General features: G+C 42.0%; 1 protein-coding gene across 1 annotated transcript; it reads left to right on the forward strand.

Annotated features, from left to right (window-relative positions):
- Positions 1-29,024: 29,024 nt before the first annotated feature.
- Positions 29,025-57,212, forward strand: LOC130493157 (protein diaphanous homolog 2-like; the record flags this gene model as incomplete). Its single annotated transcript, XM_056866876.1, has 2 exons — positions 29,025-29,183; positions 57,077-57,212. Coding segments are annotated over exons 1-2 (256 nt in total), but the record flags the coding sequence as incomplete, so codon positions are not given.
- Between the last annotated feature and the right edge of the window lie 14,877 nt (positions 57,213-72,089).

A 72,089-nucleotide genomic window follows, 5' to 3' on the forward strand; every position in this document is an offset into this window, starting at 1 on the left:
GGAAATAATAAAATATGAGATTGAATCTAAAAATTGTACATGCAAACCCCAGAGCAAATATTATGGAACACATAAATTTAATGAGGATATACTTAAGTGAGAGATGATGACAAACTAGGTACAAGATTACAGTGGTGTAGCAGCAGTGGAAATAATCTAAGCGACTTGGCATTCAGGAATCTTAGTAGTTTGGAAGTTTCCAAAATGGCCAAGCATGACTGTGTTCCTACTCTATATTTTCTTCTGTATTGTACCAAAGAGTAGCAATAACTGAAAATAGGATGTCATGTAAATTAAAAAGGATTTCTCAGAGTTGTAAATTCCATTGCATAGAAATCTGCTCACAGACATCAGAGCAAATTATTTACCACCATACAAGACACGTTTTGGGAAGTATTAAAATGACTTAAATCAGGTCATACTAGAAATATGTCCTGTGTGCTTTGGCAACATTCCACTGAAACATTACTGTACCCTGTGCTTTAATTAAGTTTATTTTTGCTGGGATTTTTTAAAAGATTATTCCGGTATACCACATGGGGGAGTGTGCACTTCAGGGACAGAATCGTGCATTTCTCTTGCTTCAGTGTAAAACTCTACAGGGAAGGGGGAGGGGGGAAGTAAAGGCGTTTGAATAAGAAACTATAAAATGGTTTAGTGGGCTCAACTATTAGGTATGGGAATACAGATGGAAAGTATTTAACTACCATTGTCTCAGCTCAGCAGTGAAAGAGGAGCAAATAGCAATCTCTACCTATTTAGTTACTAAAGCTCCAAAATAAACCTTATATTTAGTGTCCCCTTTCCTCAGCAGAGAAGACAGAGATTTATATGTACACATTTAATGAGAATAGATTAAAAGCAAGATAATCGGGACTAAATTATTCCTCCTTCCATATAACATTCTAGCTTTCTGGTTTTTGTTCCATTCAGGAATAAGGTCTGCGGAAGGGTGCTTATCAAAACAATTGTAATGAGACTGGTCATGTGTATTCTAATTAATTACACATTTTAAAATGAAATAGTAGAACAGTGCATCAGGCTAGCTGTTCTAATGCATCTCTTTCTAATGATATACAATAATGGTCTGCAGACTTTGTGCTTTCAGGGAATCTTCCCCAATATGTTTGCCATGAATCACTGCTTGCTGCAGAGGATTCAGAAACCTCTTTTATGAAACATAGGCCATTTATGCAGGGATGTTTCCCCATGGTCACCCCCACCAACTGCTTTGGGGCATCCTTTGAATTATGCCTGCCTTTTCCACCCATCAGAGGTTGCCTCTAACTGAGGACAATAGTATACAGTCTAAATATGGTTGCCAGTTCAATCTTTGCCACCAGCAGGAGGTTTTGGGGGCGGAGCCTGAGGAGGGCAGGTTTTGGGGAGGGGAGGAACTTCAATGCCATAGAGTCAAATTGCCAAAGCTGCCATTTTCTCCAGGGGAACTGATCTCTGTTGGCTGGAGATCAGTTGTAATAGTGAGAGATCTCCTGCCACAACCTGGAGGTTAACAATTCAAAACAATACCTCGTGCTTAATTAAACAGAGTTGAAAAAAACAGAGCAAGCACTGATGACGTTCAAAAGAGTTGTTCATTAAACATACAATATAAGTGGTGCATAGGAAAAGGCGTTACAGAATCAATAGAACCACACAAGTGTCCTTGTATGTTACAAGAGACGCAAGCCGGGGGAAAAGTCGACCCAGGAATATAGTTTATCATGATAGAACATTTCGCTGTAAACTCTATCACATTTCACTATAAATAATTAGTTGGCTATAGGAAGAATATGTTTGCTCATTTTACAGATTTCTTCATTCTTGGAAAAGTCGCAGAAATAAAGCCACCATATAACAAATGCTGCTCAGCTGTTGCAGCCGACTTTGATCTGTCTTCAATCCATCTTGAGAATAGAATAGAAGAGGGTGTTCTCTTTTGGATTGCTCTTCTATACCTGTAAACGAACTCTGAACTATGAAAATAGGGTTTTTTTGTAAGGCTGAACACATATGTCTAATATGGTATACACAAGGTAGTCTTAGACAAGCTGCTGCCCCTCGGCCTAATTAATCTCATGGTTATAAAGATAAATTTGATCTGATCTCCTCTGAGAAGGGCAGTATGTAAAGGCAATAAATCTTGTAATTGTTTTGCATACTGGAAGTGCTAGTGGTACAGTATCAGTTCAGCTTGCATGATTCACCAGATCTCGCTGTATTATTTGTAGAATCACAGAAATATCCGAGGCTGTGTTCTTACTAATGTATTCACTACAGCTAACAGATGCAAATATTGCTTTATTTGTTCAAGAAATCTTTCGGAGTGTCTCTCTGGATGCTTTTATACATCCTCGGCAGTGGGAGAATGGGATGTTCAAAGTATGTCGTTCTCTGAATTTTTGTTGGTATCCACTGTGTCAGGAGGTCAGCTGTGGGTTAGCTACTGGGTGCCATTTGTGAAAGAAGTAGAAACTTTCCTCCTTGGCTTTTAAGGCGCAGAAACAAAATACAGTATTGTTTAATTAACAACGTTTGCATGTAGATTGTGAGGCAAAGTCTAGTTTTTGGCTTTTAAGTAGATTGACAAGCATATTGTGACAAACAAGGCAATTCAGAGCCTGCTGGACATCCTGAAGCCTCATAAATATGCAGCCAACTGCTTTTTGTATCCCTCGGTCCCTGAGAATCCAACTCGCTGAATAGAATTAAGGCCTTTTTTGCTGATGTAAACTAAGCAATTGCCATTTTACAGGTGCATCTCTTTTATTTTTAGTTAAAAGATGTAAAATTAATGAAATATAAAATATTTTTTATTATTTCAACTCTAAATGAGATAATGTTTTATGTCTTTATAATGTAGCAGGGATCTTTAAATGAAACGTTCTAAAGTAAATTTATTTTTCTTCTTAGATGATCTTTTTTTCTCATTCAGCAGCTTTATTGAATTTTACATTTTGTTCTAAAGTGCTGATAATGCATTTCTGTAATTAAAAATAAAATAAGACGTTTTTCTTGAAAGGGTATGCTAATAATACTTTTACAGTGCATTCCTAAGGAGAGTCGCTTCAGTCTAACCCCACTGAAATGAAGGGGCTTAGACTAGAGTGACTCTCCTTAGGAATGCACGGCTTCTCCTAAAGGGATGTTTAGAGAGTTAGTTAATATTTCCAGTGTCCCTTTCCACAGAATTTGTTTTTGGCATTGGAGGTTATTTTTGTGTGTTTTTTTTTTCCTCCTAAAAGACCTACAGTGGCCAGAAGGAAGGTTGTTGAGGAAGTAGGGTCAGTTTTCTGCATACTGCCGTAACCATTGCATGTATTTCTGAGTATTTCATCCCAAAGCTGTCCTGCTAAGGGCCAACTGCAGTTTGTGGCCACGCGGAACGAATTGTGTGGCCACCTAGTATTTGATGTTCTTGCAGTAAAGGTAGGGGGCGAAAACAAAGAACAGACAGCTATCATCACACATATTGGTCATGTAAATTGGCCTTTAATCTGACACAAAGCAACTCATTCTGAATTGCCTGAAAGACTGGCTTTATTTCTCACATTGCTTCACACAATCTTATCTTGCAAGAAAGTCTGCTTAAAACATTTCTTGCCCATTTGTCTGAGTTAAAGGTTACCTGAACAGACAAGGATTATTGTTCCCATGGCAATCTTGTTCATATGAAACACTTGTTCTATGGTGCGTAATGGAATTGCTCTGCAGGAAGCTTGTTGTTAAATGTGTAATGTAAATATCTACCCAAGGTAATATTCATAGTAAAGATGCTGTCTTCAATCCATATTGTGCTTAACTGTAGAATAGATAATGTGGGGGGGGGGTTCAATTTACAGAAAAATGGCAAGCTGGTCTATCTTCCAATCACATTTTTATCTCATCCTTCCTCCAAGGGGCTCAGATTGACATATGGTGTTATCCTTTCCTCAATTTTGTGCTCAACGACTGTATGAGGTTTGTTGGAGCGCGAGACAGGGACCAGCCCAAGATCCCTCAGTGAGCTTCATGTCAGACAGGGGGTATGTACGTAGGTCCTCTCAAATTATATGAACCTTCCACACTATCATCAGTATAATATGGAGTGAGTGTGTATGTATATATATCCACCAGGGAAGACTGGGCTTGCTATGCAGAGGAAGGCATACCTCTCCAGATGTCTTCCCCCAGGTGACAGACCCCTCCCCCTTAGTAGATCAGGCACATTTTTTCTTTTTACATCATTCATTTACTGTGTTCATATCCCACCTTTCTCCCCCATGGGGACCTAAAGTGGCTTACATCCATTCTCCTCTCCACCGTTTTATTCTCACACCAACCTTGTGAGGGAGGTTAAGGTGAGTCAGCGTGGTGTAGTGGTTAAGAGCGGTGGACTCTGATCTAGAGAACCGCGTTTCATTCCCAACTCCTCCACATGAGCGGAGGCTAATCCGGTTGGGTTGATTTCTCCACTCCTACACTTGAAGCCCGCAGGGTGGTTTTGGGCTAGTCACAGCTCTTTTAGAGGTCTCAGCCCCACCTATCTCACAGGGTTTCTGTTGTGGGGAGAGGAAGGGAAGGTGATTGTAAGCCAGTTTGATTCTTCCTTAAGAGGTAGGGAAAGTTGGCATATAAAAACCAACTTCTTCATCATCTTCTTCCTCCTCCTCCTCTTCTTCCTCTCCTTCTCCTCCTCCTCCAACCCAAGGCCACCCAGCTATCTTCCACGGCATGAGTGGGGATTTGAAACTGAAGCTCCCAGATCCTAGTCTTGACACTCTAACCAACACACCACAGTTGCTTAGTCATCCAGACCACCCCTTCAAACAGCAGCCAAAGAGGTGAGTGGCGAGGAACCAGATGTGAGGTCAGCCTTGGAGGTACTCCTGGGCCCCTGCTATATTTGGCAGATGCCCTGTAGCACAAAGTGCCCTTCTCTATGCTTTTCCTACCAACAAAGTGCCTCATCGCTTGGTCTTAAGTCTGCACAATAGGGAGCTGAGAGACAGTGCCCTGTGCCATGTGCCCTACCTCATGAGTTGTGGATTATCCTAGCCAGGATTGTTGTAGGGCTGGGGGGGCAGGATTGGGTGCTGGGGAGGGGACTTGGCCACCACAGATGTGCGAGAAGATTGGATGTGCCTGTAGTTGACATCCTGAGCTGATTTGGGCCACATGGGCATGACTGTAACAGTGTAAGGGCACTTGATTTTTAGGACAATTGGCACCTATGGGTTACACTGTCTTTTTTGTTGGCAGAACTTTCCACCTCTGACGGCATTCCCAGGCTGAAAGGGCTTTGGGAGCTGATTAACAAACCTCCCACAACTACACCAAGCCGCAGGGGCCTCCGCCTCAGTTGCGCCAACAGGCTACACAACATATGGGAGGACAGAGGTTTACCAACCTGGCTACATTTTCCATTTCCACACCACAAACAGGGAAAAGCTTCTGACATTTTTGTTGTTGTTGTTTCTTGTAAATCTCATTCCTCTGGTTTTAAAGCCACCTCCTTCTCAAAAGGAAAAGATGACTCATAAAGTCTCTCGTGAAGAGGAATATGATGAAACAGGTTAGGAAACTGACCCCAGGTTTATGACATGGTAGACACAGCTGTTGTTTGAAGAAGCAAACAGGTGTTGTTCCCACATTGCTTGGGTTTATTGCAAGTCTTTCAATATTCTTAGTAAGCAATTTATGTTGGGGTTTTGTTTTTTTCCAAATAACTGTGTTTGGTTAATGTGAAAGCAGTACACAAAAATATAATATGTCTTCCTCTTTTAAAGGAGAACAGCCACAAATAGCTCTTGCTGCCCATGGCTTCTCTGCCATCCCAGTTTGGGTGCAGATGCCGCCAGTCCTGCCAGTGGATTGGTGCTGGGCAGAGTGTTGGATAGAACTTGACTCAGCTTCTGCCTTACTCTCCTTATGTCACTGCAAATCATAAGTATTCCCTTTGCTTGCCCTGCCTATGTTTCATTGCTATCAATTTTCCTATGTATTGTGGCAGATTTTTGTTGTTGTTACTTAATTTGCTCTTCAGGGAAGGTACACTAGAAATCTGTTATTCCTACGATATTCTCTATTGGAGTTTTATGCTGCCACATCCTTGTGTTGTCTCCCAATTTGCGTATGAATAGTCATTACTACTAATTGTGGCCACCCTTAGAAGTGAGTCAAATTTGAATTTCAAGGGCTGCCTGAACTTCATATTTGTTTAGTACTGTATCAGAGAATCTAGTTGTTGTTTTTTTAATCATTTTAAACAAGGTGTGTATCCATTGTAACAGGTGGTGTTTGAAATTGTTGATTGATTTGCCGGGGGTGGGGGGAGACTGCACTTTAAGAAATGTCTTGTGATGATCAACAGGGACTATTCCAACAGATGAATGAGCTGATATTTTAATTTAAAAAGATGTATTTATTGTTGCAATATAAATGAGTTATCCTGAAAGTGTTCTGTACATACTTTGAGGAGGCAGGAGAAAGGTAATATTGCCATCTGCACAGTAGAGTGGTTAGAGAGGTTGGACTAGGATCTAAAGCAGATTTTTAGTAGGAGATCTAGAGCAAACTATATATCCACAGTCTATTAACATACGAGAGGGAAGGTGGCATAGTATGGCCCGATCTTGTCAGATCTCGGAAGCTAAGCAGGGTCTGTACTTGGAAGGGAGACCACCAAGGAAGACTCTGCAGAGGAAGGCAGCAGCAAACAACATCTGCTTCTCACTTGCCTTGAAAGCTCCTTGCTGGGGGTAGCTATAAGTCAGGGGTGGGGAACCTTTTTCCTGCCAAGGGCCATTTGCACATTTATGACATCATTCAGGGGCCATACCAGGTGTAGATCTCCCGGTGGGGGGAAGAGGCTAGGGTTGCCAGGTCTCCAGCCACCACCTGGAGGTTGGCAACCCCAGGGGAGGCCACACAGAGAAGGCCTGCAGGGTGCCCCCACTCCCCCCTCCCAGGTGGAAGGGCAGCCAGCAGTGCGCCCGAGCAAACGAGGTGCCATGGGGGCACAGCCCACAGTCGATCGGCAAGGGAGGAAGGAAAACAGAGAAAGAGGAAAAGGGAGGAAGGGAGAGAAAGGGAGAAAGAAATGGAGAGAGAGGGAGAAAGAAAGAAAAGGATGAAGGGAGACAAAGAAAAGGACGGAGGGAGACAAAGAAAGAGACAGAAAAAGAGGGAGAGAAAGGAGAAAGAGTGAAAGAAAAAGAGGAAGAAAAGAGAGAAAAGCCTTTCCCCCACACACACACACCCGCTGGCCTCACGCGACCGGGCCCCAGCCTCCCCTGCCCACACACACACCCGGCGGCGCACAGAGCCCCGCGCGACTGGGCCCCAGTCTCCATGCCCTTTCCTCCCCAGAGTCCACAAAAGCCCCCCCCCCCCGAAGCCCAATTGGCTCCTGCATGCATGCTGTGCCGCCGGGAGCCGCCAGCCTCTTTCCCCCTCCCTCTCGCTGCTCAACAGCCGACAGTCAGTGAGAGGAGGTCCAAAGGGCGCCGCAGCACCACTGTAAGCACCCTCTGGGAGGGCTGCCCTGCGCCCCGCCTCTGCAGCAGGGCCCCGGAGCTCCCAAGGGCCACAAAAAATGTCCTCGGGGGCCGCATACGGCCCCCGGGCCTGAGGTTCCCCACCCCTGCTATAAGTCATCTGTGACTTGTTGGCACTTTACACACATGTTAACTTACATATGGGTGTGTGTGTGTATACACCCACACTTAGTATTTTTGCTTTGCTGTTTTCAGTGACTCAAAGCAGCCTTCTTGGCACCGCTGGCTGGTAGGGGCTCTGCAGGTGTTCAGCTAATAGTCCTTCCTGACCCTACTACCTGTGAAATGTTGAGCACTGAACCTTGGGGGTCTCATAAATGTCGACCATGAACTCTGGCACTTTGCTGCAGTCCTCAAACATTTTGACAAGGGCAAAGATTGCCAACGCATGACTGTTCATTTAAGCCAAAATTGTATACGTACAAAAAGAAAATGCTTCAGCAAAGGGAAAAAAATGTAATGTTCATTCCACCTGTTCCTTTCTCTGAAAGTCTTGAAATATATGTTTTCAGAATACTAGGCTGCACTTAGTGTGTGCGTGTTTATACAAGGGTACCTTGAGGGGAGAATCACACAAAATGTTTCCTTGTCAAGATTGGGCCCAGACATTTATAGCGTGAACTCTGCAGAACACAAGTGCTTAAACGGTACTTCATTTTTATTTCTTCTCGGAATTGTGTTGTATTACCATATTATGCCTCACCAGACTAGAGAAACAGCAAAAAGCCTCCCGAGATCAAAACTTATTTCTAAAATGAACAAAACCCAAGTTTTCATGGGCAATCTTTAGTCTTTTATATCTCAGTTGTGAAAGCAAAAAGGTCACCAGCCTCTTAAATTAAAGTATTTCATATAGTTCGAACGTTGAAACTTCAAATATTGGAGATGTAATTCATTGTTTAACTGGACGTATTTAAACTCTTCAAGCTTCTTTTTGCTCTTGTCCCAGCTACTGCTGGGTGGCATTAAGTATGCATAATCTATCCAGTAGTCTGTCCTGTCACCTTGTAATATTCACAATGATGTTCAACTAGATAGGGAAAAGCAGAAAAAGAGAGAACACGATAATGGACAAATTGCATAGATTTCCTTCTATACACCCGTGCCTTTTATTGCCCTTTCTTCTACGTTACACAGAAATCTGCTTTTTCAGAGTACCTGGATAGTAGTAGTAGTAGTCGTCGTCGTCATCATCGTCGTAGTAGTAGTAGGAGGTGGTGGAGGTGGAGGTGGTTTTTATATGCCGACTTTTTCTACCACTTAAGGGAGACTCAAACTGGCTTACAATCACCTTCCCTTCCCCTCCCCACAGCAGACACCCTGTAAGGTGGTTGGGGCTAAGAGAGTGTGACTAGCCCAAGGTCACCCAGCTGGCTTTGTGTGTAGCGGTGGGGAAACAAATCCCGCTCACCAGATTAGCCTCTGCCGCTCATGTGGAGGAGTGGGGAATCAAACCCGGTTCTCCAGATCAGAATCCACCACTCCAAACCACTGCTCTTAACCACTACACCACGCTGGCTCGAAAGTAGGCTGATTGTGAGAAAGGTCCAAGTGTACTGACCTAATAGTGTACATGGACAATTTACTGAGATATAGAAAGCTGTTCTGTAGCCATGTTAATTGTGAAAAAGGAAAGACCAGTTCCAGTATAACCTTTTTTTCAATTTAAACCACCCAAAAATCGCTCTGGGAAGTAGTGGTATGAATAGACTGTGTCCTAATCCTTTTGAATATGACTCAAAATACACTTTTTCACCATTGTGCCGATTGTATGGGATATTTGTAATGTTTGAGTTGGGTTTCAAGGTAGGAATTAAGCAGATTTAATATACATTGTGGCTCATTGCTACATTTTCGTTCCAACTGGGCTTCATGCATTTTGTAAAGTGAATAAAGTGTTTGTTCCCCCACGCCCAAAGGAAAGGAGAACTAATATTGGCCATTGACCTCTTTGTCACAGGCCCTTAAAATCCATATTCAGCGCTGATTTATATTAATGAAATAACAATAACTAACTATCAATGCACCTGGAGCTAAGGTTAGTTTGATTTTCCTATAGAATCTTCATGATTATGTACACAGTATTATTAGGCTTCTGACAAATGTTCTCTAACAGGAAGATTATCATCATAAAGCATACCCAGTTATCAGTTGTTCAAGAAAGCGGATTTGGGCAAACATTAGCACCTCATCTGAAGTGGATTCATCTTGATGGATTCAGGTGCCACAGGAAAGGGAATGCTTCTTTTAAGATAACAGGATGGAATCCAAAGCACCATCAAAGGAGTAAAGAAGGATTTCCCTGCTCCCTTCTCCTGTTGCAGCCTGCTAAAAAATGGTAAAGGTCCCCTGTGCAAGCACAGGGTCATTCCTGGCCCATGGGGTGATGTCACATCCCGACGTTTACTAGGCAGACTTTGTTTGCGGGGTGGTTTGCCAGTGCCTTCCCCAGTCATCTTCCCTTTACCCCCAGCAAGCTGGGTACTCATTTGACTGACCTCAGTAGGATGGAAGGCTGAGTCAACCTTGAGCTGGCTACCTGAAACCAGCTTCCGTTGGGATCGAACTCAGGTCGTGAGCAGAGCTTTTGACTGCAGTACTGCAGCTTACCACTCTGTGCCATGGGGCTCCTGCTAACCCCCCCGAAATTCTGCTCGGGGAGGGGAGGTCAGTCAACAGCTCAGGTGGGAGTTTGCAATGGGGGGAGAAATGGTGAAAATCTCCCTCATCCTCCAATAGTGGTGCCCTTGGGCTGACATAGCTGTTATTCTGCCCAAGGATCCAACCTCTAGTCTTTAAGAGCATGTAATTAAATTTTTAAAGTGCTATGTAATGGAGGGAACACTTCTACAATTAATCATGGGGGGGGGGGTGGAGAACATAGATGGATTATGTGACTTTCCTGGTGGTTATGAGCTTAACCCCGTGACTTCATCTTTCCTTTCCTTTCTTCTTCTTTTGAATGGGGAGTTGATTGTCAGCCAGCATAAAAGACATGATTCAGATCTAGAGCTGATGAAATAGAAAGTTTTTCTCAAAGGTGGTTACAAAGTATTATTTTTAAAAGGATGTGTTCTTGACATAAACATTGATCTTTGTAAGGAGTAACTTTGAAATATTTGTGGACATTGAAAGCTTGGTACACCTGTAAGTAGCAATTAAAAAAAAAAAAAAGGAAAAAATTGCCTCATCTTTAAGAAACTGTAAAACTGAATCATAAAGGGTGTCTATGTGATTCGTGAGTGTCCATGTGTACAATCATACCCAAATTATATTAAAATGTTGCCGTTTTTGTTCCCTCAGTCATATAATTGTGCGCCATAAATGCAGGCAGGAAACAAACTCCTGGTTTTCAAAAAAATCAAACCTCATATGCACTTGGATTGCAATGACAGTATGGAGTCTGGTGAAAAAGCTACACCTTTCCTTAATGTACCAGTACGTGGCTGTGGTGATTTCATCTTCCAGTTATCTCACTAAACCACAATCTTCTTTCTGATTAACATTTACTAAAGTTGCATGTCCCTGATGTAGTAGCGTCTGGTGGAAATCCTGTTTTAAGAGCAACCGTGTTATAATGATGTTCCATGATATTTAGGAAGGGCCATGTCTCCCCGTAGCATTAAAAATTCATTGGGTTTTTATTTTCCCTATTACAAGCTATAATTTCTAGGCCATCTTGAAAATTGATAGAATTTAGATACACCATCATATATAATTAAGAAGAAGCTATTTATATGGGATAGTACCTCTTCAGGACAACTCAATGACAATGGTTCATTAGTAGCATAAACATTAGAAAGTATGCCAGGAGGTTTCTCCAAGCCATCTGTTCTCGCTACCTTGTAGATAAGTGTAAAAAGTTACCAGCCTGTCTTTCCACAGCTGTGTGGTGAGTTTTGGCACGTTGTTTCCCCAGCAACGATTATCGCTTATTCAGTATCTATAGTGGCCAATTGGCCAGTTTCAGCATATGTCACCAGCAGTGGCATGATGTGTACATGATATTGGCCATGCAGAAAGCTTTTATCCATGTAAGCTTTCAACACGTCATTTTAGAGGATTTATGACTTGCCTTTCAACTCTATAAACGTTCTCAGATTACTCACAAAATGATAACAAAACAGGAAATTATAACAGAGTCGGAAGCCCGTGTTAGCAAACAGCAGGTATTATAAGCAATTAAACAAATAGGTCAACAGTTAATTAAACAAATTAAAATAATAAGCTGGCAAGTGGTGTTCTCTAACCTGAGCATCCTCATAGTGTATGCTCACTCAGGAAAGGCTCACCAGCCTTATGAGAAATAAGCAAATTACCTCCAGAAGATCTCAGATTTTCCTGGGAGTAAGACTCATTGAATAATATGGGACTTACTTCTGAGTAGGCTTGCAATGGAGTGTTCTCTCAGATCTCGATGCACTTGCGGACAAATTCAAAGCACCTAAACTTTAGCTGGTAGAATATGGTGAACTATTTTCCCCCCCCATACCGAACCAATGCTGTATATTTATTTATTTATTTATTTTAAATGCATTAGCTGTCTTTCTCCCTTGTGGAACTCAAGGTGGTAAACGTCAAAAATAGTCTGGCTGCTGCATTCTGGACCAATTGCAACTTCCAAACAACCTTAATGGGCAGACCCAAGCAAAATGCATTACAGTAACACAAAGAAGAGATTATTAGAGCAAGTTACTAGGGATAGATTTTTTTTTTAAAGTCACCTTGTCAGAAGTGGGTCTGGATTCTTTGCTTCAGAAACAGTTACACGTACACAGTGCTAGTCCATTTTTAAGGAATCTACCATATAGGGTTGCCAACCTCCAAGTGGCAGCTGGAGATCTCCTTCTATTACAACTGATCTCCAGCTGATAGAGGTCAGATCACCTGAAGAAAATGGCCATGTTGGCCATTGGACTCCATGGCACTGAAGTCCCTCCTCTCCCCAAACCCCACTCTCCTCAGGTTCTGCCCCAAAAACCTCCCACCAGTGGCGAAGACGAACTTGGCAACCCTGCTACCATACCTGATTCTTCAAAATACATTATTTCACACACCTTTATAAGAGAGCCCTCCCTATTCTCCAACACTGCTCCTTTTACATGGGGTGGTTTTTTTTTTTTTTTTTTGCTGTTGTTGTTTAATTTCTGATGGGTATGGAAGTGTGGGTCATGCTGTTGCTACGAGTAGAGCTTATTGTAGCTAACCATTTTCTTTTCTAATAAAGGGTGGTTGTATTACATACCAATGTATTTCTGCTGTCTTTTCCGCAGCATCAATCTATGTTGCCATAGATACCCCCCTAAAAAAACACACCCAAGCATAAATCCATTTCAGAAAACAGTTGGGAAGAAGGTAAACTGACATATACAGGTTATCTCATTAGCTCTGATTTGGTCTTCACGAGCAAGCACATTCCCTTCACCGTATGTGTGTTAGATGTCACTAATGTTTCTTCCCACTATCATTTCTGTGATTGCTTTTTAGTCTCCTAATTGTGATGCCATTTATTTATTTATTTATCTATTTATCTATTTATTTATTTATTGTTTCAATTTAATGCCCTGCTATCCCTGGCCGAGACCAGGCTCAGGGCTGCTTACAAGGAACATAGTTTCCCATTCGATCAATAAAAACCAACAGCATTTAAAATAGCCCTGGTAAAAGTTATATAAAACAAATATCCTAAAATTTTTGGCACCTCTAGAGTGTAAAACATAAAGTTGCAACTAGGCGAGCAGCTGGACTAAAGTCCCAGTTCGATATAGGGAAGTATAACAGCAGTGAGGGTCATATGTATACTAATTCATCAGTGGTGACAAAAGAAGAACACTGATAAATATAAGCTCTGCGATGCAAGGAGGGGACCCCAAGAAGTATGCTCAGATCCCTGCATATTTTGCGGTTGCTGTCTTCTCTATGGGAGCTGATGTAACTCCTGTAGATGATAATGAGTAGGATGATGCACCAACAATAGGATCATCACAAGATGAGATATTATATGGTGACATGAAGTTTTGCGATTATCTAAATCAGGGGTGTCAAACATAAGGCCCGCGGGCTGGATCCGGACCCTTGAGAGCGCTTGAGAGCCAGCATGGTGTAGTGGTTGAGAGCGGTGGTTTGGAGCAGTGGACTTTAATCTGGAGAACCGAATATGATTCCCCACTCCTCCACATGAGCGGTGGACTCTAATCTGGGGAACCAGGTTGGTTTCCCCACTCCAACACACAGCCAGCTGGGTGACCTTGGGCTAGTCACAGCTCTTAGAGCTCTCTCAGCCCCACCTACCTCACAGGGTGCCTGTTGTAGAGGAGGGGGATAGGGAAGGCAGTTTTAAGCCGCTTTGAGATTCCTTACTGTAGATAAAAGTGGGGTATAAAAAACAACACTTCTTTTTCTTCTAATTAGGGGTGGCTGGGTAAACGGGAATGTGTTTCCTTTCCGCAAACTGGGATTTTGACTGAGATGTACCCAAGCCCCTGTATTTGAGCATCATTCACAACAAATTGAAGTTTGATTGAAGGCTTCCTAAACCAGGGGATATTCAATTGCACTCCATGTATCGGGGCAGAAGAGGGAGAGAACTAGTGTCCAAACACACACACAGTTGACTGAATATGCCCTACGTCTTTGTATTTGGACCACCTGAAGTGTCTGTAAACCCTTACCTTTGTAAATTTCACCTGTAAAATAGTTGTTCATTGGTAGTTATGTTTTGAAGTCACATCTATCTGGGGGGGGAGGGGGATGTGCAGTGGGGTTGGCTAAATAAAATGGCTCTCGCCAGCTCTTTTTGCTCTTGGATATTGATAACGTGGTGGTATACAGTTTAAACACTTTTTTTTTAATGAGTGGATCAATGTAAATTAGTGTCTAACTTTGTTACTAATGCTGTTATGAAATATTATCTGCACTTCAGAATGCATTAGGGAGAGAGTGCTGGTTTGTAGCTGCCATCAGCAATGCTTATAGGATGTTATTTAAAAATGTTTTTGCATTTTGACGAACAGCTCCACCATTGTTTTGCAGGCATTAAGACTTTTCCCTACATTGACGCTTTGCGCTAGTGAAGAAACGATGCTAGCTGACCCTCAACTATAGTAAAAAGAGAGTGGGAGAGGGCTATTGAAAGTGGGCCATGAAATTGAACGTATGAAGCGGCCGTATACCAAGCTAGACCTCTGATCTATCTCGATCAATATTGTCTACAGTGACAAGCAGCAACTCTCCAGGGTTTTCAGGCACACATGTGTATTTATTATTTTTTCTATTCCCTCCCAAAGCTTGTTTGAACATTTGCTATATGATATTGTTAACTAGATGTGCCAGGGGTTGAACCTGGGGCATTTTGCATGCAGAAGCACTGAATGAGGGCTCCTCCCGTGAGCTGCCTCCGTCTAGCTTCTCCTTCCCCCTCTACAGTTATTGTGGTTCAGCATTAAATCTGATTGTCACAAAACCAGAATAGCTCAAAAAGACTAGCTTTTTTCGGATCGATGGGCCTGATCATGTAGCTCTAATTACAGGCCACCTACAGCTACATCATTATTACTATTACTGTCCATGATCTGGAAAACCCCAGATACATCACATTCTCACTGCTGGATATAGGGCTTTTCTGCATGTTTCCCCACCCCCCATTGCTTCTGCCCCAATACTGCTTTAGTTTATCCCCTGATTTCCACATGCAATTTTTTGCCTCTAGTTTTCATTTTGTATTTTTTTTTGGTTCTCCCCCTCCCCCATTTTTCCACCAGGGTTTTTTTTTAGACCACTTTTACCCCCCCCCTTTTTCTGGAAGCCATTTTTAAGTTTTTCCCCCCCCTCATGCATAATATTTCTGTTGGTTTTCTTTGTCCCAATCACCTCCAGCCTCCCCGCCCCATGGCATTAAAATAGTGATATATTGTTGGAATGTTTTAACAATAGTCTTAGGAGATTCTCTGAATTCCCATCTTTCATTTTAAAAAGTAAGTCTCTACCCCCCTTTCCTCGCAGAGATATGCCTTAGCTCATATCTCTGCAAGGGAAAAGGCTAGAGACTTACTTGTGTGTGTGTGTGTGATTTTAATGAAAGCTGGGAATTCAGAGCACCTGCTAAGCCTATATCACTATTTTATAGCCTTTTTAAAAGGGATGTGTGTGCTGTTACTTGATGGTTCTCTTCAATTGAACTGTGGCCATTTGTATGAATTATCAATTGTGTGAACCTGAGTTCCCATCAAGCCAAGGAAGCCAGAAATGTTAATGATGTGATAAATGCACAAGGTGCCTGACACTCCATTTTTAAAAACACATTGAACATGTTAACGTTTTGTGGAATGATTTCCACGTTTAAGTAGAAAATGTAACTCCATGATACTCGGCAGCTCAGAAGCCACATGTGACTCTTTGATATGACATCTGTGGCTCCCCTGAGCACCATTTGCCCATGTGGCATCTGCCCTATGCTTCAGAAAAGTACTCAAGGTCCGTGCCCAGCAGGGCTTGTGGTTGGCCGGTGGTTTCTACCTTGAAGCAGTTGCTGCTGGGTGAACAAGTAAATCGTGAGCCTCTTTGAGGGGCAGGCCTCATGTCAGGGGTGGAAGTAAATGTGGCTGTTTTGGTTGATGGCAACTGGGAATGTGGCTTTCTGTGAGTACCACTGGCGTAATGTCTGGCTTAGCAGCAAGTATCCAGTGCTTCATAGTCCTCTAAGCCTTTGAACTTCTAGCGGAGCAGCTTCTATTTTGACAGACAACCTCGTGTTGTTTTGTAAAGCCAGCGTGGTATAGTGGTTAAGAGATGTGGACTCTAATCTGGAGAACCGGGTTTGATTCCCCACTCCTACACATGAAGCCAGCTGGGTGACCTTGGGTTGGTCACAGTTCTCTTCAAACTATCCTCACCTACCTCACAAGGTGTTTGTTGTGGGGAGAGGAAGGGAAGGATATTGTAAGCCCGTTTGATTCTCCTTTAAAAAGGTAGAGAAAATTGGCATATAAAAAGCAACAACTCTCCTCCTCCTCCTTCGTCGTCTTCTTCTCTGGCATTGTGCATAAATAGAAAATTTGCTGAGCAGCAGACTAGATCAAATTATTTTCCTGGTCATGTAGAAATTATTGCAACCCCCCCCCCCTTTATATGTTCTGTGGCGACTTCACATTGGAGACTAAATGAAAATCCCTCTCCCAGCTTCACTGAAACCATTGGCAGCTCTCCAGTTTAGGATGGCACTATTTTGACATTGAGTTCTAATATTAGGAGTGTATACACAAACTTCGTATTTAATTTCCTTGTTATTTTGTCTGCTTGATATGGTGTTTTCTGTGTTACTCAGTCAATGAGCCATATGTGCAAATAGATGCCTTCCAAGTAATGCCTGTTGCTATCAAAGCAATATCTCACCTGTTAATGAAAATCTTCTTAGTTGCAATGCCATTCTGTACTTAATTTATTAGCACTTTCATACTGCTTGGTTTGATCTACAGTTGCCTTGTTGCTCAAATGGTTTCTTGGGCCAAGGTTGCTTTTTTGAGTGTATGATGAGCAGTGTGCCTGAGATTAGTGTGCAGAAATGTTCCAATTTAAGTCATAAAGCATTTTAAGAGAGCATATACAGTTCTGTACCTTTTTTGATTACTTTTTACTCTGAAAAATAACTGCTGTGATGGACTTTGATCTGGAGAACCTGGTTTGATTCCCCACTCCTCCACGTGAGTGGCAGAGGCTGATCTGGTGAACTGAGTTGGTTTCCCACTCCTACACATGAAGCCAGCTGGGTGACCTTGGGCTAGTCACAGCTCTCTTAGAGCTCTCTCAGCCCCACCTACCTCACAAGGGTGTCTGTTGTGGGGAGGGGAAGGAAGGTGATTATAAGCCGGTTTGATTCTCCCTTAAGTGGTAGAGAAAGTTGCCGTATAAAAACCAACTCTTCTTCTGCTTCTCCTCTGCCTCTTCCTCCTCCAAGGAGCTCTAGCTTCCTTCCTTATTCCTGGAAATGGAAGAGGACTATGGCCTTGGGCCCTTAAATCACTCAGGTGGATACAAGTTCCAGTGAAACAGATGGACTTACTTAAAAGTAATGGCAGTCAAGCCCAGAGTGTAATCAAAGTAACTTTAATGCATGGACGATTTTATGTTTTCCAAGTTGCCACCTTTGTGCAAGCCTTTGAGTTCCATGTGTTGGCATTGTAAGCTTTTCATTTGTCAAACTGCAGCTGTGGAGTCAATGGGGGGGGGGGCACACAGTATCAACATGAAGCCATTTGTCATACTGTAGAGTGACCTTTGAAATGTGGTGTTGGAGGCCAAAAAAACAAATCAATGGGTTATAGATCAAATCAAGCCTGAACTGACCCTAGAAGCTAAAATGACTAAACTGAGGCTATCGTATTTTGGTCACATCATGAGACGACAAGAGTCACTGGAAAAGACAGTCATGCTAGGAAAAGTTGAGGGCAGCAGGAAAAGAGGAAGACCCAACAAGAGATGGACCGACTCAATAAAGGACAGGGTTATTGGCCATTTGTGAATGGGAGGTTTTGCCTTGGATTTGCCACTCAGATGCACGTTTTCCCCATCCAGATTCTCAAAAAACTGCATGGGGGGTTATTGGCCATCTGTGAATGGGAGGTTTTGCCTTGGATTTGCCTTTCAATAAAAAGTTGTTTGTATCATTGAAAGCTCTGCTATTGTGTTTTTCTTTTAAGGCAAAAGATGTTAACATATGAATTGTTTTTTCTAAACTAAAACCTCAGTATTCAGGTTAAATTGCCGCATTGGCCCTCAAAATTTTTATTTTGAACCTTGGGGTCCCTGCACCGAACAAAAAAAGTTCTAGTGGTCCCTGGTCAAAAAAAAGTTGGGAACCACTGCCCTAGATAAAACGGCTGCTTTGGCAATTGGACTCTATGGCATTGATGTCCCTCCCCTCTCCAAACCCCTCCCTCCAAATATCCAGGTGTTTCCCAATCCAGAGCTGGCAACCCTAGGCAACCCTTAGTTGGAAACAGTGGTATCAAGGCCAGGGAAAATCAGTGGGCGTGGCTCTTTTCAAACCGAAGAGGATAATGCAGTTGTTTCAGCTTTCTCTGCTGCATTGAATGGTCAGGGAAATGATTGTCCCAGTTGCTTTTTGCAACACAAACTTGTGGGCTTTGGTCCTTAGTACGGGTCCTAATCCCTCTTTGAGGCTCTTGGTTGCTCCCTGACCATTCAATGCAGCAGAGAAAGCTGAAACAACTGCATTATCCTCTTCGGTTTGAAAAGAGCTCCACGCCCACTGATTTTCCCTGGCCTTGATACCACTGTTTCCAAGTATTGCCAACAAGTATTGGACTTCTTCTCCTGTGGAAGTTTTTGATATATGTGTCAACCCAAATGTAGCAGTAAGAAAGTATGATGGAAAGTTAGACATGACTGCAGTTTTGACACAGTTGATTCTAACAGCATAACGTGAGCTGGTACGGTGCCTTTACAGGGGAGAGACCTGCAACACATTCATCGAAGCTAATCATTGGCGTTCTTCCTTCACTGTTAACCTGCACACAGTTTGTGGTGCTGTCTGTCCATTAATATTCAGTGGCTATCGGATGCTCAATAAGTATGTGTGCATCTCTGCCACTGCATGAGAAAGCAAACGCTTTTTCGATTTTAGCGTTTGTATTTAAATACATCTTGTGTTCAAGAACCAGGCTTCAACCACATTAGCTCAGATTGTTTCCGTGACCAAACTAATTCCTCTCCCACTACACTATTCTGAAGCCTAGATTGATTCCGAAAGATTCTTCAAATACAGAGTGTCTCTTGAAGATCTGGTGCCTTAATAGACATTGAGTATTTGCGTCTTTCCTTAAGGAATTAAAAAACATCAACCGTGCAAGGAACAATTGCAATTCTAAAGGCACTCCCTTCTTTTTTGTGGGGTTTTTTAACTATGTGTGTATACACACACACCTCTAAAATTTTAATCCATGTGGTCACCACAATCCCCACCCCCCGTATGTTAGGATCCTTTCCCCCCTTCCATCACATTTTCACATTTATATGCAAACATGCTTATGTAAATTTAAAGGAAATAATGCAGGATGCCTTTATTCACAGATCATACTTCAGCATACTTGGGGAGGGGCTGTGGCTCAGTGGTAGAGCATCTGCTTGGCATGCAGAAGGTCCCAGGTTCAATCCCCGGCATCTCCAGTTAAAGGGACTAGGCAAGTAGATGATGTGAATAGACCTCTACCTGAGACCCTGGAGAGCCGCTGCCAGTCTGAGTAGACAATACTGAATTTGATGGACCAAGGGCCTGATTCAGTATAAGGCAGTTTCATGTGTTCATGCAGTTCCTTCGCACAACTTACGCTGCAGTCTTAGGTGTACCTATTTGGGGAATAAGGCAAACTGAATTAAGCAGGACTTCAGAGTAAAGACCTATAGGGTGGTGCTAGCAGAGGCATAGTGACAAGAAACTTGAGTTATTCCATTATACAAAGAACAACAATCATAAATCTAGAACCCCCACCAAAGCTTAGAATGCAGTTAATTCACTTGGGCTACATAATGTCTACGGTTACATGGTGATGAGGAGACCTTGTCTAACTTTCTCTTCCATTAATAATCTTCAACTGGAAGAAAATAAAACACTCCAGCCATTTATGCAGGGTCAATTTTGATGCTCGCTCAAAGCTCTTTTTTAAATGTGACCTTTAAAATACCTATTCACGGTCCTGATGCAAAAGAAGAAATGCCACCCCCTTGCCTGCTCCTTCACTCCTTCGTTTGCATAGCCATTGGCAATGGTTGGTTGCATAGCCAAGCCGTGTTTGTGATTTTTCATAGTTCCTTCAGTAAATGCTTTGGTGCGAGGGCAGAGCAAATGCAAAAGGTCGCGTTAAAGGGGCTCTTAAGAAATGCGAAGCAGGTATGTGCCAGCTTCCCAGTCACTTCCTGAATGACAATTCAGCGTGAAAAACTAAAAATAAAAATGTGGGGCACTTCAGCCTGGAACGCACTGCTAATTACCAGGCATAAATGGCCTCAGTTTCATTTAAGCTGTGCCTCACACAAATCCCTCACACACATATATAGACCTTTTGAATGTTAAAAGTGTTCCACACACATCATCGCATTAATATTTTTTTCCAGTGATTTCATAGTTTCAAAATTAATGAATTTCAAGTCACCACTTCGATTGCACACTTTTTATTCACAATCCCTTTTCATGCAGCATTAACTCACATGACTGAGCATGTAACTAGTCCCTAATTGTTTGTGCTTGGTATAATGGGTGCTCAAAGTGTTTGTCATTAGCACAGACTGTAATATGGTAATATGGCACAGGACCAGAATGTATATATATTCTCCCTTTCTTTACTTTTTTCATGTTACCATGAGAGAAACCTGCAATATAATAGGAGGGGGGGAAACCACGTCTCAATTCTTTTCCTCAGCTATTTCATTTTAGTGTTTATTTTTTCCCCTTATAAATAGCAACTGGCTTGTTTGCTGTGCAACTGCTTGGGATTTTTCTTTCCTAGGAAGTCTGATGTGCAAAAAAATGTGTCAACCTTTCTCCACCACAGGCAGTGGTTAATAGCCATTTGGTTGTGCAGCATTGTTTACTGTCAAATTCAGAGCGAAGATGAAGAAAATTAACAAAACATAGCTGGTAGGTGACTATAAAGGGACATGTTTTCAGAGCTGCTGCTGTAGCAGCGTTTCTGTATAGAAGCATTTCTTTATATGTGCTGTTTCCAGTTGAAGAAATTATGGTGTCCAGCTGCTCTTTTCATTGAGTTTTCTTCTTCCCTCATTGTTTGCTCCAGCTACAAAAGCCAAATGGCTGGAAATGTGCAGGGCTTCTGTGGATTTAAAATGATAGTTTACACAAAGCCAAGAGACAGCCTTTGGAGAGGTATATTGTAGAGTCATGGTTTCCTTGTTCATTAATAGCACCATGTTATCCTACAACTGTTCCAAAATGTGTTTAATTCATATTGGGATCAGGGCACACCGAGAAACGTTCAAAACCAGTGGCTTCCATAGAACAACATGTAGTACCTAAATGGAAGACGAAAGTTCAGAATTCTTTCAAACGTCCTCTTTTAATTAGTTGTGTTGGCTGTTCTCGGAAAGCTGTTCATTTGTCACTTCCCTCTTCATTTCAGTGTTGGTGCCAATTTATTTCCATCAGGTTAAGTCTTTCCTCCTTTATGTTCTGTGCTGACAGTGGTTGGCTGCCCACTAGGAAGGATATACTCTCTTACCACCCCGGTATGCCATTCATGCCTTCATTGTATGCAGGCTTTGTAGAGTATCGATTGCTTGCCTTCTCTTTTACCACTTAATACAGGAGTCAGAATGACTTCCACTGTCTTCCTAAAGTCGTTATAGTATTTTTACACCCCTTGCAATCTCCAAAGGTAAGTTGGAAGTTCTCAGGTGAACACTCTTCAGCTCTTCTGTTGTGAACTGTGGGCGTAGAGGCCATGAGTTTGTTCTGATTTTCCCTGTTTTGCCGGGGTTTCTGGCCCTGTGACCTTCCTAGGCCGTCAAGGCAACTTCTTTTGCATTTGGACTCATTCTGGAGGAAATACTTTGCCCGGTCGAGAAGAAGGGGGTAGAAGCTTGTGGAAATTTGTTGTACCCTCTTCCCCAATAATTCAGCGTACACTTCTTTGGAGTTTTCCAGCAAAGTAGTTGTTGTGAGTAGGAAAGTGTACCTTCACACAAGGTAGTGTAGGCTTGTTAATTGGAACCAGGGTCTAGAACATAAGAACATAGGAAAAGCCATGCTGGATCAGACCAAGGCCCATCAAGTCCAGCAGTCTGTTCACACAGCGGCCAACCGGGTGCCTCTAGGAAACCCACAAACAAGACAACTGCAGCAGCATTATCCTGCCTGTGTTCCACAGCACCTAATATAACAGGCATGCTCCTCTGATTCTGGAGAGAATAGGTATGCATCATGGCTAGTATTAATGTTGACTAGTACCCATGGATTGCCCTCTCCTCCATGAACATGTCCACTCCCCTCTTAAAGCCTTCCAAGTAGGGACCCATGACCACATCTTGGGGCAGGGAGTTCCACAATTTAATTTAACAAGGTAACATAGGTGAGCTAGGGACCAGTTCAAGGTGTAGGCATTAAAGATTTTATCATTACTTCCTTACCCAGTTTCCCTTTACTCAGTTAGCCCAGGGAGATGTATTTTTGATAACCAAATTATTTTTTGTTGTTGTTGTTAATACAAAGGGGTTATTAAATACATCGTTAAAATACAAGCCTTTAATATATCATTAATTGGTTGCACATCTAGATAGCACCCTACCCCTTGTGCAAGGAAGCACTGCCCATGGTTTTAGAAGAGAAAAGTAGGTAACCTGAGCCCTCCCCGGGTTATAGTAAAATCCCCAAACCAAATTGGTGGCAGCAAGTAAGTGATCTGCTCAGAGGCAAACTTTCCAGGAAAGATCAAGAGATCTGACCACTAGCTCATCACATGTGTAGTTGAGGGAGTTTAAACAAGATAACCCCCCCCCCCACAAGCATGTTTGCCACAACGTACTCTGAACCAGCTGAAGTTTCATAACCATCTTGAAAGGCAGCTCTGCATACTACATATTATAGTAAGTTACCCTGGATATTAGGAGAGTATAGCCAGGCTGCCTCTGGCCAGAAGGATCCACAGCTGGTTCATCCGTCTAAGCTGATAAAAGGTGCCTCATGTCATGGAGAGCATATTGCCTTGATAAATAAATGTCATATCTCATTACTTAACCTATTCTGTGAACTTGGTCCTCTTACAACATAAAACAAGCTCAGTGTGATTGCCTGGACTCACTCTGAGTAATTCGCCTTTAGTCCCTGTGAGAAAGGTGGCCAATAAATTACATAAATAAATAAATTTAAAATTATTTTGGCTTAGACTGAGGCAACTCTGCAGGCTTGAATGATGCAAATGACTGAGTGGAAAGATGTAATTGGACTATTTTCTGACCATAACATAAAGACGACTAAGGCTGAATAACAGCAGTTCTTCCTGTGGCTTTTTTTCTTTTCTTTCTTATTTTATTTGCTCACTTTGGAGAGAGAAAACCTAGCCTATTACTTCTCTCTTCCCCCCCCCCCCCTTTGGCTTTGGCAGGGAAGAAATTCAGCAGTAAAAGGTGTTTTTTTTTTTCTGGCTCACTTGCAATCACATTAAACATTATCAATCCTGAAGGGCGGGGCCGAGCTAGCTTAGGAGCTGACATGACCCTACAGCGGCATCAGTGCCAAGTTATCCCAGGTTAACGGGCACTTACGCCGCCGTAGAGGCGATCCCCGCTGGTCCCGGGACGCCACGCCACAGCCTTTAGGCAGCTTCCAAACCTTTTTCATCCCAGGAATGCTTCCGGGAACACTAGCAGTCTTGTGCCACAGCCCGCTTTCCCCTATGGGGGAAAAAAGCCTTTTTTTCCTGTTTTTATTTTGGAAGAAAGGCTTTCTCCTTCTCCGTAGCGGCTGGGAAGTCTCTGAGGAGGCTTCTCAGCTGCGCCGTCCCAGCCTCCACGGTTCCTCCCTTCCCCAGGAATGGGCTCAAAATAATGCTGAATGTATGAATAATTTGTCCAACATTCACACTGCATCAGTGTGCATTCCCTTGGTAATCTGCACAGGAAATAAACCTATAAGGCAGTCCCATGCCGTTACAGATGTCAAACAGTACTTCTTCCCTTTACAAATTAAACATTCAGTCCAACCTCATTAAAATTAATGGATGGTAGATTTAGCGTAGTGGAGCAGCTCAGTAGTAATATTATGGATGTGTGTGTTTGTGAACAATCTGTTTGAAGTCTAATTATTCTAAACCAACCCAGTAATCAACGTTATGTGAATACTGACGCTGCCAACCGTCTTCTCCTATTTTGGAAGGTGGCTTGGATAACTTATTCTTGTACGTTTAATTCAGCCCTCATAATTATTATTTTTCGCCGCTTCCCTTTTCTGAATATTTTGCTCACTTGCTCACCTGCTTGTTGGTTCTTTAACAAGATAAGCAGGCGACGGCTTTAAGGTAGAAGCAGGACCGATGGGGGGAAAAGTGAGCAGGCAAGATACCCCCTGCAGTTCCTCCACAGGGAAAACACTAATGCAGGAGGTGCATGGCATTTGGAAGTGAAAGTTCCTTGACAGGTGACAGATAATGGAAGCCCCACTTACTCGTGTCCTGGCAGCTAAGAGGCAGCATCATTATGTGCTGTAAATGAATTTCTGCATCTGTAGAAGGAGAGAAAGACAAGATGCGCACACAGCATAGGCTTATGTGAGCGGCTTATGGTGACCCAGCTAATTTTTAACATTGCACTACTGAGGCTCCACCATGCCGCACATCAATGTATTAGAACCTCCCCTGATTTGAACAAACTTTGCCATGTACATTTGCCCAGATGTGATGCTTGAGGAACAAAAACACCCTTAGTTTACTTGTTTTTGTTTTTTAAAGCAAAACGCCTTAGATGTTCGTTTCACTGGTGTACTTTTTCACCCAAGCATTGATTTTAAGAGTTGCCACCACATGCATTAGGACAGCAGCTAACAGAGCTCAAAGGCAAAATAAAAACCAATGAAATCTGTAAAATATATTTGTTTGTTGCAAAATATGTAACTTTTTTTAAAAAAACTTATATATTTAGAATTAGTAATATGACAGCAGCTAAATGTTGGGCAGAATTATGGGAGAATGTATGTGTATACATGTGATATATGTACATTGGACATGCAGAAAGATGTATCATCTTCTGACTCATAAACCTTTGGTTTCTTTTCCTGATAATATTGGCAGCAATGTGGAGGTGCTCAGGATGGTGAAAAGAAGAAGAGTTGGTTTTTATATGCTGACTTTCTCTACCTTTTTAAGGAGAATCAAACCAGCTTACAATCTCCTTCCCTTCCTCTCCCCACAACAGACACCTTGTGAGGAAGGTAGAGCTGAGAGAGCTTGAAGAGAGCTGTGACTAGCCCAAGGTCACCCACCTGGCTTCATGTGTAGGAGAGGGAAACCAACCCGGTTCACCAGATTAGAGTCCACCGCTCTTAGCCACTACACCACGAAGATTGGTGTGCAGTGAGCGGCAACTGGATTACTTTAGTCTCAAGCACCTCCAACACTATTAGGTGCAGCAATATCTATTAAGGAACTTAAGCTACATTTTTGTCACTTCGTTTTAATTAAATGAATCTTTTTTAATGAAATTTGAAAGAAAAGAATAGAAAATGAATTACTTAATTATTCCCTTAATAAAATGTTAACCTTTATTTGCATTCACATTGTTCTAAAAGTTTAATTTCTATATAGAACTGCTTCCTTCCGCTTCGACAGACAATTGTGCAATTTGTAACTAAACTGTTATGAAGGTCAAGTAGATTTCTGGTTGATTTCCAGTCCTCTCCACATATTAATAAAAAAGTACAGTGCACTTACTGTAATAGAACAGTGGCACTTGTGGGCAACGTTCGGTGTTCGTTGCTTAATTTAGCTTATCACAATGAAGACATGGCAATTATTGAATAACACGGTACTGGGAGAATGGCATGTGTTGAAACAACAGTCACAGTTTGCTTGTGTCCTCATCACTGATTTTGCCTCATTGCATCTTGAAAGTGCACAGCTTCCATTCCGACTTAATATAGGATTCGGCCCTGTTAATAACATTTAATTACAATTGTCACTGCTGTACTTTCACCTTCTGTCTTTTCTTACTTGCATTATGAAACCTGAATCTATTGAATCAACTCGAGGTCATGCACGGAACCGTTACGGTGTTACAGAGATGCTTATCTGCAGTTGCATTCTGCCTCTTCCCCCCTTCCCTGCATCTGATTTCAAAGCTTTAATAGAGAAACAAAAAGAAGAAGAAGAGTTGGTTTTTATATGCCAACTTTCTCTACCACTTAAGGAAGAATCTATCGCTAGTTCAGCGGATTTAATCAGATGCCCAAGAAACTCCACCAGACGGTAGCTTCTACAAAAGTGCTAGTTTATTCACAGTGCAGTTCTAAAAGCTCTATATACATTTCAGCAGAGCCCCTGGCTTAGTCAGTATATTCAGCCCAACACTGAGCCCTAGAGGCCCTGCCACTTATGTACATATCTCATGCATAGTTAATTGCCTGGCCACCTGGGGTATTGCATCATGTTACCCGTTCCATCCAGTTTTCTCCAGTCCACTCTGCTGGGGCAAGTCATTTCTACACCTTGCATCAGCTAGATTAAGTGGATCTCTTACTGACAGCGCCTTCTCAGCTGTCCGGTCAAAATAATACATCGTGCTTGTATATTCTTGACAGAATCAAACCGGCTTACAATCACCTTCCCTTCCCCTCCCCACAACAGATACCCTGTGAGGTAGGTGGGGCTGAGAGAGTGTGACTAGCCCAAGGTCACCCAGCTGGCCTCATGTGTAGGAGTGGGGAAACAAATCCAGTTCACCAGATTAGCTCCGCCGCTCATGTGGAAGTGTGCGGAATCAAACCCGGTTCTCCGGGTCAGAGTCCACTTCTCCAAAAGCTGGAAGTGGTCTCAGGTTGTAATACCGAGTGCCATTTTAATCAGCAGGATTTGCTTGTGAATTGTCACATTGTGCTCTGAAATTGCTGAGACAATACGGTGATTGTGACAGGTCTATTTCTGCAATCCAGTAAAGACTTTTGCCTGTTGCATATGAATCAGGCCACTTCTGCCTGAATGTGCAACATACCTGAGATTTATGGCCATGGCTCAGTGGTAGAGCATCTGTTTGGCATGCAGAAGATCCCAGGTTCAATCCCTGGCATCTCCAGTTAAAAGGATCAAGCGGTGGGTGATGCAAAAGACTTCAGCCTGAGACCCTGGGGAGCTGCTGCCAGTCTGAGTAGACAATACTGACCTCGATGGACCAGTGATCTGATTCAGTATAAGGTAGCTTCATGTGTGTAACATGGTCCATTTCCTGCCAGGAAGCTCCACCAGACATGCCTAAACAGGCCTTTCAGCTGTATGTCATCTAAGGAGCCCCATGTCATTTAAGGAGTTGTGTTCTTATTGCTGATAGAAATTACTCTTTGGTGGTTCATATTAATAGACTAATCAATGTTAGAGTTTCACAGTGAGTTTTCTAAAACTTGAAAAAAATATTTAGTAACTTTTGTTAATGCCTGTTTGAAAATATTTTTGGTATGACCTTTGTTAAATTTATCAAACAGTTTCAGTTGCAGCTGTATAGTTAGAAAAACCAAGCTGGGAACCACTGATTATTCTAAAGATCATTATAGGAATTTGTAGTCCACCTACATGTTAATGAAAAAGATGTGTTCCTTTGTGCATTGTTTAGGAATGTTACTTTGTGGAGGCTGTGGCTTTATTCTGGTGGTCTTCCTACACCTATTTAAGTAACTTCTCACTTATCTGATGAAGGGAGCTTTAACTCTTGAAAGCTTGTAATGTGAAAATCTTGTTGGGCTCTAAGGTGCTACTGGATTCGAATCTAGATTTTCTCATCTTGTCTCTTCATTTTCTGAGATCCTAACTTTTTTTTTTAACCGTCTCATCATGACAATCAGAAACTGTTTGGCGGCTCATTAAAGACAGAACAGGTTTATTGTGATGTAGAATTTCATATACAGTAGATCTGTCTTTAAGGTACCACAAAACTCTGATTTTAGCTGTAACAAATGAACACAGTTACCCATCTAAAAACTTGTTGCTGATGTCTTAGAAATGTGTTTTGATAATGGGTAATCTGTTCATCGGGGTCCCCAATGTGATGCTCATGGGCACTGTGATATCTGCAGGCACCTTTCCTGGTGCCTGCTAAGTTTTTGGAAAGTGAGTGGGGCCAGTTCCGATTGGCCATTGGAGATTTTATTGGCTGTGCAGAGTAAAATAACATTTTTTTATTCTGTCTCACACTCGTCCTTCCCAGTGTATTTTTTTAATTGACTCTTATCCCCTTCCTCTGAGGTAACTCTGTGTGTGGCTCTACCTCCCGCAGTGGCCATTTTGTGGTTGGCTTCTTCTATGTCAGAGTTGATCCCATAGTCTCAAAAAGGTTGGGGACCCCTACTGTACATTAATTCTGGTCTGTTTCATTATAGGTGCAGGTTACCTTATTCAGAGATGGCCATTTGGACCTATATTCCAAGGACCAGTGTTCTACCCTCTCTCACTTCAGTCAAGAACATCCCTAAGGAACACAAGCCAAGGAATGTGGAGAGTAAAACATAATCCATGTTCATAAGTTCATGATGTGGGCAAGTGGGGGTACAATCTTAAGTAGAATTACACCTTTCTAAGACAATTGACTTCTATAAACAAGGCTGTTTATAGAACTCTGTTTAGCATTGCACTGTGTTCTAGGAGTGTTCTAGAATGGTGGCAAATTGCTTTGAAGTGATAGACCAATCATCATCAGTCTTACTTTATTGTATGCTGATTTGCTACTCATTTATTCAAGCTTCCTTAACTATAAGACTACAGCTTTGCGAAGAGTGCCAGAGAACAATATGAAAAATTATCTAACATGCACAACAACATGATTAAGTTATATGACAGTTTGGGAGATTACTTCTGTTTCGATTCCAAGGCTGTGTGCATTGAGGACTTTTTCGTAGATCTGAGCACATTCAGAACACTGTTCTTGGTGAGTAGATATGAACCCTTCCCCTTAAACTATTTTATTAAAAAAAACAACTAAATTATTATATTTATTTACTTTATTAATTCTTCTGCATTATTAGTTTGTTCTGTCATATTATCTGATCTTTAGTATATATTGCTGACCACTGATTAGCACGGGCCACTAAGATACAATTTAATGTAACCAAGTTAAACTGATAGTTGAACTTAGTTTAATATTTGGTATTTTGAACTTAGTTTAATATTTGGTATTTTTACATCTTAATCATAATCAAATGTTGGTTTTAGTATTTATAGCATTATCAGCCATTATGAACTGTTTATTTTCACGACCCTTAATTTACAATTTTGTGCATAATTAATCCTTATTTATGTCCATTGATTTCAGTAAGAATCAGTTTACACATTTATTCTGTTTGATACCTGTGCTCATTTTTACATGGTAAGACATGCATGTCCATGTGTGGTTTTTATGAGTGTGGTTTAAATATTCATGTATATCTGCAGGGATGAAATATGCACAAGGCATTGTGGATTATTGTGGAGGGGAGTTTATCTTGGTTTCTGTTCTGTCGGGTTATTTTGGTTATTTGGGTGAAAATATATAGAGAGGGTATCTTGTTGATGCTGTGCCTTGGATGGTGCAAGCTAGCCCGATCTCATCAGATATTGGAAGCTAAGCAGGGTTGGCCCTGGTTAGTATTTGGATGGAAGACCACCAAGGAAGTCTCTGCTACACAGAGGCTGGCAATGGCAAACCACCTCTGAATGTCTCTTGCCTTGAAAACCTCGTGGGGTCGCCATAGGTCAGCTGCGACTTAACCGCACTTTCCACCACCACCATCTTGTTGATCCTGCCCTATTCTCCAGTTGTAGCTTGTTATGAAAGTACAGGTGACGGAACACAAAAGGAAGCAGCTTGGCTGGGCAGTTGCTGATACTTCTGCCCTACTAGTGGCAAAACCTCAGCAAGAATCCACGTAGGCAAACAGCCTATATAAACATCAGGCAGGGTATTCCAACAAAGAGGAAGTTGGAACAAACCATGGTTGGGGGGAAACATGAGGAAACAAGCAACAGCAACAAATCAGCCTCCAGAGGAATGTGATTGGAGCAGACGTCTGTTTAGAAACTTCTCACAAAAAATCCACAGGGAAATTACATTTGTATGCAGGACACTAACTATGTAAGATGAACATGTGAAGTGACTCATGTATGAACTTTGTACACTCACCAGTGCATAAAGTCCATACCATGACTCTGAATAGATCTCATGGAAGCTGGATTGTCCTACCCATTAGCGTGCATAAGAGGGTCCACAAGAGCAAGAACTTTGTTTAAGCCTTGCAGCACACGGATGGTGTTGGTGCTCAGCATGCAGGGACAGTGCTCCAAAAAGCATTGTGACTTCCTGTTGGTCATGGATATATATATACTAGTTTCTTCCGAGCTCCTTGATACATGTGTGCAAAATATCTGTGACAGAAAGGTTCTTTCTCTCTCTCTCTCTAAATTGGGTTCTTGCTGATGCCTCTCCCAGTGGCTGCCTGTAGGTTGTTGTAATTAATCGCATCATGGAGAATGGGGGAAGAAAAAAAAACATATGGTCCAGAATATGATGCTTGCCTTCAGGGAGTATTCAAATTGCCTAGAATTATCAATACTGCTCAGCCATTTGCCATACAGCTTAGCGTGCGTGGATCCATATTGCCAGCAGCAAGCCTTAATCTGTTGAGTAACTATCAGCAGTTTGTGTGCCAAGGCTGCAAACAGTTCTCAGAAGAGTAACTTTACTACCTGCAATTTATTTTATTGTAAATTCTTAAATACAGCAGTTTTTTTTTAAATTTTAACAGGTTAAAACAGAGCAGCTTTTTAAGATATTATACAAATCTGCTCTAACAGGAAATTGCTAATACATTCACAGTAAAGAAGTGCCATACTTTTTTGGTGACTTTATACAAACACATACAAATAAATTGAAAGCAGGTTGCTAAAATAAGAGGTACTCAAAGACCTCCAAGGAATACCAAGGTTGCTATGCAGAGGCAGGCAATGGCAAACCGCCTCTGAATGTCTCGTGCCTTGAAAACCCTACGATGTCAGCTGTGACTTGATGGCAAAAAAAAAAAAAAAGTCTGGTGAGATGTCAGAGCTGAGGTACAGTTCGGAAGTCGACAGATTAAATATGCATTCAGTCACCTTTAATTGGTTATCTGTCGGTGCCCCTTTCTGCTTCTGCCAGTGACAGTTGGTCCACACACCATATTTTCTAGTGATAGTCTACATGGCATCTTGTGACATCTCAAAGACGCCTGAAGTTTAGAACGCGTATCATGATGGAGAAGTTAATAGTGTCTTCATGGATCCTCTGGGGAAGAACATGTAATACGACTCACGTAGGAATCATTTGCACATATCCCAAACCTGAAATTTCTCTTGCATTTTTCCAAAACCACATTGCAAAGGGACAGTGTTCTGATTATACTGTACTTCACCTTCCACTAGACTTAATGAAATCCAGGATATTGAATGTTTTATTAATCCTGGCTGCAGGTTGTGAAATCTCTTGGAGAATAGAACTCCAATCATTTATGTTTTACCTTTTAGATAATGTATAAAAATGGCATGAAGAAAAAGTGATGTAATCACCTTATGAATCGGGTAGGGGTGGACCCACAAAATTCTTGTATGTATATGTATTAGTTTGGATATCAGGAAATTAGAAAGTGTTATTGCTGGCAGGTAATATTGAATGCATTATTATTGTAGCTAAAATAAGACTTGAGGAGTGAGAACACTGTCTTTTCACAGATTTAAAAGTGCCTAAGCATCAGCACCTGGTTAAAGTGTTTATCTGTTTGAAGAGTAACACCATGAGAGTGATGATGTGAAACTTTTATGTTTGATTGAGTTTCTTCTTTTTTTTAGTAGAGTGAACTAAAGTGGAAGAACATTATAGAATCATTTTTTTTTGCCTATTTCTGGTGAGAATTAACAGTCTCTGGGCCAGATCAGACTTTCACTGCATAAATACACTATTTCTCCACCAATTGTGCAATTACAAAAGTAGGTTTTGGCATTCTACTTTTTAAATATGTATTAACCGGTTGGTAACGTTGGCTTCCTGCTCTGTAGGCATTAGTCCAGATGACTGGTATGAGATCCAATTATTATAAAGCCCCCAAAAAGTGATCACTAAATGGTAAGACAGATCTTTCTACAAACCTGAAAAAAGCCCTAGTTTTGGAGAAAATTCTGATTTTTTTTTTAAATACACTGCGGAGATAAACCTTCCAAAAATATACAATTGTTGCCAGTGGCTTTAAGAAACAAATGCCCTCAGTGGCCATTGCTGGGCTAGCACAACATTATCGCCAGTCTTCCAGCCTTTCTTTCTGTCAATTAATAATTATATTGGCCAGGCCATTTTCCAGGGCTGTTTGGCCTTTGAGGTCAAGATTCATTGGGGCCAAACCTGGCAGTAATCACTGGGCAACTTGCTACCATATAACTTGCATAACTCACCCAGGCTCAGTTATAGGGTTGCCAGGTCCCTCTTTGCCACCAGCGGAAGGTTTCTGGGATGGCGCCTGAAGAGGGTGGGGTTTGGGGAGGGGAGGGACTTCAATGTCATAGAGTCCAATTGCCAAAACGGCCATTTCCTCCAGGTGAACCGATCTCTATCAACTGGAGATCAGTTGTAATAGCAGGAGATCTAGTACCTGGAGGTTGGCAACCCAACTCAGTTGCTTGCTACTGTTCAACACCCATGCCCCCAAAATAGCCACTGTGGTATAGTGGATAGTTTTAGCTTAGGATCTAGGAGACCCAGATTCAAATCCCCAGTCTGCTGTGGGTGGCTTTGAGCCAGTCACATACACTCAGCCTAACCTACATCACAGAGTTGTGAGGATAAAATTGAGGAGAGGAGAATGATGTAAGCCGCTTTGAGTCTCTTACAGATCCCAAAGTTCCTTCCCAGAACTGAAGACTACTCTAAAAGCATTTGAAAATGTTTCCGAATACAACATAACAATGCTGTTGGAGTTTGGCTTTAGGAGACGCAGCATCAAATTAATGGTGATTTTTATTATTAACAGATGGCCTCTTGCTAGTTTCTGTACTATAGTTTGGCATATACCAAAGTGTAGTTATGAAGATAAATGTTATGAGAATGTTAAAGTTCTTTATACATAGAAATTATTATCACCATAACATCATTATAACTTAGCAGCCCAATCCTATACTTATTTACTTAGAAGTAACTTCCACTGGGTTGAATAAAGCTTATTCCACCAAAATTTAAATAGGTTGTAGCCTGTTAGCTTATGCCAGTTTTCATTATCCTACATTCTAGTTCACCATTGCTGCTGTGACATTTTAACATCCCAGGACACATCCATCATGATTATAGTCAATCCAGTATTATAGTGAGTGGCTTGTGTTAATCCCCCAAACTGCAAAACAGGTCACCCACAAACAAGGAAGGAGTTTATGTGTGGTCAGGCTTATACATAAAATATATGATGTAAAGTCACCGAGGTGGGGGACGACTGATGAGGACTGAAACAAGTTCCGAAGGTATGCAATGTTAAAAGCAAATGAAAGACCAAGAGGCAGGGGAGGAGGAGGACAGAGGGAGACAGGGCAACAAGCCTGTTGACCCACCATCAACATGGATAACACATCTGCTCTAGATCTTTTTCAGTCTGGCTTCAAGTCGGGCTATGGGACAGAGACAGCTCTGCTCGCCTTAGCTGACAACCTCCGTCTGAGGATAGACAAAGGCCATGCCTCCTTGTTGGTCTTGTTGGACATCTGCAGCTTTTGATACAGTAAATCAAACCATCTTGCTGAGGCACTTGGGGGCAGAAGTAAGTATCAGGGGATACACGCTGAATTTGTTGAAATCATTCCGCGCGGATCTGACTCAAAAGGTTGCTCGTGGGAGACCAGTTGTCATCAGTGTGAAACCTATGCTGTGGCATTCCACAGGTCGCAGTTGTATCCCCATGCTTTTAGATATCTATGTAAAGCCACTAGGACAAATTATTCATACCTTTGGAGACAGATGTCATCAATATGTGGAGACAGGCAATGGCAGCCCACCTCAGAACATCACCATAAATCGGTCGCAACTCGAAGGCACTTTACACACACACAAAAACACACAACTCTATATATCCTTATCAAAATCTTCTGTTGGCATGGGAGAGGTCTGAATTGCTGCCTGGCTGCTGTGGTAAATTGGCTAAGAGTGAAAAAATGAAACTAACCCATGAGAAGATAGAGGTAATGCTGATTAGGAAGGCAGAGCTCTTGAAGGACATTGCGCTCCCCACTTTTGATGGAGTTCAACTGAACCTTTCAGTCTCAGTTAAGAGTTTTGAGATTATACTGCACCATGTGTCAGTAGTGGAGAAGCAAGCAACTCAGCCTAGCCCAAAAATGGCCCCTTACCTTCCTGTGGCTGATCTGGCCACCTAGATCCACGCCACAGTAACATCAAGACTAGACTGCTGTAACGCACAGAATATTGGTCTCCCGTCAAAATCTATTCGGAAACTCCAGCTGATTGAGAATGCCATGGCTCAGCTATTATTGGGAGCTAGCTGGAGCACAAATATTATTCTCATCCCACAGTTACTTCACTGGCTGCCCAGTTACTGGGTTCACTTTAAGGTATTACCTATCACGTACAAAGCCCTTCACATCTTTGGACCCTCATATCAGCGATACCACCTCCCTCCCTACACTCTACCATGACAGTGTTGCTCATCGGAGCAGGGTCTTCTGCAGGTACCAACCTGCAAATGGGCAAAATCAACAACTGCCCATACACATGCCTTCTCCATTGTGGCCCCCACATTATAAAATTGCCCGTCTGAGATGTTCAGGAATGCTCCCATTCTCCTGGCTTTCCGCCAACTATGGAAAACTGAATTATTCAAGAGGGCTTTTTTTATGCAGTCAATAGAGTTTCACACTACTAAATGTTCCACAAAGCTACTTGGATAAATTATTAGGGACTGGGGTCTATACTAAGGTGTATAGCTTGTTGAAACTAGGATCCTATTATGTAATTTTGGTATCATTTATCCATGGTGATGGTGGCGAGTAGGCTTGTTCCATCCTCCTTCTGCCCCACATAAGTCAATATTTATGCTTTGCCTCAGTTCTTTTTTTAGAGTTCTGGTTGCTTCTGCAACCTAATTCCTATTGCATTGTTCATTGAATGTCCCATCCTGTTGATTGTATTGATTCACTGTGTTGTAATCCGCCTTGCATCCAAGTGAGAACGGCAGACTATAAATAAATAAATAAAATCAAGATATTCCCAATGAAAATAAAGCACTGTGAAAATGATTAACTATACTGAAGAAATATTGATATATTTGATAGGCTGTTGTAATAATGTCACAGGCATACTCCTTTTCTATTTTTTTTTCTCGCCAGCTACAAACGCAACATTACTTTGAAATCAAGTTATAGTACGAGTACAGGGCTAGGTCTCTGTATGACCAATATAGACGTTCTTATAGATGTGTGAAGTCAATTTTCTAAGTAAATATGAAACAATAGTTAATTTATAGTGCTATTTTCTGAAGAAAAACACTTTTTTTTGTTCTGTATCACTTGTTATTTTCACCAAGATTTGATGGTGGGTGAAGGTCTCAAAGAAATGCCTGCTTTAATTCTCTAATTGCTGTTTCCACCCCCCACCCCCACACACGCAAATGTAAATGCATATTGCTCTAACAAGAAAGGTCCTACTAGGTCTTAGTTTAGACATTAGTTTTAATGAAATATGGGACTCAAAAACTGGTAAAAGGTTAGCTAAATAGGCAGTTCTCTGTATGGAGCCACCGCCCGCTTGGCTAAAAATAAAATGGGTCAAAAATATGACTCGCCTCCCAATGGAATGTTCTAGGTTTTCAGAAATCATTATGATGAATGAAAGGGCTTATAGTTTGTTTCTTTTAAATGTATATATCCTGAACCATCAGTGTTAGAAGAAAAACTAACTTCTGTTCCTTTGATCAAAGCATTATCAGTGACTTCAAAACGAGAAAAAATCCCTTTGGGTCTTGCAGGTCCTCTTCACATATGATTTTCCAGCAAAATGTTCCCTATAAATAAGTTATTATCACATTATCTGTAAGCATCAAGAAAAAAGGACGTTAGAAAGAAAGCTGTGCGAACAGTAGAGGCTTTGACCTTTTTTGGTTGCTTTGTGAGCTACTACAGGTATTGATTACCATCAAACTGGCTTCCTTCCTTCAGGACAGAAAGACTTGCTGCTTTGGAAAAGGGCACACTCTTCTCTGAACCTGACTTGTTTGTTTTCTTGGTTTTCTCCGTCTGGTCGCTTTGCAGTCTTGTCTTTAAATCGCTGTTTCTCATATCCATTTTCCCAGCAAAGCACCAAATGGCTAATTATGTCTCTCGCACAGATTTTATTACCACAGGCCGGCGTCCTGAGTCGTGCTCAGGTGGGGACGCATACATTGAAAAGGGATGCTGTTCTTCAGCGAATGGTTTCATTTGTGTTACTGCACTAAGTCAAATGCATCTGAGAGCCTTCCTGATTTGTTTTGTATTCTTTTCTTTTTATGCATGAACTCTTCTCGGTATGTTACCGGTACTTGCCAGGGTATGTTGTAAGCAAAACCCAAGCCTGCAACAGTTGAAGGCCTATTATGCATGGCTGTTTCCCTCGCGGTCACCCCTCCGCCCATTTCGGGTCTTTGTGTGGATAATGGATGCCGTTTCCGACCGTTGGAGGTCGCCTCGCTCTCCCCCTGCATTTCCCTGCGATTTGCCCGCGTTTTTAGAGGCCTATTTTATCTCGAATTTGAAAATGCGGGCAAAACATGGGGAAATGTAGGGGGAGAAAAAGGAGACCTCTGATGGTTGGAAACGGCATGCATAATCAAAATAAAGACCCGAAGTTGGCAGAGGGGTGGCGGAAAGGGAAACAGCCAACCATAAAAGGCCACTGTTTTCCTCAAGGTTCCTTCTCCTTTCCAGTCAGTAGTTTAACAAGTTACTGTGCTTTCCTGAAGGGGGGGTAGAAGTTGGTTTAGGAGTTGATGTGACCCTGCAGCAGCGTAAGTGCCCGGATAATGGGCATTTACACCACCGTGGAGGGCATCCCTGCTGGCCCTGGGATGCCATGCCACAGCGCAGGGATCAGGCACCAGTGGGGCCTTCCCCTGGCATTCTCCCAGCACAAATCCCTGCACCAGCATCCTAAGAGGCATTCCCGTTGCGTTCCAGGGGGAGAAAGCCTTTTTTCCTGTTTTTATTTGCGGGGGGAGCTTTTTTCCCCTCCGCAGTGGCTGGAAAGCCTCTGAGGAGGGTTCTCAGCTCCACCATCCCGGCTGCCGTGGTTCACCACCACCCAGCCCCAGGAATGGGCTCTTAGTCCTTCACTTTTGCCATGACTTGGCTTTCAGCCTTCCCTATTGTGTGTGTGTGTGTGTGTGAGAGAGAGAGAGACATCCAATCGGATAATTTCCCATTGTTATCTCTGCTTTTGTTGACCAGACTTGTCATCCAGTGTTTCATGAGAATATGATAAAGAAACCAAAAGTCGCTTTGCACCCCAGAGTTCAGTATGCAGTAAACATTTAAGCAGAAATAGCTTGTTTATCCACTGGCAGCGCAGACAGATGGACTTCTGTGAAACATTTTCAAAAACTAGGCTGCTGTTTTATGTCAACAACAGACATTGATGGCAAGTCAGTCAACATATGGAGGATTTGCTTTAGGGTTATCGTGTGGGGATGAAGTTGGACTTTTCAAATTACTGAAGAATAGAATGGTAACCTGTTAATGATTTTTTTTAAAAATCCGAGTCAGTCTTATAAAGCAGCATCACAACATACTGGTTCACTTCTTCTCTGCTCCGAAATGCAGTGATCTGATTGTAGAATTTTGTGCTGACCTTATGGTGTGCACCTTCTTCAGTTTGTGAAAAAGATACTGGTCTGTTTACCTCAGTGCATTCTATTTGGAGTTTCCTGCAAGCTCTCATTGTTATTCCCCAAATCACCTCTCTTCCGTGGGGAATCTCCTGCATCCTTGGTCTGCAGATGTCACATCCTTGTTCTCTGCATGGTTTTGTCCACTCCATATGCCTTGCATGTGAATTTCTTTGCCTTGTCCTTTTGTGAAGGACATGTGTGAACACACTCTCAGAGCAAAATCACCATGCCAGATTGCTCAACAGCAGCTACCTCATGATAGCCAGTGTGGTATAATGGTTTCAGATTAGTTTCTGGGAGACCCAGGTTTGAATCCCCACTCTGCCATGGAAGTTCACTGTGTGACTTTGGGCCCGTCACACACTCTCCCAGGGTTGTTGCGAGGATAAAACGGAGTAAGGGAGACTGATGTAAGCTGCTTTGGTTCCCCATTGTGGAGAAAGGTGTGGTGTATATGAAGTAAATAAATAATAAATGTAGCTAGGGTTGCCAACCTCCAGGTGGTGGCTGGAGATCTCCTGCTATTACAACTGGTCTCCAGCCGAAAGAGATCAGTTCCCCTGGAGAAAATGGCCACTTTGCCCATTGGACTCTATGGCATTGAAGTCCCTCCCACAAACCCTCCCCTCCTCAGGGCCCGCCCCCAAAATCTCCAGTTATTTCCCAACCTAGAGTTGGCAACCCCAAAAGTAGCTGAAGATGGAGGATAGATACAAAGGTAGGTCAGTTGGTGCGTCGGAACGAGAGGAGGAAGAGGAAAGTACAGAGAGAAAGGTACCCCACAAGCCCATGCAACAGGGCCCAACAACTGTCACCATGCAACTTGGCCAGTGCTGTCCCAGGGAGGAGCAGCCAGGCAAAGGGAATGAGGGAAAGCTGGATAAGGGGCAAGCGGGTGGGAGATAGGTTGACTTGTGGTGGGAAGGAGAGAAAGGGGAGAGGCTATAATGGCTTTCAGGGAGGGAAGGGGAAGAAGAAATAGAGGAGGGGGAAAGGAGATACCCCCATAAGTCCTTGTAGGTCCCCCATCTGTTTTATTCTAATCTCCATGTCGCTTCAGAGGATCCTCACACTACTATTCTTACAGGTCTCCAAGAGACTGGTACCTCTGCTCTTGAAATGCTGCAGTAACAACTATAGTCCTTTGAGCAGTATTTAGCAACAATAGTTAAATAGGCATTGTGTACCACACAAAATTGTCTGACTGCACACCCCAGATCATGCCTCTAGCATCCTTCGGCAATACACAGGAGTTCAGAGTTGGTCATTGTGGAAGGACCGCCATGTGTGGGTGAAAGTGAGCAAAGGAAAGGTAAATAGGCAGTGGCAGAAGATTAGACAAATCGAGTTTAGTTTTGTTCTGGAAATGTTTTGCTAAACAAAATGGTCTTGAGAAGGAGAATACACTGGAGACGGCGGTATAATCAGGGACAGAGAAAGATCTCTTAATATAAGTATTTTTGAAATACCACTTCCTCATGGGTATGCCATATGGTTGGAAAAGAGTGCAAATCAAGTTTCCTCATGTTTTACCGTCGTCTCAGGTCTTCGTAGGTGTTGTTGGTTTATGAAACAGAAGAGATCCATTCCTTGCTTCCCACACAAAGCCTTTAATAAGCGAGGAGACATTTATCGAACAAACATAGAAGGGGATATTTAAGGCAAAGCAAAATAACACAGATGTTCGCCCATTAAGCTGTGTGTCTGCATTTATGGCTTGAGTATACAGCACTGTGAATCCACCTGCCTTTGTGTTTTCATCATTCTAGCTTGGGACAGATGAGATTGCTAACTTTAAGGCCATGCCAGGCAGTCTTGATTGATGCTTGAATGTACAGATTGAGTATCCCTTATCTGGACCACTTGGAACCAGAAGTAGTCCGTATTTCAGATCTTTCCGTGTATTGGAACATTTTGGAATTTTTGCATATACATAATGATGTATCTTGGGGATGGGACCCAAATTCATTTGTGTTTTATATACACTTTATATACATAGCCTGAATGTAATTTTAAACAATATTTTTAATAATGTTGTGTACATTGAACCATCAGAAAGCAAAGGTGTAGCTATCTCACCAGAATACCTGCATCAGCTGTTAAGCAAGAATAACAACAATAAACTAACAATGGCAGGCTTTCAGTCTCTTCCTACGATGCAGTATACAATCTGCCTGCATGCCGGCTCAGAGGGTCTGGTTTTCGGATCAGTCCGGATATGGGATGTCTGGATAAGGGATACTCTACCTGTATTAAGCCAGTAATTATTAGATTGGTCTAACACATTAGATGTGTTGGGTTTTTATTTGTACTTTGTAACAAAGGGTTGAAAGTGGCAGTGAAGTGGACTTGATATGAAGGTTACCAGTCTAGGGTAAATAGGCATAGATGACAAGGTAAAAATAGAATGATTAAAGGTATGAGACACATTTAATCAAAGTGTCCCATTGGAGATATCAAGTTAGAAGCATTTCCTTTATGACTGGGGAAAACAACAACAACAACGAAGCCAACAATCCAATGTATTTTTAAGTTTCCTAAATCCCCTGTTAATAAACTTGCCTTGGTTGTCAAAGTCAGTGTTAAAATAATTTCCAGTGGTAGTTCTCAATGATGCAGAAGGATAGCAGCATCTTTTAAATCAACATGGATAACATCCAAAGGGTAAGTGGGAATTGAAGATAGCATGATCCCTCTATTATCATAGTGTGTCGTGCCTCCCTGGCGCCGCCGTCGCCTTCGGGGTCTCTGCCCTGGAGGAGGGTTTGGCCGGAGGAGCTTCCTCGGCCTCAGACCAGTCCGAGGGGGAATCGGAGCTTGTCTCCCCCCCGGAGGCAGCCAGGTTGCTCTGGGTCAGCTCGGCCCCTACCACCTAGTGCTGCCACTCCTCCCCGGCCAAGGCTCCTCTCTGGCCTTATATCCCCTCCAGGCCAGAGAGGCCCCGCCCCTTCCTCCCCAAGACCCGCCCCGGATGTTCCCACATAAGGGCCGAAGGTGGGTCACATGTCTGCCTGTGAGGCAGTTGGCCGGCCCGCTCTCTCCTGCCCCGCCCGTGCCCGTCCAAAGCTCAGCTGTTGAGCGGGGCGGGGTGTAGGTGCGCGCGCCGTTCCTGCCGCTGCCGGCGCCGCGGCTGGGCGACCATCGGCGTCATCTCTTGGGGGCCCTGGGGAAGGAAACAGGGCTGAGACGCCGTCATCATGTCTGCCGTCGGCGGGGCGGACCCCCCCGGCCTCGTCCTTCCTCCCTCCGATGGTGAGTGTCGACCCCCTTCCCGGGGTTGGTGGAGGCTGCGTACGGCCCGGGCGGCTCTGGGAGGGGCTCGCCCCGGGACACAGTGTGCCCCCCCCTTTACAGGCATGGTACTTTCACATCTTTATATATAAAACAACAAGAAGAAGGGCATAATTGTATTGCAGATCGGGTAATGTCCTTCAGGAATGTCAAGTTATTAGACTCAATGGACTGCTGCTAGTGTAGTGAATTAGTTGTGCTGTTTTGTGATAGGAATCCATACATATTGACAAGGGATTCCTGGTATCACATACTAATTAAATCAGCCACAAAGAACCAGAAGGAGGGTTTTGTGTTGGCCAGGAACACCAAAACCACATGGAGAGTTCTTGAATTAGACAGTACAAGGCTTTAGCTTGCTCACCATCTCCAATTGCTTAAGGACTGTCACATGACTGTGAAATGCTGCAGCTAACAACCCCTTTCTTCCTTTGAGGATAGAGGTGCATCACTCTGTTCAGTTTGATACACAAATGCACTTTTTAAAAAGACTAATATTTCAAGATTCCTGGAAACAGTACAAAGTTGGTACAGGTCACTCAGGAATGTTGTGTGTGCGTGTGGTTCCTTTGAGCTTAATGGGAGCTAAGTATATAGCCTGCACCATTTCCATTAGTTTCAGCAGAAGAGACTGAATAGAAGTTGTATCTCAAATCATTCTACTATCGTATTGACGCTCAAAGCCTCATAGTTGCATTCACTTTCGATGAGGCCAAGCCACCATAAGGTAACATTTTCCAAACATTTTAATGTGGTGTCTTTTCTCCCAGTAGGCCCCATATGGTGAAAACTGGTATTGTCTCCATTCTTGAGAAAATTAGTTTTGGATTCACTCAAAAACAAATAATTATAAACACCAGACAGGCCTCAAACGTGCCTTTTGAATAACACTGGTGTCCTAATTATTCACTGGTGCTTTGAACAAATATTGCTGTAATTAATTTGCATCAATATTGTATTTTCTGTTCTGTTTTCTCTTGGGCGTCTTCAACTTTCACTACAGAAAAGCTTCGTTTTCACATCATGTGACGATTAGAGTAATTACTCTGGTTGCCATTTTATGTGCAGAATAGACTCCTGTGGAGCATCAGGGTCAATTTTGTTTTGAATTTTGGCAACAACTTTCTGGCCTGGTATACGCCACTGGACAAAACTTCTCATGTGTTCCTTGCAAAGTATTTGAAGCTGCAGGTTTTTCTAGAGATAATACAGAAGTGTACTTGCAGCAGTCTCTGAAGAATCTGCAGTGAAGTCTGGTGACTGGTAGATGTTACTTTTGATCATTATGTGTCTTTGGGCTAAGTTTTAAAAAGAAACGGAAAAACATGGGATACTAATCCTTTCATCTTCTGACCTGTCCATTTGGCATGATGTTTGTGTGAACGATGTCTCCTAGAAAGAACTTTTTGTTGTTGTTGTTGTTGTCGTCATGGTTATTACTTTAAATAAATAGCAATGGTTAGGGGCAACCTGTAAGTTCCATTCCTTCACATTTCTGACACTGAAAAATCTAAAATTCCTAGCATAGTTTCTTCTCATCACATGTTACATTTAGTGGAAAGTGATTCCAGCTGTTACTTTCTAACAGTCCCAAGTGCTTTGTCTGATTCTCTACTCTTTTTGTCGCATCTGTGTTTGGTACATATACTTAACTCATGGCGTTGTTTTACATATACTTAACTCATGGCGTTGTTTTAGTATTGGATATTGAAATGATGATAGCATTTAAGGTTGAGACATTTCTAAACTCTGGACACCTTTTCTGTTAATAACAAAGTCTAGGGTTCCCTGGCATGGCACCCATGGGCATGGCACCCAAGTAGTGTCCGCCACTACTTCCCTGATGCCGGGCAAGCTTTTCAGAAAGTGGGTAGGGCCACTATAAGGCAGTGCTTGTTTTTGGCTGCCCTCATTGAAATGGAAAGGTTTTGTATGGCTACAATATCACTGTGGGATCAGGAGGACTGAGCCCCCCCAAGGCTTTCCTTAGTCAATGAATGGTCCATTCCACCCTCAGGCTCTTCTTTGTTTCTTTTTAATAATCCCCAAACGCTTTCTCCCTCCCCCACCCCAGGTTTTCCTTCGTTTGTTTTCATTCCTGTTCTGCAATCTTTACAAAGCAAGGAGGGTGATATTGTTCCGCTTCCTGTGGCAGCCATTTCTGGTTTTGCTCCACTTCTGGTGGCAGCCATTTTGAGATGGAGCTCAGTCACCCCTTTTATTTGTTTGTTTGTTTATTCAATTTCTGACTCGCCCTCCCCTGAAAAACCAGGCTAAGGGCATGTTACAACATTAAAACAACGGAACAGTCAATGCATCTAAAAAATCTTTAAAACGCCACATCTTCAGCCTAAAAACATAACAGCATTCAATGGTGTTAATATACAAGCTCGCCACTAAAGCAGATACAGTTCAGCCCCTCCTAAATTCAACAACAAAGATGAACGTAGGGGAAGGTGGGGAGGCCATTACTGATGACATCCGCAGCTGTCCTCAGTTGTAGGCCTGGTGGAATAGCTTTGTTTTACAGATCCTGCGGAACTCTTTCAAGTCCCGCAGGGCCCTGATGTTACTAGGCAGAGCATTCCACCAGGCCAGAGCCAGGACCGAAAAGGCTCTGGCTCTTGTTGAGGACAGCCACACACTCTTAGGAGCGGGGACAAATTAGCATCTAAAGAACGTTATGTCCTTCGGGGGGGGGGAGGGTGTACAAGGAGAGGTGGTCCCTCCTCTTTTTCAAAATTACAGAGGCGCCCGCAGGCTCAAAAAGATTGGGAAACCCATGATCTGTTCTGCTGTATGACTTGTAGAAGAAGTGTGTGAACTTTGAAGAGACAACATTGCCACATCTTTATTTAAAGCCTGTATTTAACTCATGGATTGGAGACCTCTGCCACATCGCTCTGCCAGATTGTTGCTTCTATAACGTTGATATGTCAGTTAGCTAAGCTCATTCCCCCCACAGTAGCTTGGCTTGCCAGGAATCGTAATCCTTTACGACATCTCTCAGAAGTTCCATGTCAAACATGATGTGTCTGCACATTCCACAAAGCTGCCCCCCCAACCATGAAGCACAAGCATAGTCTTTCACTTATTTCACACCCACCTACTGAAAAGCAGTCTGCCTTCTGCTTTTGATACCAGGTTGTGGGGTTTTGTTTGTTTGTTACTTGTCATCGGAACAATGAATTGTTTGAATTTGTCATTCAGTCCAATATGTCATGCACTCCATATAATATTCCGTTGTATAAAGAGAGAGAAAGTTACTATTTTTCTCCCTCTACTCAAAGAAGGTGGAAAAACTGCTTCGAAATTTTAAATCCTTCCTCGGCTGTATGTTGTACGTTAACTTCCTGTTAATCAACAGCTCATCCTACTAAAGGGCTGGAATGGGAAATATATATTTTCCCCCTCACAACTTCAGATTACTTCCCCCCCCCCCCCTGTAGTTAGGCAAATTTAAAGGAAGGCCTTTGGGATCCCAGCCAGTCTTCATTATCAGTGCATGACCACTTTGTAACCGGCTGCATCTTTAATATCCAAGAAAATTTGCACATTACAGTCAGCCTCTTTTTTCTTGTTTTTAATAATTTACCTCCGAGATTCTCTCTGCAACTACATTGGTGTGTAAAGATCTGTTTGTCAAACCTCAAGACGTATCGTATGTGAGAAACTCATTAATTTTTGATTTCCTTCTTGGGGAAACTAAGCTGTAAGTCAGCTCTGCTGCGTGGAAGAGATCTACTTCTGTGAACCTAATCAGAACATGGCGGGGAATAACAAGAATCTTGTTGTTCAACTGGCTCCTTCAGTAGCGGATAATGTACCTATTTCCCAACCTAAAGACACAATCTTTTCTTCAGCTAAGAGCTGAAATTTCAGCTAGTTTATACTTAACCACCTAAAGCTTGTTTGTTTCTGTTTTCAGCCTCTGTCATGAGCCCCTTAATTTGAATACTTAAGGCTTTTTCATACCTTTGATTTAGCAAGCCAATACGGTTCTAATACCTTGGCAGAAAGTGCTTTGCAGTTGCTGCCTTCCACATAAGAATGCTGTCTCCGTTGGGCATCAAATGCTTCCCCTCCTTCCACTCCACCCCATCCCTAACATCAGTTTTCTTTTCAATCATTTTAATATTTTCTCTTCCCTATACAGTTGTATACAGTTGTTGTAACCTACTTCACTGTTCTATTAATTCATTTATGTTTTGTACTTGAAAAAGGTTTCCTAACAACTACTTTAAAGTCCCCACACACACACATTATACCCCTTTGTCCTAGCATTCTGGATTAAAGCTGAAAATTCATTCAAATATTTTGTATACTTATAATCAATTTTGGTTTTAGTGTATTCTTGCAGGAGAAACTTTTGCATCAAATATGGCCTATTTCATACATTTCTCTCTAAAATATATAATTATAATCCATGACCTTTATTCTAAAAAAAAACATTACTGATTGTCTTGACCAAATAAAAGTTTCTTTACAGAAGAAAATAGTTTTGTCAAGGGCAATGGCAATGAGAAAAAGTAGGTTGATCAATGATTGGGAGAAAAGGGAGGAGGAAGAGCAACTCTTTGACCACTCAGAATGGCTGTGCTGGGGACTGTAGAACCTGCATGGTCTAAGGTCTTGGAGGTCAAGGGCTGTACTAAAGAGCAGACTTGGGCAAGATTTAGCAAAAAAAAAAAAAAAAAAACCTCCAAAAAACTGGTGGTATCATCCCAGTTATCTGTATTGTGGAAAAGAACAAAGTAGAGGTATGCATATTGATATGCCGAGATTTTAAAAAATTGGCATTATTCGGGCCACTTTGGCCCCACCACCATTTTCCCCACCTCCCCTCTTCCCTCCCCCTTTACTTACTTGCTGGCTGACTCAGATCTACGCTGCCTGCCTTCTCTGGAGTCGGGGGGGGCAGTGTGGATTTGTTTTAGATCCACACCGCCGGCCTTATCCAGACTCCGGTGAAGGGGGGCAGCGCGGTTCAGGTATTGTTCGTGTTTATTAACCTGAAAAATTTCAAAAAATCTGTGTTTTCCCAGATGTGAGAAGCTAGCAGGATTCAACTAGAATTCTGATTTGTTAACAGGATATAGCTTAAAACTGTATTGGTGGCACACACCAATCTGATTTCTATCTGATAGAATAAGAAAATGTTGCTCCAATTCTCCAAGCACTTCAGTTGATTCTTCACTTGTGTGAAGACCTCGCAATGCTGTCTGTTTTACTACCCATGCTGTCAACAGCCAATGACTTGTAGTGGTGCCAGAGACATGCAGAAAATTGAGTCTCATTATACAAGATAATTATATAATATAGTTTACCTGATTTAGGCATCAGATAAAAATGTATTTTTCAGGGGTTGGGTTTATTTTTTAGCTTTTTTCTTTCTTTCTTCACCACCTTCTGACTGTTCCCTGAAGCCGTCTTATCAATTTGATCTCATTATTTTGCTTTTTTTAAAACTTGTTTTATTGCAGTTGTATTTTTCTTTTAGCTTATTTATTGCTCATTGCAATTTGCTCTGTTATTCCTTTATTCTAAGAAGTCACCTCTAGAACTATTTAACTGAGAGCTGTGGCTTATAAGACTTTTTAATGAGTTTTGCTGGATATGTGTGTATGTCAGAAGGGGGAGTAGGGAACGAGACAAATGAAAGCTGTTCTCAGCCAAAGCTGTACATTTAAAGTAATGTCTAGTTTGCCTCTTCAAAGTAGACAGTCAAAGAATGTTTTATACCAGGGTGGGCAGAAGGTCGCTTGAGAGGGACCAGTCACTTTCCAAGCAATTAAAAATAGCCATCTGCCCCTACTCTAGTGCCGCAGTGATCATGTTCTTATCCTCCCCTTACGGCTACTGCAGCAGCTTCTCTCCTCTTACTTTTTCAAGTGAAGAAGAAGGAGGGCACCCATGTGCACTCTCCTTCGATTTGAACAAGAAAACAACACCACCAGCACACTTTCCCCTCTGCCTCTCCTCCTTCATTGATAAACTCTGGATAGGAAGGAGTATGCCATTGGCTCTTCCCCCTGCATCAAATATTTACCCCCTGAAGGACAAGTTACAATTTACGGTGGTTAGTTGCTTTTGGAAAGCAGCAGAAGAAAGCATTCCCCTCCTGGACACAGCAGAGCTGCTCTTCTGTAATGTGTGTATAAGCTGCCATTTTGTCACTGATTCCACCAACTGGACTCTGATCTGGAGAACCGGGTTACCATACCATAATAATTTATTGCGGTCTTTGACCAGTATTACAGAGTTAAAACATTGTTAAAACAACAGTAACTCAATACAACAAAAAAGTGGCTACATGATCATTTGAATGGAGAACCGGGTAGATGATTGTAAGCCGGTTTGATTCTCCCTTAAGTGGTAGATGAAGTTGGCATATAAAAACCAACTCTTCTTCTTCTTCTTCTTCTACAACAACAACAACAACAACAACAACACCATTTTGTGACAGGTAGCTCGCAAGACTCTTGGGGGGTGGGGGGGATGTAGCTCCCAGAAACATAAAGTCTGCCCTCCCCTATTTTAGACTCTTTATATGTATGCCTCACAATCTTAACCCAATTCCTGTAGATTTCTGTGCAAGAGAGAGTTTAATTTGACCTGTAATCAACCTTGACCCTGTTTATCTGGGGAGGAGTCACTACTCTTGCCTAGTTTTCCCATTTGAATATCTTCCACTCAAGAGAGTTATCTGAATAGCACCTTCTGTGAGCCGTGTTCAGACAATAGTGCTTCAAAGAGAGGTAATGTCTCTGACTTGTTTCTTGTCAGTAAATTTAGCTGATCCATGCGGGCATGTATAGCACTTCCCAACTTGCTTCTCAGATTGTGAACTGCTTGAGATGTGAAATATTGTGTTTAGGGTGCTTAGATAATGCGTCTGTTGTGTTTGGGTTTATGGCATGTTCTTTTTTTTTTTGCGATGCAACAATCATCAATGGAATGAATGCACAGCTACAGATTCTACCTTTTCATTGTTCAAGAGGGCACTGTTGCTGTTCTTACTCTTTTGTCTTCTGCCAATAGGTGGGCCATTGAATGCACATTATTTTCTTTTCTTTTTTAATCAACATTCAAAATTTTCTTGTCTGGCTAAACCTATCTGAGGGGTGCTGGTCATGAACTCCAGTCCATCATTGTGAAGGAATCATATTAGCAACATTTTCCAAAGATTTTAGGTTTGTTCTGTCTTTTTGGCAGTGAGTGCAGTTGCTATATGTCTAATTTCAGTTTGCAGAAGGCCCTGTTTTGGAGTCTTCCATTGGCATCATCCAGTTATTTTAACAATTAAATCATTCAAACTAATAAAAACATTCCTCTTCATTGCTACTTGCCCTTAGAGGAAAACATTTGAATGAAATAGGCAGATAATGAGTAATCTGGATTTCTTTTAAAGGAAAAGCTTAGCATTTTTATTGATTTTATATACACATTCTGAATCCTGATATTAGCCTTCAACCCCTATAAGTTTGTCTCCATAGCCTTTTCATCAAGAGAGATTACAGGAGCTGAACACATAAACCATTTCAAATTAATTGGGGGGTCCTTGACTTACAGAACAGACTGACCAAGTCCTTGAAGGCATTTTAACATTTATCTTTACTATTTCCTAGGGTCTGATCAACAGTTACAGAGGCAGGTGATGCAAATGGTTTGACATATGTGTGCTAGGTTTTATTTTACCGGAACAGTCAGTTTGCTTACATTATGTGTATTGCTTTACTTCCTAGTTTTCATAGTTTTCACTTGCATTGTTCTCCATTCTTCTAGGATACAGCCTTTCTTTTTTTTTTTCTGCCATGTATCAGGCTGACTATAGACAGTTCAGCTGCTGCAGCAGCAGCAACAAAAAAAACAACAACAACCTATAAGCCTTTCTGAGTTGTGTGGATTGAGACAGTCCAAAACCTCCTTGACAAATGAGAAGATGTGGCCAGCCATTCTTGCAACATCCTCTCTCCCCACCCCGTGTTGCTTCGGAGCGAGCTTCCCTACATAACAGTAGCCTATAGCAGTTTGGAGAGATGAAAATTTGCGAAGACATGAAGCGTTCATGAAAAGAAACGAAAGGTTCTTACCCCCCCAAAAAGTGAAATGACAAGATCATTGAGATGGGTAGTTTTAGCTAGGTAAAAGAGAAAGTGCCTTGACATCCGTTCGCAGAGTAAGAGTAGTTTGAATTGTTAAAATGTCAGCCAACTACGCTGTTTGTTCTGCAGCAGTTTGCAAGAATCAAGAGTACTCGTGGTGATTGAGTCTCTTCCCCAGGCTTCACTGCTCAGAGGGTGAGCCTGCATGGATAGACTTTCCAGTTCAGTCAGGTGGAAGAGGCAGATCTGTGCAAACATTCCGGGGGGGTGGGGGCTGCATGTAGAGTTACCCTTGAAGATATGTGTGAATGGCAGGACTCCACAAATCCTGGGTGCCAGGTCACCATGACCTCTAGAAGTTTCATACCAGAATCTAGCATTTCAGCTATGATTTTATTGAGAAATCACTCAGCACTGGCAGCACAAAAGGGTTCGATCCGGCCAGTCTTTCCACCGGTGAAAAAGGGAGGGATTTTGTCCACCCAAAAAGGGTATGTTTGGGATCACGGAACCTGGACTGGCAAAAGCCATGTGGAACCAGGGCTGTAATAAGGAGGGGAGGGAGTGGCCAAGAGTGAATGAGAAAGTTGGCTACATCCGACCCAAAGTTTATCATTTTGCATCAGAAAATTTTGTTGTACAACAAGTAAATGTTTAGGAAGTCTGTGCCATTGCTTATTTATATGTAAACTTAACTTCATACCATTTAGAGATGGTGGATGAATTCAAACTGTTGCTTTCTGTACTAGCTCCAGTATTCAATTAAATGGAGATTTTTAAAGCAAGAATGAAGTTATGAGAAAGGCTATGAAGTTATGAGAAAGCCGGGATATGTCCGGTTATGTTTAATAATTAGCTTTTTGTTACAATGATAATCAGGGTTCCGTCATAGTTGTTTATGTCCTATAACATTTTTATCATAGCTTTAAAAATAAAATAAAATAAAATAAATAAAAATAAAAAATAAAATAAAAATAAAATAAAAATAAAAAATATTTTTAAAAAACCCAATGGTTAAGATTGCTATGATTAGGATCCCTGAACCCATGACAAACTGTTTATTTTCCCAAGATGGGAGAATCAGGAAAACAGGCGCAGTGGTTCAGCCATTTGGGCCTACCTGCATCATAACGTTTGATCAGGTAGAGAGGGAGAGAGACAAAGGCTACTTGCCAAGGGATACATTGGCAGAACAGCTCCCACAGGGGTCAGGATTCCTAACTCTGGACTGGGGGTGGGGGTGTTTCACCAAAGCAGGTGAAAAGGTGGAATCTTTCTTTGTTCTGGGTTCAAACAGTTCGCCCAGATGCAGTGACTGGGGACGTGCTTTCTCCATCTGAAGGTAACTAGCATAATTTAACTCCATTAGATATATGTTTTCGTGTTATTTACTTAGATCTGTATTTCTCAAACTATGATGGCTATTGTTTATGTCTGTGCTCTAGTTTCATCTTTAGTAATAAACCATCTTTCCTGTTTAAGAAAGCAGACTGTGTCTGGAATCCCACCCGCATGCTTAGACTGCTCATACACACTAAGGACCCACCGGGGGGGTGGGGGGTGGAACCTAAGGTAATTGGAAGCTCTGCCCTTTGTACTTGCTCAAAAGCAGCCTTACCAGTGTACCCCAAGGTGATGGTTACTGAGAGGCTTGGTTTTATATCTTGGGGTGGTGGCAAGAAGGGGAAATGTGATTTTACACACAGGCAAAACACATATGAAAACACAGAGACCAGCGCGGCAATGTGACATGGATTAGTTTTGTGGTAACAATAATTAGAAAATTTGGTCAGTAAAATATGAAACCCTGGTGGCTGGAATATGGACTTGCCTGCTAAATTTCTGGGGTGGCATGTAGAGCCAAAGAAAGTTTGCCAAGGCCTGGTTGCTTTCCCCCCTACACACACACACTCCAAAAGAGGCTGGTGTGTCTTCACTGTTTATAAATTAATAGTATTGAATAAAAGCTGCATGCTGTGTTTCCTACTGCACTTAGGTTTGCCAGCCTCCAGGTACTAGCTGAAGATCTCCTGCTATTACAACTGATCTCCAGCCAATAGAGATCAGTTCCCCTGGATAAAATGGCCACTGGCAATTGGACACTATGGCACTGAAGTCCCTCTCCTCCCCAAACCCCGCCCTTCTCAGGCTCCACCCCAAAAACCTCACACCGGTGGCGAAGAAGGAGCACCATTTTCTTATTCTATTGGGTTGAAATCTTATTGGTGTGTGAGCCATAGCCTGTTAACAAAGCAGAATTCTAGTTGCATCCTGCTAGCTTCCCACTTCAGCCTGGACAAACTATTTATGTCATACAAATAAAACTATAATTGCTCTAGTGCTGTGCAGAGTGAGCTTAGTGACTACTACTACAACAAGTACAAGATATATTTAGTGCCAAATGAGCCTCAGATGCTTTACAAACCTACTGTACCTGTCATTGTGTGCAGTTGGCTACTTTTCATTAAAGAGTATACTAAGCAAAGCCGTGTGTATCTCAATGACACACTTGTTTCTTAGCATTATTATAATGTGTCTGGAATGTCACTTTTATGAGGATCTAAGATGTATTATTCCTTTTCTAACATATCAGACTAGTAGCTGTGGTCGTTTATGCATGGGAGTTTTACCTGAGGTCTGTTGCTTGTTGGACCCACACTTTCCTGTTGGGAATCTATGCACCAGCAGTCAAATCAAATCCCTGCCCCTTTAAATGCTGCTTTGTAATTGGCTTACTTTGTAGAGTTTACTGTGAGAGAACCCCCCCCCCCAAAAAAAACAATTGCTGCATAAAAAAAGCATTTTAAGAACAAAAATAATAATAATGGAGCAATCTGAAGGGGGGGGAATCCAAACCTTGGTTTTAAAAAGCCTTTCTTCTGCTCAGAAAGAGCTCAGAGGAAGCAGGAAGCATTGTAATCCCCGCCTCTGTACATGCTGCTTTGCAATTGGCTGTGAGAGAAACCAAGCTTGTGTGTCCTGCGCTTTGCCTTATGCACGGGGGTTTCACCTGGGCTGAGCTCAGGGGAGAGGGAAGAATCGGGTTAATAGAGGAACGGGAAGTCCTGGGATTTGCGAGGGCTGGCAGCGAGGTCATCTCTAATGGACAGAAAACTCATTCATAACTCCAAGGAACAACTGTGACAGACCGGGGGCAAACGTGAGTGAAAATACCTAGGTATAAACGACTGAGCTAATACCCTATTTATTAAGTATCAGCTATCCTAAGGTTACATTGGCAGTGGCAAAATTTATCTCAGTCCTTATATCCCTTAAACAATAGATTGAGAATTATGCTGCTCAAGATTTATGAGAATTATGCTGCTCAAGATTTATGAATCAAGGAGCTTCTAAGGGAGAAAGGAAAGGAATATAACATGTTTCTGGATGCTATGAATGATCTTTTTTCCTCTTATTATTATGTTTAATTGACTTGATTATCCAGTCTGCAGAAACAGTACCTCTGTAAATAATGTTCAGTATTAACTGTGTGATAAATGTGGAATTATCTGATTAAGTTAACAGTGTGGTGTATGCTTCTTTGGACGTGTACTTGTTAGTATTAACTCTGCCAATTATTACGAGTATATGAGCTAGAATATGGATCGATTGTTTCTTATAATTGATTTATCTGCTCCATTTTCACTATTCAGTTGAAAGTTGGAGTCAGAAAAAAAAATAAGGGTAACTTCTAGTGGAGGAAGAAGCAACATCAATTCAAGGAGGTTGAGTATAAGGAGGGGAGGCAGCCAAAGCAGTTGACATACACATTACAGGGTGGATCCAGGTTTCCTACCCTGTGTTCTGTGTAATGGGCACATGAGTTGTGGGTTCACTTCAGTTCCCTCATGTGATGTGCCAGATTCAGATCGTGACTGTGGCACATGTGGAGAAGAGGCTTCAGCCCTCCCCATCCCCAAATTCCTTGGTATTTGGCCCACTGGGGGGGAAAAACCGGGTGTGGGAACCCCGTACTCAATCTGTGTACCCGTTAATGTGTGTGAAACAGAAGGAGAGGGAGAATAAATTATTGATAGCTACTAAGGGCCCCGTGGCGCAGTGGTAAGCTGCAGTCCTGCAGTGAAAAGCTCTGCTCACGACCTGTGTTCGATCCCAACAGAAGTTGGTTTCAGGTAGCCGGCTCAAGGTTGACTCAGCCTTCCATCCTTCCGAGGTCGGTAAAATGAGTACCCAGCTTGCTGGGGGTAAAGGGAAGATGACTGGGGAAGGCACTGGCAAACCACCCTGTAAATAAAGTCTGCCTAGGAAACGTCAGGATGTGACGTCACCCCCAAGGGTCAGGAATGACCCGGTGCTTGCACAGGGCACCTTTACCTTTTTTTTACTAAGGGTAAAGGAAAACAAGCATTTGAAAAGCTGTAGAATAACAACAATTTTGAATGCTACGACCACTCTGCATGTTAAAGTTTAGTAGAAAAAAAAGCAATGCAGTAACCCGAGTCTCAGTTGAGTAGGATTATCCTTGATATCAAAGATTGATATCAGTGGCGTGGATGGCTCTCAGAAGTCCTACTAGAAGTGCCATATCATAGTACAACACATTATTTTAAAGGTCATGGATTTTCCCTTCTTTAAAGCCATCTAGAAATCAACAACCTGCCTAAAATGAATATCCTCCCTTGGAGTAAATTATCTCACTGTAGTATGGAAGGCTTGTCCCCCCACCCCCCCTTCCTCCAGAAGTTAGTTTCATTTATTTATAGACTTGTATCCAGCATGTAACAATTACTAGTTAGAACCCTGCTCTGTTACCACGGGTTACCCATGTCAGAAATGTTCTATCAAAGATACCTGCTGCCTTATTTACCACCTCCAGTGTACATTACTTGTCAAATTTGTTAACACTAACACATGTACGTTAACTGAGAGGAATGTGTTTAAATCTTCCCATTATTACATTAGGATGATTAATTGTATGTTTCAATCCCAGTCAAGGTAAAACAATACACTATGAAACATTTGAAAATCATACTATGAAAATAATTTTTAAAAGAACCAGAGGACCCCCCCTCCCCATCTATAAGATTTTCAGGGAAGGTTCTGTCTTGGTCCACTTTCAGCTGATAATAGTGACTAGTGTAACCCTATCTGCGGTGCCCTTTTTTCAGAACTCTTTGCTTAAAGAAGCCTGTCTTAGGAGGCAGCAAAATATATGAATAAAAATAAATAAAATGCCTTTGTTTCATTGATGTTGCTGTTACACTGGGTTAGTTTGTTTGATCCGTTTTTTGTTATTTTGTACTTCCATCATTGTGATTTATTGCATTTTGTATTTGTCTGTTTATGGTTAGCTGCCACAAGAGTCTTGGCTGGATGGTAACTTACAACTTCAGCGCTAACTGCTGTGTCCAGCACTGCTATGTCCAGTACTGTTACCAATTGTCAAGCAGAGTCATTTATACAGTAATCATAGTGATCTAGCCTTAAATTTGCAAAGACATTAATAAGTGTGGCCAGTGTCTCTCAGGAGAGAGATTTGCAGAAGTTGTCTTCAGTAGAATGATGAAAAGTGCTCTTAATGAACAATTGGAAGGGCCAAGTATAGCAGGAACAGTCTAAAGTGCCAATGCTGACTCATTAGAGAAACTGGAAAGGTATATCCTTCCTAAAGATTATTTATTTACTTACTTTATTTATAGCCCGCCTTTCCCACTGAGTTTCAAGGTGGATCCCACAATATAAAACAATCAGACAACAGAAGACATCTAATAAATAATGCAATAGGGTTTGGATTACAAATGTTAGGGGGGGGGAAACAATGTGCAATAAAAGGTATCAGACACGATATAGCAAATTACGCATAAAATGGAATTACAAAAGTAGACGACAATGCAATAAGAGCAGGATAAAACTTAGAATAAACACTGGTGTAGACTACAGTCCTGTTCTTTTTATAAAGAACTACCCATCTGAACCATTCCATTGTACTGCAGCTCTAAAGGAAAAGGCGGGTCCCATGTGCAAGCACCAGGTCATTACTGACCCATGGGATGACATCACATCACAACTTTTACTGGGCAGACTTTGTTTACAGGGTGGTTTGCCATTGCCCTCCCCAGTTGTCTACACTTTATCCCCAGCAAACTGGGTACTCATTTTACCAACCTCAGAAAGATGGGAAGCTGAGTCAATCTTGAGCCAGCTACCTGAAACCGACTACCATCAGGATCAAACTCAGGTAATGAGCAGAGCTTTTGACTGCAGTACTGCAGCTTACCACTCTATGCCAGAGGGCTCCTTATACTACAGCACTACTCTCTTTATAAAAATATCCTCCTGAACATTTCTGTTTTACACAATATTCTTGATTCAGGTTCAGCTGATTCACCTGGCTGCAGCTCCTCTATGTGGCCGAACAATCAAGGCAGCTGGACCTAGGTCACTCTCCTTCTGCCTGGTTATCTCAGTGTTCTAATTAAGTTGCAGTGAACGAAATTAACAATTGGCAAAATCCAGAAGTTATATTTCAATGTGCCATTTGTGTGAAGGGGTTGGGGAGACAGAGAGAGACATAGAAGTGTTTGAAAGATGTTGAAGGGAAGGTGGTCCTAGTTTCCAAGTAAGTTTCCAAATGACGAGGCCCTTTTTTTTTCTAAAATAAAATTGTGTTTTCAAGTTGCTTGGGTAATTAGACACATTCTGGATGGAAAGACGTTCAATTATCATAGTGTTTCATCCAAAAAGACAACAAATATTTCTGTCTTGTTTTCACCAAATGCTAATTGGGCACCTCATATTTTGAAGAACTTTCCAAATCCCTGTTATATTAAGAATTACAGTTCTTTTTGTAACACTTATATGAATTGGTACATATTCTTTATTTTTATTTTTTACTTTTGGAAACATGCCCTGGCATGTGATTATTGAGTTTCAGTTAGCCGAGTGGGAATGCCACTCAATTCCCTCCCCTGTAAAGGTGACCCAAGCAAGGGAGCCAGTGAGCATGGGTATGCCCAGATGGTCGCATGCATGGTATGGGGGGCATAGAAGGAGGCTGTATACAGCACCACTGTACCATCCCCCATTCATATTATTTTTTCCTCTTCCAGGAGCATGCTCTCGTAGATGAATACTGAATTTCAGTTGTTTGAGTGGCAATGGTTTCTAAACTTCACTTGCAACTTTATCAATATTCTATAGGACTTGTTCACCTACTGAAAGTGTAATCTATTGATATTTTTTAACGTAGACTTAAAAAATAATAATTCCTCTACCTGTATTTACTGTTCAGCACTGGTTTGTATGAGTGTGAATGTTTTTAATCAATCAGGAAGCAGGAGACTTTTGTTTTGTTTTGTTTTTTTGCTTTTGGCTTGCTTTGAGTTTTTTTTTTTTTAGAAAATGTTATTCACCTGGCACATTCAAAGGTGACATGAATTTTTCTCCAGGCTGCTAAAATGCAAGCCAAGTTTGTATACAAACAAGGTTTCCTCAATTTGCTGTGCATAACTAATGGAAAAATGCTGTGTTCCACATTCCTAATGCAGGAGGCACTGAGGGAAAACAACAAGAGAAGAGAGATGGAGGAGAAGATTAAGAGAGCCAAACTGGCTAAAGAAAAAGCAGAACGCGAGAGGCTGGAGCGGCAGCAGAAGAAGAAACAATTGATTGACATGAATAAAGGTAAGGCAGCATTTGTAGCAGAGGCATTAATGGGTACAAGATCCATCCATCCATGTCAAGACCCATATCTGTCAGCAGTAAAAATGCTTAATTGTTGCATTAAATATGGAGAACCAGAGGTAACATATCCAGCATCTTCACCGTACTTTTTACATTTTCATTCTATCACTATAATTGGTTATATGAACTCTTTTGAGGCATTTTGTGTTGCTTTATTGTGATATTTCCATTTGGTATAGTTATTTTTTTAAAGGGCTTTTTCTTGCGTGTGAGTATTTTAAGTGCGCTGTTCATACTGCTTTAATTTTGATTCTGGAAAAAAAAAGAGTGTGGCAGTTAAAATCTTTCTTCTGGAGCTTGGAGGCTGCCCCAAAGATGGATGTTCTTTCAACTGTACCTTTTTAGAAGTTTCAGAATTTGGTGTAGCTGTGAGCCTCACTCTAGGCTGACAGTTGGATGTGATTTTTTAAAAAAGTGTACCTTGAATTCGCTGGTTAGTTGGAATGACACTATATTGTGCATAAGGTCATAAGGAGGGCACAAGGAGGAGAGAGAGGAAGGATCAATAGGACCCTAATACCTGAGCTTTGAAAAGTTCCAGAATATTGTTAAGATGCATTCTTTTATTCTCGCTCTCTTTGGATTCACCATCTTGAGAAGGGAGAAGAATGAGGGGTTGCTTCACCTTGCACTTTTCCGTTCTGCCTTCTGTGATCATCACCATCCTGTTGTGAGGCAGAGCCTTAATCCTTCGCAATCATAAGACACACATTTAAAAAAAAATGCTCCCTGTGTGACTGTGGCTTGTCTTTTCTACCCAGTGAGCAAATATGACAGGATTCAGTCCTGGCAAAAATAACAGTATTTCTCTCTTGACAAATCTTATGTAAGACGCCAAGGTGTATTAGATTGTACCAGAACAAGCCTTATAATTAGGGTGAATTGAGGTAGCAGGACTTCGAACCAATTAGGAGGAGGAGAGTCGGAAAGGGAAAGCGCTACACATCTCTGTAACCTTTCTTATTTTTAGAGAACAGTGGTAAGTCGTATAGGCAAGGTAGGATTCACAAGCCAATGTTGTACAGAGCAGCAAATGCCAGTATTTGACTGGAGAATCGCTGTAGCTTCTTAAATCACGAGTGAACGTTTGAGGGCTCGCTCATGCCCTCGTGACCCAACTTGGCTCCTGCGGCAAAATGTGGCCTCCGGCTTGTTCCCTCTCGTCACAGTTCTGAAGGCATTTCTACCCCTCATTCTTCTGCTGTGCTCCTCCTCGAGCCCTCCAGCAGAAGGCAGTGGGGACTTGGACGCTACTCTGCTATAAAACATTTTCCTCCCGCAAGGTGCCATTGCCAGTAATAGGAATCTTGTACACAAAAGCAGTTTGTCATGGTTACTCACGTATAAATACTGCATAGGCAAAATCATAGCACTCTTCTGTCAGATATGAAATGTTCATTTCAGATTGTGATGTTCATCCGTAGGAAGTGTTTTAGATATTCTCCTACATTTTTGACAGTGATAAATTAGCTTTTTTGGAATAATTTATTTGTTTTTGTTTCAGATCTTTTTATTTGTTATTTTTTGTTACTGTAGATGCATATTGTGAACGTACCTTTCACGTGCTACTATACATTACTGTTTTAGTTATCCCACTGAACTATTAGATACATAATCTTAGAAAGCTGAGGATATGACTTTGTCATTCAGCGTTGTATTTTGTTGCTGTTGTGTTACTTCATTGTTCTTTGGAAGTCAAGTCATGTTACTGCCTCTAATGTTTTGACTCACAGTAAATACGTAGGTGGATTGTATCATGTTACCTATTTGTACAAGGCTGCCGATCAAAAATCATAATAATAAGCCTGAACTGAGGTTGTGCTGCCAGTACTGGAAGAAATCTGCATTTGGCCCGTGCACAGGCTATAAGAGATATTTTGGGGGGGGGGGTTGGGGGGGGAGGCTGGGCTTCTTTGAGTCTTTGAATCAAGACAAAAACTTGGGAATCATGTAGAGTGGCTTTTTAAAAATTCACCTGATGCCAATACTCACAGCCCATTCCTGACCTGAAAGGAAGGAAGTCCTTTGGAGGCCAGGAAAGGGCTGCGCTGGTGTCAGTGCCACTTACACTTACAGCTGGTGGTCGTGCCACTTACACTGTCCAGGTTGGCACGGACACCGGCAGGGGGAACCCGGATGCCAGTCTCTTGGTGCTGCCATGGCAGTGCCTCCAAGGAACACTGGCTGGGCCTTCGGCCGGCATCCTACCAGTGCAAAGCACTGCACCGGCATCCCAGGGCATGCTGGGGGGCGGAGCTGCCAGTAGGCAGCTTCCTGTCCCCTTTTGGCCCGGGTACACCAACGGGGAGAACAGTGTTGCTGCACCAGCTTTTTAGTGGTACAGCCTCGCTGTTCTCAATGGGGCAAAATGTCCCATTAAAAATATTAAAAGCCTTTGAAAGGCCTTTTAAAGCCTTTCGTTGGCCGGGGAACAGCTTTGGAGGTGCGGCGGGGGCGCCTCAGCCACCCTGTCCCCGGTCGCCAAAGGCTCAGGAATGGGCTGCCCATCCATTTCTATATGGGCCGATAGTAACATTTGCATGTTTAACTCAACAGACATCACCATTTAATTAAAGACCTTCTTATAGGGCATACATGTACATACAGAAGGCGAGATAAAGCACTAAGGACAAAGCTCCTTTTTAAGAACAGAAAAATCTAAAGCAGCAATTCTGATGCAAATATTTAATCAGCAACAGTTTCACTCTTCATTATATCTGATTACCATGGCAATTAAAATCACCTGTTAACTACCAGTACAAGGATAAAGGGAAGAATGAGCTGCCTCAGTCACAATTAGTACTGAATTAATTGTTTTGAAAGGTATATTAACATTTTCCCTTAACACAGATGAAGATAATGGAGTGGAGATCATTACTGGGGGTTGACGGCTATCTGGGATGTCAAGGTTTTCCACTTCTGAAAATACATTAGCATCCCAATAGCTGATTCATAAGTCATTTAATAAGCTCATATCTATTAATATCCACAATTACATTATTGCTAATAGCGTCGCAGTACTTCACACAATGGAGATAATGCTATCATAACTGTTCAGCGCTCCAATGCAGTGAAACTCCAGTTGCTGTTACACTTGAATGCCAGTGCTGCCTTCCATTTAAAGATGTGAAAAGCTGAATTAAGGTGCTCTTTTAGCATGGTAAAGATATACAGTATGTGTTGAGAACACTATCTGTGACAAAGTAGTCATCATATTGGCTCCACTAAGTGTCTAATTCACGTAGCTCATCATCAGGTAGTTCAAACATGCGTAGGCATTTCTTGATAATCTTGTCCCTTTTGTTACTGTATACCTGGTGACTGGCAACTAAATGCATGAAATACTTCAGTTGCAGGGAGTGGGGTGGGGTTGATATGATATATAAAGTTTATTGTCTGCGGCCAAGGGCCATCACAATCCACTGTGCAAAACATTAAAATAACATGGAAATAACTTTAAAACAGTCTGACCCCCAAGAAGGTAGTATTTAAATATGTTAAGTTCCCTGATTAAAAACAGCATTAGCTCGGATTTTCTTTGCTGCTAAAGCAAAGAGTGACACTTTGTAGGAAACATCAGAATTGGCGTCTGATAGGAGAAAGAGCAGCTTCTCTGGATCTGGAAAAAGATTTAAGCCCTTTAGAAACGCTCCAAGAAATTTAAGTCTGGGCTCTGTGTAAAGAGGACAGAATAAGGTGTAATGAGTTCCTAGAGATACCCTTGCTCGCCTGTTTCTCGCTTGTCTCCCCTTATATCCAGGCAAGTTGCTAACTAAGTAAGGTGCTAACTATTCTTTGTGTAAGAGGAAACTTTCACAGGTTCCCAATATTACGATGGGCAGTTGTCTGATGCTAGACGTGTTATCTGTTGGCTGTATTTTCCTCAAACAAAAATGAAGCTCTTCTTACAATTGTTTTAGAGTACACTTTCTTAGCACTACTTTCTATCCTTGGAGAATATTTCAAACCATCAGTTGTGTTGGGGGCTTGATAGTCTTCATGTTCTTGTGTCTCTATAACATCAAAAACAGGGTGGGAGGCTGCGCTTTAACCTTCCACTCACTAATACTCAGTTAGGAAGCTGAGTTTGGCTTACTGGATCGCAATCCATGCAGGCCTCATCACCTCTTTACCAGTGGTGATAGGCAGAAAATGGCAATGTATCTATCCTGAGGCATACAATCCAAAACTGCTCTTAATTTTTAAAATAATGCCAACAGGCAAAATTATTTGCAGTCATTTGTGAAAAGTAAAGCCTTGCCCCATTGGCTATCATAGTCATGTTTTGCTAATAAAAAGGATAACTCTGATGAGCAATATTAGAGAGAACCCCACAAGAGAGTGTCTTTTCAAGTGCAGAAGTTTCTTTTAATTAAAAATAGACTCTGAAGCTTTGGCTCTGGTTTCTGTTGAAGAATGCAACTTGATATTATACCATAAAATCTTTATTGGCTATGTAATGGATCCCCATCTTAGTTTAGCAGTTCCCAATGTGTTTTTATCATTCATGCAATTCTAAGTTTCCTCAAGCAGAGACTACTCAAGTGCTTGGTTACATGCTGCAAGAATGTGTTATCAATTCTAGTTAGACCAACAGATAAAGAAAATTCGATCCACAGATAACAGCAATTCTGTTTTCTAACTCCTCATTTATCATTTGCTCATCACTTTTATTTTTAAAAAAGCAAAACATACTTGGAGTAGTGCATTCTACTATAGAAGGAAACAGTAGGTTTTATGCCTTTTCTACCTTACTTTAAAAGACATGAGCACACTCAGGACAACTACAACAGTCATATGATTACTTCTAATCACAGGGTTGTTGTGAGTATAAAACAGGACATCTTAAATTACTGGTGGTATAAAAATGGAATAGAAAAGGATTACCCTTTATTTGAAATAAACAAATTTTAAGCAAAATCACAACAGTGTGTCATGGCGCCTTGAAGACTAACAAAATGATGATGCCATACACTTTCATGACAGTACAAAAATGAGGGAAAGGACTGAAAGGTATGAAGATGTATTGCAGACGAATAGCAGCGAATAGGTCAATGTTTAGGTTAAGTAATTTGTAAATGATATTGAAGCATGTATTAATATCCTATCTAACCTTTCTTTTAGCTATGATTGTACTGCACTGTGTATTTTATACTGGCCTATGGCTGTAAGAATAAAGACTTTGACGAATAGCAGAGAGAAACAAAATTTGTTTAGTGAAATACCATGTTATAGATATCTTACCTAAGATTCTGGATTATGTACTCATTTCAAACCTTGCTCAGATTTATACAACAACAACAACAAATCCTAATATGGAAACACTCCAACACAAGAAATGCATTGTTAAGGGATGCAGCAGAATCCCAGTCCAATTCCCAAATTTGAATTGGATGTACAAGCATACCTCAGAGATATTGTGGGTTCGGTTCCAGACAACCACAGTAAAGCGAATATCACAATAAAGTGTGCCACACAATTTTTTTTTTGTTTCCCAGTGCATATAAAAGTTATGTTGACGCTATACTGTAGTCTATTAAGTGTGCAATGGCATTATGTCTACAAAAAAGTACTGTAATAATAATGAAAAAGTTTGAAGTAGTGCGGGAATTACCAAAATGTGACACAGAGACATGAAGTGAGCACATGCTGTTGGAAAAATGGCACCGATAGACTTGCTTGAAAACGCAACATCTGTGAAGCACAATAAAAAGAGGTGTGCCTGTATACATGTGTAAAAATAAATCCCAGTGCTAATGTCAATTAAGGTTTGATGATACACATTTAATGGATTTCTGCTGACAGAAGAGGAGACCATTTCTGCCACTTCCCCAGCAGATCTCCAGCTTCCCCTGGGGTTCCCAGGAGCAGCATTTCAGCAAGTGTCACAGCAGGAAGGGAGAGGTAAGGTAGTCCTGCTATGCTGACCCAAATGCCTTCCTGAATCGCGATTTTACATGAGATTGAACCCAACATCTGCCATCATCAAATGCAGCTGTCAGAGATCAGAATATGGAGAAAATTTCCTCTTACGATATCATGAAGATCTTCATATAACAAGAACCTAATCTGGTGTTTTATGGTGTTTTAATTGTCTTTCTGCACATGGCATTCACCAAATAGATTGTGTCTTTCTGATATTTACTTACTTTAATGATACTGTTCATATGGCCAATTTGGTCCTGAACAGTGTCACACTAAGATCAAAATTAAGGGAAAAGAACTATATGTACATATAAACAGATATCTAGATAACCAATAAGTTTTTTTTTTAAGTCTTTGTTGACTGGGGTGGGAAATTGGCAACTGCCAATGTAGTATTAAAATCCAGCCCTGCTAAAAAAAAACCTCAAATTATCTAATTCACAGACAGATTCCCAGATAAAGGATTTTATCCATCTGTCTCTAGCTTCGTTGAGTAGGTCAGAGCTAAACAAGGAATGCTGAAGAGTGTCTATTTGGCCAGAACCACATTGACATACTCTCTCACAATATGGTACCCTATTTAAATAACCCATTAGCTCCCTTGATGGAATGGCATTCAGTCTAGCCAACATAAATAATCATCTGTAACATGGGATTGTCAGAATATCAAAATACATCGGGAGAGATTGGTGCAAGTTTAGACCTAGGTATAGAGGTAAACATACTGTGTGTGTTCTGATATTTACATGAAATAACATACCCTTCTTTTAGTCAATGTTCTCGGTTTTTTTTATTGTCTGTATTGTAGAACCGGGGGGAGGGGAGTTAAAAGCTTTCATAAACCAGACCCCAATTCATCTGACTGCATCCAACGGGGTGACCTTGGTTCCACAAAAGCAGTAATAAATTTGTTGGGCTTTAAGGTCCCACAAGACCACCTTGCTGTTCAGGTGGCAGCAAACTAATCTACCTCTCTGAAATACTAAGTGAAATCACTGAAGGGTTGAGTGCACAAAATAGTAATTAATTTGATGCCAAACAAGTGTAAAAAGCTGTACATTGTGCAATATATGTGTCACTTTTGTTTCCTCTTAGCTTCCAGTCCTGTGCATTGAAACGATTATTTAATGAGGCAGGAATATTGTGAACTACTGGGGTTCCGTTTAGTCCTGAGACCCTCGGGATTTAAGCAGACCATTTCTTGAGCACCACCATGAACACGCTTTGTTTGACTACAGCAGCCCCATCTGTGCATGGATTTATCTTATGGTGCAAAAATATTATCTACAGTGCAAAAGAATTTATGATAGCCAGCGTGGTGTAGTGGTTAGGGGCAGTGGACTCTAATCTGGAGAACTGGGTTGGTTTCCCCACTCCTACACATGAAGTCAGCTGGGTGTCCTTGGGCTAGTCACAGCTCTCTTAGAGTTCTCTCGGCCTCACCTACCTCATAAGGTGTCTGTTGCAGGGAGAGGAAGGGAAGGAGATTGTAAGCCGGTTTGATTCTCCTTAGGAGGAAGAGAAAACTGGCATATAAAAACTAACTCCTCCTCTTCCTCCTCCTCCTCCTTCTTCTTCTTCACAGCATGTTAGTCATCTAATTTGTGTGTGTGTGTGTTTGTGTGTGTATGAGAGAGAGAGAGCATGAACATGCTCACAGTAGTCAGACTCTTACCGCTTCCAAGGTTTCTTTAAACCGGCTGTGTCCCCACTATGCTCTTGCTGAGTTAAGAGAGAATGGGCTTTCAGAATCTGAAGAAATCCAGATCACACAAAGATCACACAAAGGACATCATTGCAAAAGACGAAAGAATTGGCAAAGATGACTGAGCACACATTCTCTGGGGTACTGTAGTCTCAAAGGAGAGTGTCATGCTAATTGATATGAAAGTGAAGCCTGTTCTCCGTCAGTAACTCCAAAAGTGCAAGGAGTACATGGTGAGAATTGTCTTTCTTGTGTCATTGTAAATATGATAATGAAATTATGTGCAGGAAAGCAGGCATGGCAACCCAGTGTGAGTTCCAGTATCCAGCTCTTTCCCAAAAATTCTTGAAAGGGGAAAAATAGCCTTTGAAGGAAGATCAGTCAAGTAATACTAGAAGGATTCAGACGCCGAGATGATTTGCTTGTTCTGTTGAGGTATGTTGGACAGTGTTGCTTTTGTGCTAAGCATGAGGCGGGGAAAAAACTCTCTAGTTTTGAGGACAATTTGGCTATCTCTCACAATTTGAACCTTTTTTCCTTTCCTTTCCGAGTTTGGCCAAATGTCACTTGAAGCTAGGGCGTGGTTGGCCGCCTTTAAACTCCACCTTAAACTGTGCTTTAGCACTGAGGGGTTCCTAGCTTCTCTGAAGCATGACCCTTTCAAATACTCATGGCAAAAAATCTTAGATGAGAAACTGGCGTTGCTGGGCTTCTCGCAGGATATGATATCAGATCTTGGGAAAACTGAAGCTTTTGCCAAAATTAAAAAGCGCATTAAAGAGCTCGATTATAACAGCACTACTTTTCGTGCTCGTCGCGTCTGTTCATCCCAGTTCTTCGGAATACCCCCTCCACGTGGTCTGCCTGCCTATACATATTATCTAACAACTCCTCGTCTCTGTAGAGCTTTTTGCTTGGCTAGATTGAATGCTAACCCTTCTATGGTAATGCAGGGCAGAATTCTGAATATACCATAGACAGGATCTGCCCTTGCTCTTCTGGCTCTATTGACTCATTAGCCCATGCCCTTTTGGAATGCCGCTTTTACGAGGAACTTCGATCGCACTATATTTCCCCCCTTTTAATATACAAATCCAATGCCTCTGTGACTGACATAATGCCTTTTTTACTAAGCGACAGGGACCCCAAGGCTACATTGTCAGTGGCAAGATTTGTTTCAGTCCTTATATCCCTCCAACACTAGATATATGCTGCTCAAGATCAATTGATCAAGGAGCTTCTAAGGGATAAAAGGAAAGGAATTTGAACCAGGATATGAAAACAGGTTTGTCTCAGCTAAGATTTGCTTCACATTCCCTCAACCATTGAAATGAAAAGAAAGCATTCTGAATTGAAAGGCAGGGCTTTTACCCTTCACTCCCCTGTGATTTCTCAGGGAAATAGTGACCTTTAGCACAGCTATGCAGATAGCAGCACCAATGTGGGGTTTTCAGCCATCGGTTTTGTGGTAATGACTATGAGAAGACAACTGCTATCGGCTAACTCAAAAACTATATCAGAAATAGCGTGCACCAGGATTGGAATCAGCTCCCTCTCTGCCCAGAGTAATGCAAGTTAATTATATCATACTCCTGTAGCATAATCAGCAATCCGGTTCTGAACCCATATCAAAGGGCATGTTGCTTTGTGTACAATATTTCTCATTTCTTCTTCTTTTATCATTCTCTGGTTTCCAAACTTTCCTTTCTCTTCTGCATCACCATATGTGTGTTCTGCATAATTGACACGAATTCTTGCTTTCTAAGCTTAATGAAAACAAGCGTACAAGGAGAGCATAGGTCTACTTTGAGTGATCCCCTCGGGATGATACTGTTGCATATCAATTAAGTATATTCTCGCTCAGGAAGACCTTGAGCAACGGACACATTTTTTTATTTTGAAAATAGGAAAGTGGTGTTTTGTATGTTTGTGCGCGCTTTTTTAAAGATACTTTTTCCCCATCTTGCCACCGCCTTCTCATTTTATTAAGGTCACAATTTTTTTTAAAAAACAGGCTATCATAAAGTTGTCTATTTACCTAGTACAAGGGCAAGACTTTGCCTCATTCTGTAAATGGAGATGAGGTATATGCTCATGTATCCGTATTGTCCCAACTTGCTTTGCTTTAATTAAAAAGTTAATATCATTCACAGAATGGTGTTCCTACAGAAACATACTTGCCAGTAAACTGGGTTCTCAAGGTTATTTGTTCAGAATTCAACATGAGTTAAACAAGCTATTGAAGCTATAACTAAGATGATTTCAGATGACCAGAATCCGTGTCATACCATATCTGTTTGGACCTAGAATCTGTATGCTTGCTGGGAAAGTCTATTGTAGCCTGTAGTGTACTGCAACATATAATGAAGCCCTTTCTTGCCTCCTCTCTGGTGTACTGGATTGCTGACAGGGGTGATGCTACTGACCTGCTATGGGCTACAAATGACCTCTTTCCCATATGGCCACAGGTAGGGCTGTCGATTCGGTTCATCCCGAACCGAAAAACAGCCGAATTTCCCCCGATTCGACTGTTTTTAGTTTGGGATGAACCGAACTCAAAAAAAGGTGGGAAACGGGGGAGCCGAATAAATTCAGCAGATTCGGGGTCCCCCCCCCCCGCGCGCCTTCACGGGGCTTCCATGAAGGCGCGGGGGAGGCTCTTTACAGAGGAGGCAGCACAGCCCACTGCCACCAAAGGAAGTCCTTCCCCCCGCTCCACTGAAGCTGAAACCTTGCCCTTACGTGCACACTCTGTTGAACTGCTCTATAGGGTTCCATGGGGCTTCAGCACCTCAAACGTTGGCGTAAGTGCAAGTAAGGGCAAAGTGGGTGTTCCCGGGCTGAAAGGGCTTAGGAGGCCGCCTAAATGCGGCTCGACTGGACTGGCCTGGGAATGCCCCCCGGTAAGATGGTGCATGGAGGTGTGCCATCCAGACGTTGGCGGAGGCTGTGATAGCGTCCCTGAGTGGCGCTGCCACGGCAGCACCAGGAGGAGGGCGTGCATCCCCCCCCGCCAGCATCTGTGCCACCCTGGATGGTGTAAGTGGCACGGGCCCTGGCGCAAGGGGCCTAGAAGCTGGTGCAGCCCCTTCCTAGCCTCCTAAGAACTTTCGTCCTTTTGGCTCAGTAACAGTCTGTTAATTTCATAATGTCCTAAAGTTAGTTCTCTATAAGCAAAGCTCTTCTTTGAGTCTATTGCAGAGGGCTATATTTGAACATGCAGAGGCTGGATGAAAGGCAAAACTGGTAGAAACCTGTGAATCCCTTTAATTCCCCAAGCATCGAAATGCAGAGAGGGAGAGAGGAGAAAAATATCCTAATCCCATTCCATTATTGTTTGTACTTCTTTCTTACAGTTTCAGAGGAAAACATGAAATAATCTTGGGACAAGTATGTGAGCCTAAGAATCTCAAAGTTCATTCACATAATGCCAAAATATCTGAACCTAGCCATTTGGTGGTGACATTTTGACAAGAGATTATTTAAGTCAATAAACCTTGATGTACATTTAGAACAGATTTCTATTCCTTTTCCTACTGCTTACAATGTAAAGATTAACAAAGTCTTCTATTGTGAGCATGCAGAGCTGATTCACCCCCTCCCAGATTCCAGTGAGAATGCTGGGAACTACATAAAAACAGGAACTTGTAAAATCACCTTTTTTATATAGTCTGACTGTAACAGTTACTGCTGCTTCTGACTGAATAACTCAATGACGAGGCCTTTTCATTTATCACTGTGTCAAACGGCAATCATAATACCTGCTGCATTAAGTGTAAAGGGAATCAAAATGCCTTTATATTAAACTCAGGGTGCGTAGCTGGCATTTCCATGATGACATTTGTCAGGGAAGTGTTTATTAAGCTGTTGTATGAACTAAAATACAAGGTCTGGGATAGTGAGTGGATTTACAGAGGATTGTTTGAACTGGTAGAATACCGGGGTGGGGTGGGGGGGTTCTCCCCTCCCTCCAACCACCCAGTGAGCCTGAAGACAGCCCCTTTTTCTACCCTATCACCAGTCATACAATTGTTGCTGACTCCCTCTTTCCTCTACCTGTTTCTCTGATGAAATGTTTCTGGCAAAGGGGAGAAGGGAAATGAAATGACAGTTTGCAGCATTGTTGGGGAGAGCAGGGGATGTCTGCTTATTATTATTATTATTATTATTATGAACAGAAAAGAAGGCACTCTGACATTGCAATCTTATGCTCAGAAGTTAGTCCCCCTACTAGGGCTCATTCAAAGATACTCACCTTTGAGTAAGCCGTAGGAGGGGAACTTATTAATGCATATAGTTGAGAATTTGAGGGTTCTTTTAGCAGGGGTGGATTTTAATACTACGTTGGCAGTTGCCAAGTTTTTATCCCAGTCAGTCAGTCGATCGATCAATCGATCGATAGATAGATAGTTCTTTTTCTTTAATTTTTGATCTCAGTGTGACATAGTTCAGGGCCAAATTGTCCATATGAACAGTATCATTAAAGTAAAGCATAGAGTTGAGCCTTACAGTGCAATCCGAAGAACTCTTTGCTGGGAATAAGGCCCACTGAGTAGACCTGAGTAGGATTTTGAATAGACCTATTTAGAATTGCTCTCTTAATCTCCTCTTTCTGCCTCCTTACTGAGGATGACTGGAAACTGAAAGTTGAGTTTTTTCTCCTGAGGATTAAAAAATGTGTATCATCAAAGCTTGAAACAGAATAATTCTTTGGTGGAAATGTTGCTAGAACTTCCTTTATCACCCGCCACTTCCTCACAGCCATTGAGCGTCTGTCCTTGTAAGGTATTCCTTAAGGTTAATTTAGCAATTTATGAACTATGCTGAAATCGTTTGATTCCCAGCTTTTACAAATACTTCAGAAACACCTGCTGTATAATGCAAGTGCTGTTTCAGTGAATTATAGCTATAAAAGGGGAGCCAGTTTAATCCCTTCGCACTGCTCCTGAGATGGATTAAATGTCAGATCTCGTACAAGGATCCACATTGGTTTGGAAGCCCGGCGAGCCTGATGAGCGCCATGCCCGATCGCCGCCATTAACAGTTTGTTCTGTTCAGGCTCAAATTGCTATAAAGTATCATCAGGTACGTATGAGAGCAGCAAGTTTTGCATCTTTGAACTGGCTACGTTGCATAGCCGGATTGTAAAATGCCACTCGAAGAGAGCGACACTGAGGGCAGTAGAGTGGGACTATTTTAGTGATGACTCGGCTGGTTTATCAAAGTGCTTTCAGCATTTAGCCTTCAGTTCATCCCCCCCCCTTCGCTTTCTAAATTACACCGAAAGAAACCTGAAGCATTAAATGGAAAATCCCTTTGCAGAGGACTGATAGGATAAAAAGTACACTTATATGAATATTACATTTGCATGTAATTTTTTAAAAAGATAGAATGGAGTAGTTCAGCATTATTCGATTCCCAGCTACCATTTGCGAGAAGCATAAATTGCAAGTGCGGATTCAGAGAACAGATTATAAAGACCTAAGAATGCTGCTCTTCAGACCAGCAGCTCTTTCTGCTCAAAGCATCAGCCTAAAGCAGCCAGGAGGCCAAACTCCCAAGAGAATGTTTTGACATCTGGTGAGTACAGACAGCCATTTACCGAAAGGTAATCTACCACTGTGCTCCTTATAACCACCCAGTGCCAGATGTCATCACCTCTGTTTTGAATATTCCAAATCAGATGACACAAAAAGGAGGCTTGTGGCATCTTGAAGACTAAAACCGTGCAATCTTGAAGGGGGCGGAGCTGTTTAGGAGCAGGCGTGACCCCACCACTGATGCCCGTGCTACTTGTGCCATACAAAGTGGCATGGACACCGGGCCAAAGCGATTTATGCCAGCTCCAGGTAGCGACACAGCAGCACGAGCCTCGTGCACCAGCACTGCCTCCCCGATGGAGTTTTTCAGTTGCAAGTGCTTGTGCTGGTGTCCAAGGGGCATTCCCAGGCCATTCCTGGGGTGGAGCTGCCTTTAGGCAGCTTTCAAAGCCTGTTCACCCTGGGAACATGCCATTTTGCCAGCTTAAAATCTGAAAAATAGGGGGCGTGGCCCCGTGAAACCCAATGAGGGAGTTTCACGTTTGTTTGTATGTGTGTGTGTGTGTTTAATCATTTTAATCATTTTTAATTTATTTTTAAATGTCCACTAACTACCCCCCTTTCAGGAATGGCCTGTGACTGATTTATTGTGGAACAGCCTTTCATGAGAAGAAGAATAGTTGGTTTCTGTATGCCGATTTTATCTACGTATTATGGAGAATCAAACCAGTTTACAATCCCCTTCCCTTCTCTTCCCCACAACAGACACGCTGTGAGGTAGGTGGGGCTGAGAGCTGTGACCAGCCCAAGGTCACCCAGCTGGCTTCATGTGTAGGAGTGGGGAAACCAACCTGGTTCACCAGATTAGCCTCCACCACTCTTAACTACTACACCACTCTGGCTAGAGCCCACTTCATGCCCCCGATGAAGTGGCCTCTAGCCCACAAAAGTTTCTGCTTTTGCTGCAACAACTGGATGCAGCTAACCCTCAGGAATTTTCAACTGTGGCCTGATGAAGGTCTGTGATAAAATCCTCCTCCTTTGGCAGAATGATGCAAAGAGCCACTTATCAGCTGGCTGTGTGCTCATCATAGCAAGATAAAAACCAATAAACGGTCTTCTGTGTTTACCCACAATAGTACTCAAACGTAAAGCTACGCCGAAGGCGTGAGGCGTTCTGTTCTGAACTTAAATATGTGGCATGGAACAGCAGTTTGAAGCGATGGGTTTAAAAGAGTACAAATGAATACCTGCCATAAGGCTCTGCTTTCGGGAGCACTGCAAGAGGGAAACAGCCCAGTCTGTGAAACTGTCTGTGATACTTGATAAGAACTGTGTCGGAATTCCTCCCTCCCCTGTGAGTTTTATATGACTATCTGCACCACTTCAAACTTCACTGATCAGAGCAATCTACCTAATTTGAAAAAGAACCTGGGTGTTAGCCATGCTGGATTTCTTCAGCGTAATGCTGGAGACACTGAAGCTCAAGTAGTATTCAAAGAAGTAGGAGTTTGCCAAGGAAGCAGCACTCAATGGGGGGGGGGGGTACTATGCTGAATGTATGAGGGAGTCAGGTGAAGTTTGTACCTGTGGAGCACTTCTTTCTTCCCCCCCATTTCTGACTACTCACTCAGCTCTGATCTGGAG

The sequence above is a fragment of the Euleptes europaea genome, unplaced genomic scaffold (genome assembly GCF_029931775.1).
Source record: "Euleptes europaea isolate rEulEur1 unplaced genomic scaffold, rEulEur1.hap1 scaffold_65, whole genome shotgun sequence".
NCBI classification, from domain to species: Eukaryota; Metazoa; Chordata; class Lepidosauria; order Squamata; family Sphaerodactylidae; genus Euleptes; species Euleptes europaea.